This window comes from Castanea sativa, chromosome 3, assembly GCF_040712315.1.
Source record: "Castanea sativa cultivar Marrone di Chiusa Pesio chromosome 3, ASM4071231v1".
Taxonomy (NCBI): domain Eukaryota; kingdom Viridiplantae; phylum Streptophyta; class Magnoliopsida; order Fagales; family Fagaceae; genus Castanea; species Castanea sativa.
In genome coordinates this window covers 12,387,596-12,459,684 of record NC_134015.1, presented here as the reverse complement: position 1 = coordinate 12,459,684, position 72,089 = coordinate 12,387,596, and the positions used below count along the sequence as shown (strand labels likewise).

Here is a 72,089-nt window from a genome sequence, read left to right as displayed (position 1 = left end):
CCATGATTTTTGCCTTCGGCGTTATCAAATTTCATTAATTTCCTATCAATCTCGGAAATCCTAATTGAAAATAAATCTCCAAGGATCACGGAATTTTTGTTTTCCTGACTGGGAGAAGATCTCTCTAGAGTTGCCTTGTAGAAACCGACACCCTCACCACTGCGTTCCTGAACATATACATTGGAGAGGCTCGAATCCATGGACTATATTCTTGATCTTCCACAGTTAGGGAGCCCTCACTTTCAATCCAGAGATCACAGTCCTTGTTGAAGTGATTTAAACATCCACACCAGTAGCAATTGTTTGGTATTCAGTCGTATTTGAAAGATACCCAAATCTCGCCCACCCCCTTTACTCCAATGAGATGATATGACCACAGCACAAAGGTAAGGATACGTCCACCAAAACTCTAACTCTCATGAAACTTCCCCCCTTAACCTCTGCACTTTTCATATATTTGTTCATTGGTACCGATAGCTTCGCAAAGATCCTTAACCACCCCTCTGTTCAAAAAACATATTGGGATGTCGTGGACTTGCACCCACAGGGACACCTTATCGAAACATAAGTCCCAAATTGGAACATCATTATTAGGCCGCTAGAGTATAAATAAATGTTTTTCAAAGCTCCATGCATCCCCTAACAAGATCTTTTCGACCTCCTCTTTATTATCAAAGACAAATAAAACTATATGATCTCCAGCATTTCTAACTTGGAAACCATTTTTTGATCATCATATTGGGTTAAAGGTCCTTATTATTACTTCAGTATTCAACGCACGATTTTGTCAAAAACTTTGCTATAATAATGAAAAAGTGGAGGACCTCTCCTCTGTCAGACAGAGACCACCTCTTTCCCTATCATTCAGGGAAAGCTTGCTCCAAAGCTTAATTAAACTCTCCATAATTCTCATACTCCTACTCTTGTTTTCCAAGAACCCCAGAGAAGTTTGGGAGAAAACTAAAACTTTCTTATTGACAAAGAAACCAAAAACTACTTACATCATCATAGAAACTAGGGAATAGTAAACTAGTAAAAAAAAAAACGATAAATAATAAATAAAAAATGAGTAAAAGATTGGCTATCAAATCGCGTTGGTTTTTCCGTTTAAATAACTTTAGTTTTTTTTTTTTTTTTTTTTTTTTGGCTAAAAAATCACTTTATTGAAACAAAAACAAGATTACAAAAAGGGAGAGGACCTGTCGCCATCTTTGTTTAATGCTTGAGCCCCAAGCTAAGAAGACCAAAGAGGGGAACTGGCCCTGTCCAGTTGAACAAAGCTGCCCAAGGGACCAAAAGAGGGGCAGGGGAATTACCCTCCCTATACACAAAAGAAAAAGAACAAGAATGAAAAGTGTTAATAAGCTCCTTTATATCAGCAAGAACCGCTGCTATGCTCTAGTGGGGCTGTTGGGCTGAGTTTATTAGGGGCCCAATTACATTCCAAGCATCCCCTTCCACTATAACTTTCTTGTAGTCTTCTTGGATTGCTTTTCTAATTGCACATAAAGCTGCCTTTGCTTCTCCTAGAATAGGACTACCTGGATCAATTTGTTCTGCCCATGCCATTAGTAAGACTCCTTTATCATCCCTGCAAACTAAGGCTATAGATGTTTTCTCATCTCCAATGGCTGCATCAAAGTTCAGCTTCACCCAGCTTTCTTGTGGGGCTAGCCATTTGATTTCCCTCGCCTAACGTTCTGGTTGGGCATACCAAGCTTGCTTTCCTCAAAGGATCTAAGTATTGTCTTCATAGCTCAGTTGGGTTGCTTTTGAGACCCTTTACTCTTGCTTTATTCCTTGTCATCCAGATCTGGTCTCAAAGAAATAAAGCAAATAGTTGAAATTGGTTGACTTCATCCTCCTTTAAACCCAAAGAGGATTTCGGGTTCAGAACTAATCCAATCCTGAATAGAAATACTGCCCATACTACTAAGGTTTAAATTGCTTTCCGATATTTACTAGTTAGTTGCTGGTGGTGGTAAGATGATGATGCTCTTAAAGCATTATAGGTAAATTTTACTGAGTACTCACCTGATGGAGATAAGCACTAGAAAACTTGATCATGGGAAGCTTGTTGGGAGAGTTTGAAGCTTATAATTCTGTTCATAGTATCAGGTTCAAAAAATTGAGCAATCTTCCTCCTATCCCATTAATGGGTGTCTCGATCAATTAAATTAGCCACCAAGTACTCATCAAATGAAGCACCATTCTTCAATTTTGGAATGAAACCTGGTTCCTCTGGGATCCACGAGTCTTCCAAGATCCATGTGTTCCACCCATTCCCTCTCTTATGACAATCCATTTTTTATGACATCCCTGCATTCAAAAATGTTTTGCGATGTCCAAGAGATGGATTTTGGCATGGGAATCTTCATAAAATTCCTTCCTCGCACATCTTTTTTCTTAAAAAATTCCACCCAAGGCTTGTCTGCATTACTAGCCACATCCCAAGTTAGTTTTTCTACGAGAGCCCGGTTCATATCCTCTGTTTTCTTGAGGCCAGACCTCCAGCAGCTTTTGGAGTGCATATAGAGTCCCAACTCTTTAAACAAACTCCATTTTTTTTATTTTCTTCTTCAAATCCCCACCAGAATTTATGGTTTAGCGCATCAAGTTTGGAACAAACCTGCTTGGATAAGAGAAGGGATGAAGCTTGTTAAGTCGGGATTGAGGCAGCCATTGAAGAAATCAGAGTTCCTCTCCCAACTTGGGCAAGAGTTTTCATCTCCCACCCTTGTAGTCTTTGCTTCACCTTCTCAATGATTTCCTCAGATGCAGCTTCTCTCTCTCTCTCTCTCTCTCTCTCTCTCTCTCTTCCTGATGCCATTAGGAGACCCAAGTATTTTTCTTTTTTATCTGAGGCATTTATACCTATCATATTAGCCAATCTGGTCTTCATCACGTGAGGCGTGTCCCTGCTAAAAATAATCACAGATTTGAAGAAATTAACTTTTTGCCCGGACCAATTAGAATAGGTGTTTAGACAGTATTTGATTCTGTCCATATTCTACTCATTAGCTTGGGCAAATAAGAGAAGATCATCCACAAATTGGAGGTGGGTAGTAGGCCATGGCGGGCCAGAATTTTGGTTCAGAGGGGGCAAAATTAAAAGATAATATTTAAAGTGAAATTAATCTAAAAAATATTAATCGATAATAATAACAAAATAAATAAATAATTATAAGAAAATAAATATATTTCATATCATTAAAATAAATAAACAAAAATAACCAATTCATAGTTATTACAAAATCTACAACAAAAAGTTTACAAACTAATGTGGTAAAAATGTGATTAGTGTTATTTAAACAATATAATAAATAGATGTTTGTGATTATTTTTGTGATTGGTGACATGCCAATTTGTAAGATATAAATAGTAAAATTTGTAATATCTCTAACATCACTTAACAATAAAATACTGCAAAAAGTATCATCAATAGTGAAAATAATGATAGAAATTAAAAAAGAAAAAAAATTGTGAAATAGGTGTCAAACGTGTACAAGACAAAAGCTTACAAGAACAGTAAAATAGGTGAAAAAGGAATATTGATTTGATGTTTGAGAAAACTTTTTTTTTTTAACTTTCCTTTTCTTATGTCAAAATCACTTTCAAGTTTCAACCAATTGGGAGTCATTTTTTCCTTTCTTTTTCCTGTGTCAGCATCCCTTAAGATTACAATTACATTTACCAATTGAGAAATTTTAGGTGGAGTCAGGGGGGGCAGGTGCCCCCCCCCCCTCGCCCCCCTCTGGCTCCGCCACTGGTAATAGGAGTTAAGTCTTTAGCTAGTTTAAATCTTTTTATATTGTTTGAGCATGCTTCCCTATCAATGAGCCTAGCAAGAACTTCAGACACCAAAACAAACAAGTGTTGGGGAAAAATCCTAATCCACTCTATGTCTATGTGTAAATTAAAATATATAACTATCAAGTGATAGCAATATTATGGAAACAAAAAAAATTTCAGCAAGCACCACATAAACACAACCACTCGAGAACACCAAATCTTACATGGAAAATCCTTCGGTGTAGAGAAAAAAACCACAGAGTAGCTCCAAAAAATATTCACTATGAAATAGAGATTACAACTATCAAGTTTATACTAAACTTGAGTCCACAATAAATTTGATATACAACAAATAAATCTCAAGGAGTAAATACAATCTCACCACAAAGTCAGTAGCAAAAATTTTCCTCTAAATACTCCAACTCTCCATGGTTATAACACTCAAAAATTCCATGAAAACTCCACCAATTTATCTTCCTTATGTGCAACTTGAGCAAAGAAAAATGTCTCTTTTTTCTTTTTCACTCTCTCACAATCTCACTGTGTTTCTCTCTATCTCTTCACAAGGACTGCACCTCTCAAGTGGCTGAATATCTCTTTGTGTTTTTGCTCACTCTGGAACTCATGGCCAAATGGCTCTCTATTTTTTGCTTCAGCTCTCCACAAGGCCGAATGGCCTTTCTTTTCTTTTTCTTTCTTTTCTCCTTAGCGTGTCTCACACACTAACTCAACTTTGCATCACTTCTCATTAAGAGAAGTCAGACCTTCCCATGCATTGGTCATTTCTCAATAAATGAAAGAGTTCCTTTGAAGACTTTTGGAACAAGCTCTTAAATGAGCTTTGACAAGGCATGTGGGCTAGACCCACAAGGTGCTTTGCACCCAACAATCTCCCCCTCCAGCCCACTACGAAGGAGATCTTCAACCCAAGTCTTTAATCAGATTTCATGCCGGCACAACCTTGGTCAACATGTCAGCTGGATTTTCATCTGTGTGAATCTTCTCTAATTCAAATGATTGTTGTTCAACAACTAGTCTCAACCAATTGTATCTCACCTCAATGTGCTTCGAGCGTGAATGGTACATAGAATTCTTACTCAAGTCTAGCACTTTGACTATCACAATTAACTACATACCCATCTTGCTTCAAACCCAATTCTTGGAGAAACCGTTTCAACCAAAGCATCTCTTTACCGGCTTCATTAGCTGCAATATTTACTCGGCTTCAGTTGTAGATAAGGCAACACACTTTTGTAATCTTGACTACCATGATACAGCTCCCTCTGCAAAAATAAATATATACCCCGATGTAGATTTCCTACCATCAAGGTCACCTACCCAATCTGCATCTACATAACCCTCCAAAACTGGTTTAGAATCACCAAAAATCAAGCACAATTTAGAGCTACCTCTTAAGTACCTGAAAATTCACTTCACTGCTTCCCAATGATCTTTACTAGGATTAACCATGAACCTGCTGACAACACCAACTACATGAGCAATATCTAGTCGTGTGCAAACTATAACTTACATCAAACTCCCAACTGCTGAGGAATAAATAGTTGATACTATGTCTTTTTTCTCTTCCTTGGATGAAGAATAAGATTTCTTTCTTAACTTGAAATGAGCACCAAGAGGTGTACAGATTGGCTTGGCATGCTTCATATTGAACCTTTCAAGAATCCGCTCAATATATTTCTCTTGTGATAACCATAGTTTCTTAGCTTTCCTGTCACGAAGAATCTGCATATCCAAAATTTGTCTTGCAGGACCCAAGTCTTTCATATCAAATGACTTGAACAAGTCCTTCTTTTAATTTCCAATCACACCTGCATCTTGTCCTACTATCAACATATCGTCTACATATAGCAAAAGAATGACAAATTTACCATTGGGAAATTTTTTGACATACACACAATGATCTACATTTGTTCTCGTGTACCTGTGACCCACCATGAATGAGTCAAACTCCTTGTACCACTGTTTTGGAGTTTGCTTTAAGCCATACAAACTCTTCTTTAACTTGCAAACCATATTTTCTTTCCCTTTCACTTTGAATCTCTCTGGTTGATCCATGTAGATTTCTTCTTTCAAATCACCATGAAGGAAAACTGTCTTCACATCAAGTTGCTCAAGCTCAAGATCCAGATTCAAACTAGCTACTAATTCTAGAACTATCCAAATGGAACTCATCTTGACTACTGGAGAGAATATCTCATCAAAGTCAATCCCTTGTTTCTAACTGAAACCCTTGACCACCAATCGAGCTTTATACTTCACTATCTTGTCACCATCTTTCTTCAACTTGAACACCCATTTGTTTTTCAATGCCTTCTTTCCTTTAGAAAGTTCCACTAAGTTATAAGTCTTATTCTTGTTCAAAGAATTCATCTCTTCATGCATAGCCTTCAACCAACTCTGCTTATCCTTATGAGATTGTACTTCTTGAAAACTTTCTAGCTCCCCCTCTTTAGTAATCATAGTATACTCTGAAGTGGGATATCTAGTCAATGGATGACGCTCTCTAATAGACATTCTCACTTGAGGTTTTACCATCTCTAGTGGAGGAGGCTGCTCCCCCTGCTCAACACCATTTGTATCTGTCACATCATCACCATTAACACTTGCTGGCTCATCAGCATCAAATTCAATTGGTTCATCACCATAATTCTCATCTTGTACCTCTTCTCTATTTGTGGCATTATCTGAGGAAGAAGAGGTAGGTGTAAGATCAAGAACACCTCCAACTGTAGCTTTAGGCTTCTCAATTTTCTCAAATTCTACCAAGTTTTCATTCTCATGAAAAACTACATCTCAACTTTTGATCATTTTCTTTTCCTTAGAATCCCATAACTTGTAGCCAAATTATGCATCTCCATATCCAACAAATATAGAAGGAGTGGATTTGCTATCAAGCTTCGATCTTTGTTCTTTAGGCACATGTACAAATGCCTTGTACCCAAATACCTTCAAGTGAGAGTAAGAAACATCTTTTCTTATTCATATTCTTTCTGGAATATCAAAACCCAAAGGAACTGATGGAGATCTATTAATTAGGTAGCATGCAGTCACAACAACTTCACCCCAGAATGACTTAGGCAAATTAGTCATTCTTAACATACATCTGATCTTCTCAACAATAGTGCGGTTCATCCTTTCTACCCCACCATTTTGCTGTGGGGTACTAGGAACTGTCTTCCATGTCTAATGCTTTTCTCAGAGCAATAACTCTTGAATTCATTAGATGTGTATTCACCTCTGTTATCACTACAGAGACACTTCAAAGGCTTCCCTTTCTCTCTTTCCACCATGGCACAGAATTTCTTGAAGTGCTCAAATACCTGGTCTTTTGTTTTCAAAACATAAGCTCACACCTTTCGTGAAGCATCATCAATAAATGTAACAAAATATTTATTGCCACCTAAAGTCTCAACATCAATGGGACCACATACATCAGGATAAACAAGATCTAATACATTGGGTTTTCTAGTAGAGGGTATATTAATGAAACTCTATGTTGTTTACCAAATAAACAAAAGTCACAAAGATTTAGTGACGTACCTTTGGCAAAGGGAATGAGAGACTTCTTTGCCAAAATCTGCAACCCTTTTTTCACTCATGTGAGCCAGCCGCCTATGCCACAAGTTAGGTGAAGAATCCTCCTGAGCTGCACTAACAACATCCTTGCACAACTTTACTTGTGTCTTGTAAAGTGCACAATAAATTTTTCCACCAGCAAACACCAATGATCATTTGCTAAGCCTTCATTTTCCATTACGGAAATAATTTCCATAACCTTCTTTATCAAGAACATGAGTGGAAATCAAATTTAGGTAAATATCTGAAACATGTCTCACATCCCCACAAAATCAGGGTGTATCCAGCGTTAGCCCTAACACATATATCACCAATTCCCATAATGTCTACATAACTATCATTGCCCATCTTCACTCTCCCAAAGTTTCCAGCTTTGTATGAAGTGAATAACTCCTTTCTTGGAGTGACATGACAAGAAGCAACTGAATCAATCATCCATTCAACATAAGGATATGAAACTGTACAACAACATCTTGTCCTATGGCTAGGACCTCATCTTCCAACACTATAACATCAGCAATGTTCTCATCATCCGCCTTTTTTTTATTTTTATCCTCTTTCTGTTTGTTCTTCTAAGTCTTGTAGTTCATTTTTATGTGAGCTTCTTTATCATAGTAAAAGCACTTGAATTTTCCTTTTGATTCTGACCGACCTTTGGATTTACCTCGCCCTTATAACTTCTACTCTTCCTTCTCCCCCTGTTCTCTGTGTCAAGAGCTTGTGCAATATCCTTGCCCATATCATTTCTTCTAGTTTCTTCATTAAGCAAACTATCTTTAAACCTAGCAAGTTATAACATATCATTCGGAGTAGAATTACTAAGTGACACTACTAAAGTCTCCCAACTGTCAGGTAAGGAATTCAGAAGCAATAAAGCTTGTAACTCATCATCAATTACTAGCTTTATTGTAACTATCTGATTAACCAAGTCTTGGAACTCACTAAGGTGCTCGGCAATGGACTTACACTCTTTAAGCTTCAAATTCACAAGCTTTCTAGCAATAAAAGCTTTATTTTGAGCTGTCTTTCTTTCATAAAGACTCCTTAATTTTTCCCAAAGAGCCTCCGCATTTGTTTCCTGAGACACATGGTGAAAAACACTAACATCGACGCATTACACCTGATAGTTTTTCTATTTAATTTCTCCCAGTCTCTGTCTAACATATCACTAGGCTTGGCACTATCACCCTCAATAGGGTCATGTAAATCCTTGCAATAAAGGACATCCTCCATCATCAGCCTCCATATCGAATAATTCGATGTCGAGAGTTTAACCATAGTATTCATACCCATATTCTCCATTTAATCCAACACAAGACAGTCAAACCCAAGCAACCAAAAGCTCTGATACCACTTGTTGGGGAAAAATCCTAATCCCCTCTATGTCTATGTGTGAGTTAAAATATATAAATACCAAACAATAGCAATATTATGGAAATTTAAAAAAAAAAAAAAAAAAAATTCAGCAAGCACCACATAAACACAACCATACGAGAACATCAAATCTTAAGTGGAAAACCCTTCGGTGTAGAGGGAAAAATCACGGGGCAGCTCCGAAAAATATCCACTATGAAATAGAGATTACAATTATCAAGTTTATGCTAAACTTAAGTCCATAATAAATTTGATATACAATAAATAAATCTCAAGGAATAAATACAATCTCACTACAAAGCCAGTAGTAAAATCTTCCTCTGAATACTTCAACTCTTCATGGTTGTAGCACTCAAAAACTCCATGAAAACTCCACCAATTTATCTTCCTTGTGTGTAACTTGAACAAAGAAAAATGACTCCTTTTTTCTTTTTCACTCTCTCACACTCTCACTGTGTTTCTCTTTATCTCTTCACATGGACTGCACCTCTCAAGTGGCTAAATATCTCTTTGTGTTTTTGCTCACTCTGGAACTCACACAGATATGGCCGAATGGCTCCCTATTTTTTGCTTCAGCTCTCCACAAGGCCGAATGGCCTTTCTTTTCTCCTCAGCGTGTCTCACACACTAACTCAACTATGCATCACTTCTCATTAAGAGAAGTCAGACCTTCCCATGCATTGGTCATTTCTCAATAAATGAAAGAGTTACTTTGAAGACTTTTGGAACAAACTCTTTAATGAGCTTTGACAAGGCATGTGGGCTGGACTCACACGGTACTTTGCACCCAACAACAAGAATGGAGAGAGGGGATCTCATTTATATATTACTAAAAGCTGAAGCGTAGCGTTTAATGCTACTTTGCTCACATTGAGCCACGTCAGCGTCCACGTCATTATCTTTTTTTTTTTCCATTTTTTTATAATTATTTTTAATATTATTTTTATTTCATATTTACACTTCTCCAACCTTTCTCCCTTCCTTACCTTTTCATCTCCCCACTACTTCTCCAACCTTTCTCATTCCCTCACCTTCTCATCTCCCCACTATCCTCTACATTAATATCATTATTCATCTTTCCCTTCATCTTCCTCCATTCTTGTCTCTTCTTATTCACAGTATCTTCCTATAAATTTGATACTAGCTTTTTCATTCTATGCATAGTTTTTTCTTACAAAAAAAAAAAAAAATGATTCTCTCTCTCTCTCTCTCTCTCTCTCTCTCACACACACACACAATTTTTGGGTGGATTTTTTTTTTCTTACATCTTCGCTTTAGGTTGATAATTTTTTTATATTCTTTAATCAACTTTAGGTTAATGCGATTCAATTTTGCTTTTTTTTTAATTGTTTTTTTTCTCTCTTTAACTGTTAAATGTTATCCTATTGCGTTATAAATGACTAAATATAGCATATAGATATATAATATTATTCTACTACATAGCATGATTTAGATAATTTAATTTGGTAGTTATTGTAATTTGATAGCATGATTTTTATAGTGCTCAATTTAGATGTTAAACTATGAGACTTTAATCATTTTTATTTATTTTTTAATCCTTTGTAGTGGACAAAGTACTCTTAATAATTGTATTAGAAGTACTCTATAATACCATTTATTTAGAGAAAAGCAAAGGTTGGCTAAACAAAAATTATTGGATGAGAGACAAATTTTATCTTTCGCAATTTTACTTTAATAATAATAATTATTATTATTATTATTATTGTTATTATTATTATTATTATTATTATAAAAATGCATATATAGAAATTTAATTCTTAGATTTTGCTAATAAATGTTTATTTAATAATATGTTTTGGGTGGACGAAATTACAATTTTTGCAAAGAAAATAACCTTAGTAGATTATAAACAACAAATTGTTTCCTAATTGGTCTAGTTAATTATAGTTAAGTTTTATTAATTTTTTTAATTACTTTTATCAGTATGTTGGATTGTAGGGAGAAAAAATAAATTTAAGAAAGTTTGTTTAAAACTAAAAGAGTAATTTCCAAATTTTATATTCTTTTTAATGATTAACGAAATGTTATAAATAAATTTTATTAAAAAATATATATTTTCGTTAACTTGCCTTTTAAATTTCTAAGAAAGATTGTATTTTTTTCATTTTAGTACGACAAAAATTAAAATTTATGATTGTTCCTATATTATATTTATGATTATTCTTATAAAAAATAAAAATATAATTACAAAATACATTAGTCTTTATTAAATTAGTATTAAACTGCATAAAAAAATTAATAAAATCACCATAAAAATAATTATCATGCGCAACGCGTAGGTTTGCAGCTAGTTGTCTGAATCCCTCTGAGGTTTGAAAAAAACCAAAGGGACAACCATTAATAAGTACCGAGAAGGAGGTGGTAGTGACACATTGCATCACCCAATGAATCCAAGTATTGCAGAATCCGAAACACTTCATGACCCTTGCCAAAAATTTCCATTTGACCCGGTTATATGCCTTTTCCATATCAATTTTGATGCTCATCCAACTTGTTTTCCCTTTCCTCTTTTTTTTCATATCATGAATTATTTCTTGGGCCAAAAAAGTATTTTCTTGGATTTTCCTGCCTGGAACAAATGCTGTTTGCCAAAGGAGAGATTAATTTGTGCAGGATTTTTTTGTGCTGGTCCAGCTGCCTGTCTTGAGAAAATTTCACTATTTTGAAGCTAAACCCAGGACAATAAATTTTAACAATTACAAGTAAATTGGTGCGAATAAAGACAACAAACAACAAGAAAAAAATAACAACTAAACAGATATCCCGCACTTAAATTTGAGGGGCTAAGTTTGAACGCCCAAACATCATAACGGAATGCGAAATGGCCTTTGTCCTTTCTTTCCTCCGCTATGCTGCGCCTTTTTTCCTCTTCCTCTGTGTTCCCTTCTTCAGTCATGCCTTTTTTTTTGGGGGGTGGTTCTCTTCTTTCTTGGGTGACCCTTCTTGATTTTTTGGAAGTAATCAATTTTCTTGCTGTGACTTGTGTTTGACAGGAATGCTTCTAAGCACAATGAAAAGGAAATTCGTGCGTATTTTGTTAAGAGTACTGAACATAACTAATCTAATCCATTTCCGAATTCATGTGTATGATTGCAGAAATCAAAACAGGGAATGGAGATTCTAATTTCAATTGCTGCAAAAATCGTTGAGTACACGATTCAACCAGTTGGACAGTGGCTATGTCATTCGTTTCAGTACAACAATAACATTAAGAACATGAAGAATCAGGTAGAGGATTTGGAGGCTGCAAGAGATAGGGTGCGACATCGCGTTAATGAAGCTGCAAACAACGGTGAAGAAACTGAACGTGATGTTAAATTGTGGTTGAGAAAGGTGGATGATATTTTGAGAAAAGCCAACGAAGTTCTTGACAATGAAGATAAAGCAAATATGAGCTGTTCCCAAATGGCATGTCCAAATGTGAAGCTAAGGCATAAGCACAGTAAGAAAGCAAAGAACATATTGCAAGAGATTGATGAACTCCTGAAAAAAGGCAAATTTGACAAAGTTTCCTACTGTCCTACTTCACAGGGGTTAGTGACCACAACAAATATGGATTGGGTGACGTTTGAGTCAAGAGTGTCAACTATGAAGGAGCTTATGGAGTCACTACAGGATGCTAATATCAACAAGATTGGGGTGTGGGGCATGGCTGGTGTTGGAAAGACTACACTAATAAGAGAAGTTGCTAGTCGGGTCAAGAAAGAAAATTTATTCGATGAAGTGGCTATAGCAATTGTGACACAGAGAGTAGACTACTCTGGAAAGATACGAATTCAAGGAGAAATCGCAGATGAACTAGGGCTAAAACTTGACAAGAAGGAAACTTTAAGGGGAAGAGCAAGTCTTCTATGGAAAAGATTAACAAATGACTCTGGTAAGCTACGGATTCAAGGAGAAATCGCAGATGCACAATGTCTACAACTTGACAAGAAGGAAACTTTAAGCGGAAGAGCAAGTCCTCTATGTACAAGATTAACAGAAGAGGAGACAAGATTAACAAAAGGCGAGACTAAAAAGATACTTGTTATCCTAGATGATATATGGGAGAAACTTGATCTGGATGAAATAGGAATTCCTTGTAACGGATGCAAAGTATTGATGACATCCAGGGACAGAGACATGTTATTTTCTGAGATGGGCGTCGAGAAGAATTTTGGGCTTGAAGTTTTACCACCAAAAGAAGCATGGTTTTTATTCAAGAAGTTGGCGGGTGATTCTCTCGAGGACCAAAATTTGCAATCAATAGCAATCGAGGTATCTAAAGAGTGTGCAGGCCTACCTCTCGCACTTGAAGCAGTTGCAAATGCATTAAAAAACAAGAGTGAGCCTCAATGGAAGAACGCCCTACAGCAACTAAGACAACCCTCCTCTATTAATTGCACAAAAATGCAAAAAGTTATATATTCAGCAATACAGTTGAGTTACAACCATCTTGAAAATCCCGAGGTTCGGTCCTTCTTTTTGTTTTGCGGTCAAGAAATGAATCCTTTCATTCACTACAGAGATTTGTTAAAATATTGTTTTGGGCTGAAATTATTTCATGGCCCAAATACATTAGAAGAAGCAAGAAATAGAATGGATACTCTAGTAAGTAGTCTCAAAGACTCTGGTTTATTGCTTGATGTTCCGCTTATCCGTGATGATGTCCTTATGCATGACCTTGTTCGTGATGCTGCCATATTCATTGCATCCCAGGATGAGAATGTATTACTAATGAGAAGTGATGATCCAATAACATGGCCAAGTGAGGAGAAAATGAAAATGTACACACAAATCATTGTTCTTGATATGGGTATCAAACAACTTCCTAATGCGTTGGATTGCCCAAAATTGAAATTCTTGCACTTTTGCGCCAAAGATTGTTATTCTGAAATTTCAGAAACATTTTTTGGAGGAATGAGGGAACTCAAAGTTTTAGATTTGACTAAATTTAAAATTTCATCACTTCCTTCCTCAATTAATCTCCTCACAAACCTGAAAACATTGTGTTTGGATCAGTGTGTGTTGGACGACATAGCTATGATTGGAGAGCTGAGAAATTTAGAAATTCTTAGCCTTCTTGGCTCCAATGTTGAACAGTTGCCGACAGAAACAGGGCTTTTGACTCATTTACGGATGTTGGATTTGAGCAATTGTTCCGAACTTAAAGTGATTCCACCAAATGTCCTATCATGTTTGATACAATTAGAAGAGCTATATGTCGGCAATAGCTTCACTCAGTGGGACGTTGAAGGACTCAACAATGAAAGAGCTAGCCTTGCAGAGCTAAAGCATTTGTCACGGTTGACTACTTTAGAAGTGCACATTCCAGATGCCAACATGTTGCCAAAAGATCTGTCATTCGAGAAGTTGCAAAGATACAAAATATTCGTAGGAGATGTGTGGGATTGGTCTGATAAACATGAAAACTCAAAGGCACTAAAACTCAAGTTGAACACAAGCTTTCATTTGGAGAGGGGGATTAAAATGTTGCTGAATGGTATTGAAAATCTGTGTTTGGATGAGTTAAAGGGTGTTAAGAGCGTCATCGATGAATTAGATATGACAGGCTTCCAACAACTGAAGCATCTCCATGTCCAAAACAATGTCGAGATCGAGTACATCATCAACTCGAGAGGGATGATTATCTCTGATGTTGTCTTTCCTGTCTTGGAGATGCTATCTCTGAAAAACATGATCAACTTGGAAGAAATATGTCATGGCCAAATTCCCTCGGCATCCTTCCTTAACTTAAGCATTATGAAAGTGGAACATTGTGAGAAACTAAAATTTATCTTCTCGTCAACCATAGCCAAGGGCCTTCCACAACTTCAAGAACTGGCGATACAAGAATGCAGCATAATGGGTGCAATAATCATAAAAGAAGAGGGCGAAATAGAAGACACAGATATGATCTTGTTCCCTCAATTGCGTCACTTAGAACTCTGTCAGCTTCCAAAACTCGTGAGCTTTTTAAACACACAAAAGTCAGTCATAAATGATGCTGGAGAAATCATTCCCGAATGGGAGCTGGATTTTCACATGCCAATCCTACAGGAACAGGTATAATAAAGTTTAGATTTGCATATAATGATCCCAAAGATGGGGCACACACCCACATAGATTGCTTGTCCAATTTGTCCGTGGAAACCAACCAATTTATTATTTTGGAGTATATGCTTCTTTTTTCCACATAGCAGTGATTAAATTCTTTACACCTTATATAGCAATATATATCATGAACCATTAATACCAGTAAAATATTGATGGTCATTTATCTACTGTTAATTGAAGTGCATAGTAAGTAACACACTAGTGGTTGCTTGTGACAAACAATGACCTTTCTCCGGGTCAAACAATCCTTGGACACGTGAGAGAGACAAGTGCCTCAAGTGAGGTAAAAAAGAAAAACATGTAACAGGATCATAATGTGACTTTGTAAGAATTTATCTTTAGGTGACTCTTTCCTCACATTACTTGCCAAGTTGCCATGCCACTATCTTTAAATAAAAATTTTGGTCATTTCCTCAAATGAAATAACAATAATCTAGCCATATAGGTACCTAACTTAAGCAATGTCTAGATTTTTCAAAAATAATCTCTCTTTAAATATAATTTCTGTGATCTTTATTGAAGAAGAAAATATGAGTATATGTTACAATGAGAGGCTCTGTTTCGTTATTTAGAGAACAGAGCAACCAAAAATGAGAAACTAATTACTTACAACGAATTCTTTGTGCAACCAATTGACTTATAACACGTGTCTAACAAAATAACAACTTGAGCTAAATGAAAAATGATCACGCGAGTAAACGGGGGTCACTTAAGTACTCCCTAGTGTTTACGGCATCGTTTTGAGTATGCACTTCGTCAATGTTTGAAGTCTGGGCCTTGCTGTATTAGGCAAATACGACACTGTTTTCTGCATCTCTTTTTAACAAGTTTGCTGAAGGAGATAATTAATTGCTGTTGCAGCTTGTGTTCCCCAACTTGGAAACGTTGAGACTGTTCTCTATACACTCCGCAGAGATACTACGGCACAACCAACATCGGGCAAGCTCCTCTTTCAAATTAACAGACCCGAGATTTCAAAATTTGCGTGACTTGATAGTGAAAGGCTCTGGCAATTTAAAATACCTACTGTCTTCTTCTACGGCGACATCTATGATTCAGCTCAAACTTCTTGCCATTATCGACTGTAAGGTAATGGAAGAGGTACTACTCACAGAAGACTTCGGAGAAGAAGAAATAATTCCAAAGGAGTTGTTCCCTCAACTGGAAAGACTGATTCTAAACGATCTTCCAGTCCTCAAAAGATTCTGCGTAAGAAGCAATATCAAATTTCCATCATTGAAGGTTATGTTCATAACAAAATGCCCTAAATTGGAGTCATTCATATTCAAACCTGTTAGTTCAGGGGAGATCTCCCATGCTGCCATGCATCCTCTCTTCAATGAAGAGGTAATTCTATTTTTATTATCCCTTCTTTTACTTCGTATATATTTTATTTTCTATTATGTGAGTTATTATGATTAGATATGTCAATAACACACACAGGATGGACTTGCAGGTTGCATTCCCAAGTTTGGAAATATTGAGAATCTTGCACTTGGGAAACTTAAAAATCATATAGCATGATCAATTAGCTAGAAAATCATACGGCATGCTCAAACAAATTTTGTTTTCAAAAAAGGCATATTTTTAAAATTGCTTTTTCTTCTTCTTAAAAAAAGCACATTTTCAAATAATTAGTTAGTACTTACTTTAGTCTTTACCTGAATTTGTTGAATTTATGTAATACATTTTATACACATGCATATGCACAAAAATAATACATGAATACTTTATTGGACATGATTAATATAATAAATGAATGCCCAAGTTGAATATATTGAATGAACTTATAGTTTACCCTTTATTGTTTTGCTAGCACTATAATCAAATTTCTTATAAGAAAATTACTTATATTACAAGATTCACCTTCTAAGTAAATTCGTATTGATTTGAATAATCTTCGTTCAAATCTTAGGTTATGAGAAAATATTTCATCTTTTCATCCTAATGATCAGGATGAATGAAGAAGAGCATATTTACAAAGAGATTCTTGTTAACCTCTTGGCCATGTTTCCCTAAAAAAAAAAAATTAGTGGAGCAAATTTCTTATAAGGAACTTATTTATATTGCAAGATTCACCTTCTAAGCAAATTCGTATTGACTTGAATAATCTTTGTTCAAATCTTAGGCTATGAGAAAAAAAAAAATTTTCTTATTACAACTAATTGCAACTTATTTGTTATGAGGGGGCAAAAAAAAATTTAAGCTATAGATTCATATCAGAACTAATTGCAACTTATCACCTATGATTTGTTGTGGACATAACACCTCTCATAAAATCTTATTGTAATAAAAGCTTATAGCAATGAAATTATAACAGAGCGAATCTAATAGTGTTTAGCTAGATTGAAGAACAACAATCAATTGCAGAGAGAGAAGAAAAGGGAGAGAGAGAGAGAGAGAGAGAGAGGGAGAGAGAGATATCAAAGGGAAATTGTATTTGATCTTGCTTAATTACATTCTGGTGCTGATATAGTATATATACAAGTAAATCTCCCTAACTGAATAAAACAAAACGCCTGGAATTACGGATTAGATCCATGAAAGGTGGAGTTTGTTGAGTTGGTTGATCACAGATTCCTAACTAAAAAGCCCACCAATACCAACTGATTCTTGAATCTTCATTACGACACCGTTTGAGCAATACGAATACATTAGCTATTTACTTGAATGAAACGATGCATCTGACAGCCTTTTGTCTGCAGACTTAACGAAAAGGTGTGTTTAGCTTTATCATCTTCAACATATAGCACAAATAGTATTATTAAAACATTAAAAATTAATTAATAAAAGTAAGATGCATCCCGTATTTATAACCTAGCTATTTGGCAGGATCATAATGTGCTATTGTAATGAATTTATCTTTAGATGGCTCCTTCCTCACACTGCTTGTCAAGTTGCCTTAAATGAAACTTTAGGTTTGCCAAAAATAGAATTGCTGTGATCTTTATTGAAGATGAAAATGTGAGTATATGTTACAATGAGAGGCTCTGTTTCTTTATGTAATAAACAGAGCAATCAGAATTAGAAACTTTTTTTTTTTTGGATGAAAAAAAAAAAGATAAAAAAAAGAAAAAAGAGAAACTGATGTCAAAAGTTTAATTAATCTAGTCGTAAGAGAGAATTTACTGCTTCCTAATTACTTACGATGAATTCTCTATGAAACCTCTCTTCAATGAATAGATAATTTTATTTTTATAGCCCCCTGTTTTACACTTTTACTTCGTATATGTCTTATTTTCTATTATGTGAGTTACTATGATTAGTTATGTTATTAACACACGTGGAGTGGACTTGCAGGTTGCATTCCCTAGTTTGAAAACATTGTGGTGGAATCATTGTGTGTTGGAAGACATAGCTATGATTGGAGAGCTGAGAAACTTAGAAACTCTTATAATTCATCTCTCCAATGTTAAACAGTTGCCGGAAGAAACAGGGCTTTTGACTCATTTACGGATTTTGGATTTGAGAAATTGTACCGAACTTAAAGTGATTCCACCAAATGTCCTATCATGTTTGATACAATTAGAAGAGCTATATGTCGGCAATAGCTTCACTCAGTGGGACGTTGAAGGACTCAACAATGAAAGAGCTAGCCTTGCAGAGCTAAAGCATTTGTCACGGTTGACTAGTTTAGAAGTGCACATTGCAGATGCCAACATGTTGCCAAAAGATCTGTCATTCGAGAAGTTGCAAAGATACAAAATATTCGTAGGAGATGTGTGGGATTGGCCTGATAAACATGAAAACTCAAAGGCACTAAAACTCAAGTTGAACACAAGCTTTCATTTGGAGAGGGGGATTAAAATGTTGCTGAATGGTATTGAAAATCTGTGTTTGGATGAGTTAAAGGGTGTTAAGAGCGTCATCGATGAATTAGATATGACAGGCTTCCAACAACTGAAGCATCTCCATGTCCAAAACAATGTCGAGATCGAGTACATCATCAACTCGAGAGGGATGATTATCTCTGATGTTGTCTTTCCTGTCTTGGAGACGCTATCTCTCAAAAACATTATCAACTTGGAAGAAATATGTCATGGCCAAATTCCCTCGGCATCCTTCCGTAACTTAAGCATTATGAAAGTGGAACATTGTGAGAAACTAAAATTTATCTTCTCGTCAACCATAGCCAAGGGCCTTCCACAACTTCAAGAATTGGCGATACAAGAATGCAGCATAATGGGTGCAATAATCATAAAAGAAGATGGCGAAATAGAAGACACAGATATGATCTTGTTCCCTCAATTGCGTCGCTTAGAACTCTGTCAGCTTCCAAAACTCGTGAGCTTTTTAAACACACAAAAGTCAGTCATAAATGATGCTGGAGAAATCATACCCGAATGGGAGCTGGATTTTCACATGCCAATCCTACAGGAACAGGTATAATAAAGTTTAGATTTGCATATAATGATCTCAAAGATGGGGCGCACACCCACATAGATTGCTTGTCCAATTTGTCCGTGGAAACCAACCCATTTATTATTTTGGAGTATATGCTTCTTTTTTCCACATAGCAGTGATTATATTCTTTACAATTACACCTTCCATAGCAATATAAATCATGAAACATTAATACCAGTAAAATATTGATAGTCAATTATCTACTGTTAATTGAAGTGTATAGGAAGTAACGCACTATTGGGTGCTTGTGAGTTGTGAGTTGTAACAAACACATGACCTTCCTCCTGGTCAAACAATCCCTGGACACGTGAGAGAGACAAGTGCCTCAAGTGAGGTTCTTGCCTTACATATAGTTGAAGATTATATATGTCCTAATTTTTGGAGCTAAATTTAGAGTCTGTCTGACTTTTTCTTTTGGTCTAATTTTTTTCAACTTTTTTTTTTGTTATAAATAATCTAAATCTTAATTTTTCAAAAAATAAATTTACTTTTTGGTTTTTTGTCACACATTTAACTTAAAATTTACTAAAAACTATATATATGAATTTTTTTTTTTTTGGGAAGCATATATATATATATATAAACACTACTAAAATAAGCTACCTAAAAATAAGAGGTTACCAAATGAACACTTAAATATTGAAAATTTTAATACTTATTTTAATCGCCCCTATTATTTAATTAAAATTTTTAATGAGACTTTAAATGACTATTGGGGGTGGTCTCATCTATTAGCTTTTATGTACGTAGCCAAATCCGTTTTAATGGAAAAAATTACTCTAACCTAACCTGAAGTTTACTAAATTTCATTGACTCCTTTCATTATTTTGAATTGTATATAAACCTTCCTTGAGCACTTGCATCAATGCTAGTATAATAGAAAGAAAACCACATTTTAACCAACTAAGTCCAACCTTCACCCATATTAAACCATGTAAAGTTGTGTAAAAATACATAGTCGCTACAGTATCAGTATAAATTTACACTATCATTATTCATTTTGTATTTATTTTTTATTCTTTCTTTGCGTAACCTGAGGATGAAAGAAGAGAGAGAATAATGGTTGTTGTGTGTGAAGAAATATAAACAATTAAAAATCAAGAAAATTGATAATTTAATGAGATGTAGTGTAATATAGATAATTTGATGTGGGTTATTTTGAAAAGTTAGAATGTAAAATAGAAAAAGTAGTTTCTTATCCTAAAATAAAAATAAATTTTTGCATGAACTAATACAAATGTTCTTCAAAATAAACTATCATCTCTCAGAATTGAGATTAGATGCAATAACTCTCAATAGCTGAGAAGAAACTTCCAAATCTTAACCATTGAATAAAAAATTTATAAAATTTGAAAAGTAAAAAAAAAAAGTAAAGATGGTAAAAATATTTTATGAGTGATGAGGGGGAAATTGTACCTAATTCAAATCCTGTTAGCTTCACACCATTAAAACTAAAAAGTCACTATCTAGAAATTAATAAATTTATATTTTTAACCGTCACTTTCTAATTGAAATTATCATTCACCCTCCAAAGCCCATCTTCTGGTTGCTTCTGTCTTCCCCTGTGAGGCTATGACTAAAATCTAGTCTCTCTCTCTCTCTCTCTATCTCTCTCTAATCCTAACATTGAACCCCCCCCCCCCTTTTTTATCTTTCCCTTTTCTTTGATTTTGATTTTCCCACCCTCGAGTATTGAGGTGTGAGCTTTGATTGTATGATGTGGGTTTGGTGGATGGTGACGGATTTCTAGAGGTGTTTGAGTGAGTTTGATGTGTAGATAGATGTGATTCCAAAGCTGGTGATTGATTAAACAAGGAGGGGGAAATCAGGTTGGTTCAACCACTGGCTTATCGGGTTTACAAGCTTGGACGATTCGGTGAATTAGATAGTTGGGTTTTTCTTGAGTTTTAAGTGATTGTTACTTGATGACTATAGGAATTCAAAAATTGGAATCATACTTACCCACGCATGTGGTATTGAAATTTATTCGGGTCTCTAATTAACATATGTGCTTATGCTATGGCTGAACAAGTAGGTGGGTAGTTAGAGGCTGTTTTGGGATAGATTTGAATAAACAGTGTAGAAAATATTTGATAAATTTCCCGTAGAGCTATATGGAAAGGAAGGTGTACTGTGCCAAGGAGAAGAACAACTGGGTGGTAAACAAAAGAAGCTAGATTTGTCACAAATCCTAAATAAGTCATCTTTCATTACTGACTTTTAACAATGTTTAAGGGAGAAAGTGTAGTTTATTTTGGAAAAGGAAAGTAAGGTCTGTACAGTCCAAAACAATAAGGAATGTTAGTGTAATTTTAGTTTTTTTTTTTTTTTTTTTTTGGGAAAGTAATTTTAGTAACCTCCCAGTGCAATTTTCCCAATTTTAATAAGATGTTCTTGTAATAAAAGCTTATAGCACAAATAGTATTATTATACTATAATACTATTACAACAACAAAAATCAAACATTAAAAAAACTTTAATTTCAAAATTTTTGAACCATCATGAAAATATCCACGTGGTTTCTCAAGAAAAAAAAATCCATGTGGTGGGCGCGTTGGTGTGAGCTGGTGTGAGCTGTGACATATATATATATATATATGTAGAGAGAGAGAGAGGTTTTCAAATGCAATCCACCATACAATCCGTTATTTAGATTTTTGGAACATATTATTGGTAAGAGAGTGGAATAGTTCGACTAAAGGTTAGAACACCACTTCTTTATATTATAAATAAATAAATAAATAAAATTTCAAAATTATGGGGTTGGCTATAGATCTCAAAAATTTTAATATATAAAAATTAAGATGTAATTGACCTAGTTAAATAATAATAAAAAATCGCTATTTTATACTTCATGATTTAAGAAATATTAAGGCTAAATTGCAAACTATACCCTTAAAGTTTGGAAGTATTTGGATTTTATGCCCTGAAGTTTCAAAATCAATATTTTATTTCCTAAAGTTCTATTCCATTTGCATTAGTAACCCTTCTGTCCATATTTTCCATGAAGTGCCACAAAAATTTGTTTTGCGTGTTTAGTTTGACCATTAAAATAATGTGACATTATTTGTGGTCTAAAAAAAATTAGAAATGAGAAGGCATAAAAAAATAGCGTAACATCATTTTATTAGAAAAACTAAATACGCGTGACTAACTTATATGACACTTAATGGAAAATATGGATGGAGTGGCTACTGATGCAAGATAAATAAAAAATCAAAGAGTAAAATCCAAATTTTGAAATTTCAAAATATAAAATCTAAGCGTTTCTATACTTTAAGATTGTAGTTTGTAATTTAGCCAAATATTAATTTTTAGAGTTTTGTATGTGTGTGACAACGAGTATCTTCCATGGTAGGTCATAAGTTTGAATGCATGAATCAACCTCACTAAAATAATTGAAGATAAGACTATTTATCATAAACAATAGATGATAAGACGACCTATCATACAAAAAATGAGAAACTGAATTCGTAACTAATTAATGAGAAATGATATGTCCACAACATTTTTACAACAAATCCTAAGTGGCAGGATGTTACTGGTTGTTATTGTTGGGGCAAAAAAGTAATCTTAGTGTTAGGTTCAAATTTGAACCAATAACAACTAACCACCTATGATTTGTTGTAAAAATATTGTAAAAATGTCGTGGACGTAGCACCTCTCTTAATGAATCTATGCGTTTGAAATTACTTACAAGGAATTCTTTGTACAACCAATGGAATTAGGCAACGTGTCTAATTAAATAACAACGTGAGCAAAATGATCGCGTGAATAAACACTGGCACCATTTAATTACTCCCAAGTCTTTACGGCATCATTTTGAGTCTGGACTTCATCAGTCATCACCGTTTGAGGTCTGGGCCTTGTTGTATTAGGCAAATACGACACCGTTTCTTCGTCTCTTTTAACAAGTTTTCTGAAGGGGTAATTAATTTTTGTTACAGGTTGTGTTCCCCAAGTTAGAAACGTTGAAACTGTCCTATATACACTCTGAAGAGATACCGCACAACCAACATCGGGCAAGCTCCTCTTTCAAATTAACAGACTCAAGATTTCAAAATTTGTGTAGATTGATCGTGAAGGGCTCTGGCAATTTAAAATACCTATTGTCTTCTTCTACAGCGACATCTATGATTCAGCTCAAATATCTTGTCATTGAGGACTGTAAGGTAATGGAAGAGGTACTACTCACAGAAGACTTCGGAGAAGAAGAAATAATTCCAAAGGAGTTGTTCCCTCAACTGGAACTCCTGATTCTAAGCGATCTTCCAGTCCTCAAAAGATTCTGCGTAGGAAGCAATATCAAATTTCCATCATTGAGGGCTATGTGGATAGGAAAATGCCCTAAATTGGAGTCATTCATATTCAAACCTGTTAGTTCAGAGGAGATCTCCCATACTGCCATGCATCCTCTCTTCAATGAAGAGGTAATTCTATTTTTATTATCCCTTCTTTTACTTCGTATATATTTTATTTTTTATCATGTGAGTTATTATGATTAGAGGTTCAAGAACCATGTTTTTTACATGTGAATATACAATTAATTAATTTATGTTGAAAATGATTTTATTTTTGTTGAAAATGATTTTATTTTAGATAATTTTTTTATTTGAAAGATTACTAAAAACAAATTTTTCCCAGTTGTTTTTGCTTTATAATTTTCTATTAACCTTATAAAAATGGTGAAAATTCATTTGAAAGTTGTATAATTTTTTTAAAACATATTCTTAGTATAAATTTGTTAATGTTTGTCATTTTAACACCTTTATTTGTATTTTATTTTTATTAAATTAATTATAACATCATCATGGTTCGACCTCGGTTGAACCTCGATGCAAATTCTATGACATCAGTACAAATTCTAAATGTTAGGTTGTTATTATTTGTTATGAGGGGGCAAAAAAAAATTTAAGTTATAGATTCATATTAGAACTAATTGCAACTTATCACCTATAATTTATTGTGGACATAACACCTCTCATATTTTTGTTATAAAAATGTGTATATACATTGCTTGTATTAATAAAATCTTATTGTAATAAAAGCTTATAGCAATGAAATTATAATAGAGGGAATCTAACAGTGTTTAGCTAGATTGAAGAACAACAAACAATTGCAGAGAGAGAAGAAAAGGGAGAGAGAGAGAGAGAGAGAGAGAGATGCCAAAGAGAAATTGTATTTGATCTTGCTTATTTACATTCTGGTACCAGATATAGTATTTATTCAGGTAAATCTCTCTAACTGAATAAAACAAAACCCCTAGAATTACGGATTAGATCCATGAAAGGTGGAGTTTGTTGAGTTGGTTGATCACAGCTTCCTAACTGAAAAGCCCGCCAATACCAACTGATTCTTAAATCTTCAATAAGACACCGTTTGAGCAATACCAATACATTAGCTATTTACTTGAATGAAACAATGCGTCTGACTGCCTTTTGTCTGCAGACTTAATTAAAGGGTGTGTTTAGCTTTATCATCTTCAACATATAGCACAAATAGTATTATTAAAAAATTAAAAATTAGTTAATAAAAGTAAGATGCATCCCGTATTTATAACCTAGCTATTTGGCAGGATCATAATGTGCTATTGTAATGAATTTATCTTTAGATGGCTCCTTCCTCACATTGCTTGTCAAGTTGCCTCAAATGAAACTTTAGGTTTGCCAAAAATAGAATTGATGTGATCTTTATTGAAAATGAAAATGTGAGTATATGTTACAATGAGAGGCTCTGTTTCTTTATGTAGTAAACAGAGCAATCAGAATTAGAAACTTTTTTTTTTTTTGGGATATAAAAAAAAAGAAAAAAGGAAACTGATGTCAAAAGTTTAATTAATCTAGTCGTAAGAGAGAATTTACTGCTTCCTAATTACTTACAATGAATTCTCTATGAAACCTCTCTTCAATGAATAGATAATTCTATTTTTATAGTCCCCTGTTTTACACTTTTACTTCGTATATGTCTTATTTTCTATTATGTGAGTTATTATGATTAGTTATGTTATTAACACACGTGGAGTGGACTTGCAGGTAACATTCCCTAGTTTGGAAAAATTGTTTTGGCATCAGTGTGTGTTGCAAGACATAGCTATGATTGGAGAGCTGAGAAATTTAGAAATTCTTAGCCTTCTTCACTCCAATGTTAAACAGTTGCCGGAAGAAACAGGGCTTTTGACTCATTTACGGATTTTGGATTTGAGAAATTGTACCGAACTTAAAGTGATTCCACCAAATGTCCTATCATGTTTGATACAATTAGAAGAGCTATATGTCGGCAATAGCTTCACTCAGTGGGACGTTGAAGGACTCAACAATGAAAGAGCTAGCCTTGCAGAGCTAAAGCATTTGTCACGGTTGACTACTTTAGAAGTGCACATTCCAGATGCCAACATGTTGCCAAAAGATCTGTCATTCGAGAAGTTGCAAAGATACAAAATATTCGTAGGAGATGTGTGGGATTGGTCTGATAAACATGAAAACTCAAAGGCACTAAAACTCAAGTTGAACACAAGCTTTCATTTGGAGAGGGGGATTAAAATGTTGCTGAATGGTATTGAAAATCTGTGTTTGGATGAGTTAAAGGGTGTTAAGAGCATCATCGATGAATTAGATATGACAGGCTTCCAACAACTGAAGCATCTCCATGTCCAAAACAATGTCGAGATCGAGTACATCATCAACTCGAGAGGGATGATTATCTCTGATGTTGTCTTTCCTGTCTTGGAGACGCTATCTCTCACAAACATGATCAACTTGGAAGAAATATGTCATGGCCAAATTCCCTCGGCATCCTTCCGTAACTTAAGCATTATGAAAGTGGAACATTGTGAGAAACTAAAATTTATCTTCTCGTCAACCATAGCCAAGGGCCTTCCACAACTTCAAGAATTGGCGATACAAGAATGCAGCATAATGGGTGCAATAATCATAAAAGAAGAGGGCGAAATAGAAGACACAGATATGATCTTGTTCCCTCAATTGCGTCACTTAAAACTCTGTCAACTTCCAAAATTCGTGAGCTTTTTAAACACACAAAAGTCAGTCATAAATGATGCTGGAGAAATAATTCCCGAATTTGAGCTGGATTTTCACATGCGAATCCTACAGGAACAGGTATAATAAAGTTTAGATTTGCATATAATGATCCCAAAGATGGGGCACACACCCACATAGATTGCTTGTCCACTTTGTCCGTGGAAACTAACCAATTTATTATTTTGGAGTATATGCTTCTTTTTTCCACATAGCAGTGATTAAATTCTTTACACCTTCCATAGCAATATAAATCATGAATCATTAATACCCCAGTAAAATATTGTTAGTCATTTATCTACTGTTAATTGTAGTGTATAGGATGTAACACACTAGTGGGTGCTTGTGACAGTCACATGACCTTTCTCCTGGGCAAACAATCCTTGGACATGTGAGAGAAACATGTGCCTCAAGTGAGGTTATAGCCTTATATATAGTTGAAAATAATTTGTGTCCTAATTTATGAATCTAAATTTGGAGTCCGTTTGGCTTTTTCTTATTTGTTAAAAACTTTTGTTTTTTGTCTACGTTTTTTTTTTACTTTCTTTTTTTAAATAATCTAACTTTTAGTTTTTCATAAAATAAATCTACTTTTTCATTTTTTGTCACAAATTTAACGTAAAAGTTACTAAAAACTATATGCTTTTTTATTTATAAACACTATGAAAATATAAGTTACTGAAAATAAGAGATACCATACACTTAAATATTGCAAATTTTAAGACTTGAATGTAATTAATTGAGGAAAATAAGGCCGCACTTATTTTAATCACCCCTATTATTAATTAATTAAATATTTTAACGCAACTCTAAATAACTATTGAGTTTGGATGTTAAATGACTAGTGTATTGGGTATGGTCTCACCTATTAGCTATATAGCCAAATCAGTTTTAATGGAAAAAATTACACTAACCAGGTTTACTAAAATTACATTTACTTCTTGATTGTTTTGAATTGTACATAGACCTCCCTCAAAAAAGAATTGTTCATAAACCTTCCCTGTGCACTCACATCAATATTTATAATTTATATAATAGAAAAAGGACAACATTTTAGCCAACTTAGTCTAGAATTCACCCACATCAACTCATGGAAAGTTATATAAAAATACATAATTGCTACAGCAACCATATAAATCTACACTAATATTATTCATTTTATATTTAATTTGTATTCTTTCTTTACATAACTCGGGGATGAAAAAGAGAGATAATGGTGGTTGTTGTGTGTAAAGAAAAAGAAACAATTAAAAAAAATATCAAGAAAATTGATAATTTAATGAAATGTAGAATAAAATAGATGAATTTAATGTGTACTATTTTGAAAAATGAGTATATATAATAGAAAAAAAATAGGTTCTTATTCTAAAACTAGCCTCATTCTCTTCTTTTTTTGGTCTAGTAATTGTGAGATTAGATATTAAGGAAAATGGAAATTCAAATTCTAAACTAAAAGACAAAATTCAACGAGCTATATTAATTGAGACAAAGTTTAACTATATAATTTGTTGTAGCCTTAAACTATAACCTTACTCAATAAAATAAAAATTACAACATATTTTAAAAATTTAATCGTTGAATTGTATATTTTGTACTCTCTTAATACACATGTTAAATTTTGTATCAATCGGATATTATTTACCATATGATCTATAAGCTTATATTTTATGTTTAATTTTAAATTACAAAAACTTGCAATTTAAACAATTTATTTATGATATAGCTATTGATCTTTAATTTTCTAGAAATTTTGCACGTATAGAAATTATAAGAAGAAGATGTAGTTCAATAGTGGATTGATCAAAATTCACCTTCAATAAAAAGATATTGAGTAGGATTGTAGCTTTAGACTACAAGCAATTTTGTAGCTATACTTTTTCCTATTAATTATTCAACTACACACAACACTCATCCAGAACATAGCCATGAGCATTGCCTCACACCCATTGATAACGTTCACTTAGCACTTTAAATAAATAACGCACTACTCATTTTACCCATTAACCATACAAATTCTAGCACTAACTTTACCATTATTTTTTCTTTCTTTCTTGAATCACATACTAGTCTAAAAAAAAAAAAAAGGCTTTCATCTCCCCTCCCTCACTTAGAACATAAAGTAGAACACTAAGTGAGATAAAGGATTTTTATTCTAAATTTTGCATGCAACTTCTTGTGTATTAGCTATCATGCCACATTTTTTTTTATGGATACCGTGCCGCATATTAGTTTTATGTATAGCCATGTTGCTTGAATAAAAGCTTATTGTAATAAAAGCTTATAGCACAAATAGTATTATTAAAAACTTAAAATTTATCAATAAAAGTAAGATGCAACCCGTATTTATAACCTAGTTACTTTAAAAAAGAACAAAGTTTCTCTCCAAACTAGTTTGGAGAGAAACCTTTCAAACTTATCATATTTTTTTTTAGGTGTGAATTTTGAAAATTTAACCGTTAAATTTCATGTTCCTTATGTTCTTAACATGCATATCAAATTTCGTTTAAATCGGATTTTATTTACTATTTGATCAATGAATTTAATTTTTATACACAATTTTAGATTACAAAAACTTGAAATTTTAACATTTGTTTGATGACATAGCAATTGATTTTTGATTTTCTTGAAATTTTACAAGCATGAATAATATAATAAGAACATACAATCCAACGGTTAGATTTTCAAATTTCACACTCAATATAAAAATATTTGATAAATTTAAAGGGTTTCTCTCCAAACTAGTTTGGATAGAAACTTTTTCCTTTAAAAAATCACTATTTTTTCATTTTTGAAGAAACTTTATTTTTCCCGCAAAAACATAAAAATAAAAAACTTCATTTTCCCTTTAAAAAAGAAAATTCCTTTTTAGAATCCCGCTTCTCTTCTATTCGGGATAAAAAAAGAAAAACATGTAACAGGATCATAATGTGACTTTGTAATGAATTTATCTTTAGGTGACTCTTTCCTCACATTACTTGCCAAGTTGCCATACCACTATCTTTAAATAAAAATTTTGGTCATTTCCTCAAATGAAATAATAATAATATAGCCATTATAGGTACCTAACTTAAGCAATGTTTAGATTTTTCCAAAATAATCTCTCTTTAAATAGAATTTCTGTGATCTTTATTGAAGAAGAAAATATGAGTATATGTTACAATGAGAGGCTCTGTTTCGTTATTTAGAGAACAGAGCAACCAAAAATGAGAAACTAATTACTTACAATGAATTCTTTGTGCAACCTATTGAATTATAACACGTGTCTAACAAAATAACAACTTGAGCTAAATGAAAAATGATCACGCGAGTAAACGGGCGTCACTTAAGTACTCCCTAGTGTTTACGGCATCGTTTTGAGTATGCACTTCGTCAATGTTTGAGGTCTGGGCCTTGTTGTATTAGGCAAATACGACACTGTTTTTTGCATCTCTTTTTAACAAGTTTGCTGAAGGAGATAATTAATTGCTGTTGCAGGTTGTGTTCCCCAACTTGGAAACATTGAAACTGTCCTCTATACATTCCGAAGAGATACTACGGCACAACCAACATCGGGCAAGCTCCTCTTTCAAATTAACAGACCCGAGATTTCAAAATTTGCGTGACTTGAACGTGAAAGGCTCTGACAATTTAAAATACCTATTGTCTTCTTCTACGGCGACATCTATGATTCAGCTCAAAAATCTTGTCATAAACGACTGTAAGGTAATGGAAGAGGTACTACTCACAGAAGACTACGGAGAAGAAGAAATAATTCCAAAGGAGTTGTTCCCTCAACTGGAAAGACTGATTCTAAACGATCTTCCAGTCCTCAAAAGATTCTGCGTAGGAAGCAATATCAAATTTCCATCATTGAAGGATATGTTCATAGAAAAATGCCCTAAATTGGAGTCATTCATATTCAAACCTGTTAGTTCAGAGGAGATCTCCCATACTGCCATGCACCCTCTCTTCAATGAAGAGGTAATTCTATTTTTATTATCCCTTCTTTTACTTCGTATATATTTTATTTTCTATTATGTGAGTTATTATGATTAGATATGTCAATAACACACACGGGATGGACTTGCAGGTTGCATTCCCAAGTTTGGAAATATTGAGAATCTTGCACTTGGGAAACTTAAAAATCATATAGCATGATCAATTAGCTAGAAAATCATACAGCATGCTCAAACAAATTTTGTTTTCAAAAAAGGCATATTTTTAAAATTGCTTTTTCTTCTTCTAAAAAAAAGCACATTTTCAAATAATTAGTTAGTACTTGCTTTAGTCTTTACCTGAATTTGTTGAATTTATGTAATACATTTTATACACATGCATGTGCACAAAAATAATACCTGAATACTTTATTGGACATGATTAATATAATAAATGAATGCCCAAGTTGAATATATTGAATGAACTTATAGTTTACCCTTTATTGTTTTGCTAGCACTATAATCAAATTTCTTATATTTGCAAGATTCACCTTCTAAGTAAATTCGTATTGACTTGAATAATCTTCGTTCAAATGTTAGGTTATGAGAAAATATTTCATCTTTTCATCCTAATGATCGGGATGAATGAAGAAGAGCATATTTACAAAGAGATTTTTGTTAACCTCTTGGCCATATTTCCCTAAAAAAAAAATTAGTGGAGCAAATTTCTTATAAGGAACTTATTTATATTGCAAGATTCGCCTTCTAAGCAAATTCGTATTGACTTGAATAATCTTTGTTCAAATCTTAGGCTATGAGAAAAAAAAAATATTATTACAACTAATTGCAACTTATTTGTTATGAGGGGGCAAAAAAAAAAATTTAAGTTATAGATTCATATTAGAACTAATTGCAACTTATCACCTATGATTTGTTGTGGACATAACACCTCTCATATTTTTGTAATAAAAATGTGTATATACATTGCTTGTATTAATAAAATCTTATTGTAATAAAAGCTTATAGCAATGAAATTATAACAGAGAGAATCTAACAGTGTTTAGCTAGATTGAAGAACAACAAACAATTGCAGAGAGAGAAGAAAAGGGAGAGAGAGAGAGAGAGAGAGAGAGATGCCAAAGAGAAATTGTATTTGATCTTGCTTATTTACATTCTGGTACCAGATATAGTATTTATTCAGGTAAATCTCCCTAACTGAATAAAACAAAACCCCTAGAATTACAGATTAGATCCATGAAAGGTGGAGTTTGTTGAGTTGGTTGATCACAGCTTCCTAACTGAAAAGCCCGCCAATGCCAATTGATTCTTGAATCTTCAATAAGACACCGTTTGAGCAATACCAATACATTAGCTATTTACTTGAATGAAACAATGCGTTTGACTGCCTTTTGTCTGCAAACTTAATGAAAAGGTGTGTTTAGCTTTATCATCTTCAACATATAGCACAAATAGTATTATTAAAACATTAAAAAATAATTAATAAAAGTAAGATGCATCCCGTATTTATAACCTAGCTATTTGGCAGGATCATAATGTGCTATTGTAATGAATTTATCTTTAGATGGCTCCTTCCTCACATTGCTTGTCAAGTTGCCTCAAATGAAACTTTAGGTTTGCCAAAAATAGAATTGATGTGATCTTTATTGAAAATGAAAATGTGAGTATATGTTACAATGAGAGGCTCTGTTTCTTTATGTAGTAAACAGAGCAATCAGAATTAGAAACTTTTTTTTTTTTTGGGATATAAAAAAAAAGAAAAAAGGAAACTGATGTCAAAAGTTTAACTAATCTAGTCGTAAGAGAGAATTTACTGCTTCCTAATTACTTACAATGAATTCTCTATGAAACCTCTCTTCAATGAATAGATAATTCTATTTTTATAGTCCCCTGTTTTACACTTTTACTTCGTATATGTCTTATTTTCTATTATGTGAGTTATTATGATTAGTTATGTTATTAACACACGTGGAGTGGACTTGCAGGTAACATTCCCTAGTTTGGAAAAATTGTTTTGGCATCAGTGTGTGTTGCAAGACATAGCTATGATTGGAGAGCTGAGAAATTTAGAAATTCTTAGCCTTCTTCACTCCAATGTTAAACAGTTGCCGGAAGAAACAGGGCTTTTGACTCATTTACGGATTTTGGATTTGAGAAATTGTACCGAACTTAAAGTGATTCCACCAAATGTCCTATCATGTTTGATACAATTAGAAGAGCTATATGTCGGCAATAGCTTCACTCAGTGGGACGTTGAAGGACTCAACAATGAAAGAGCTAGCCTTGCAGAGCTAACGCATTTGTCACGGTTGACTACTTTAGAAGTGCACATTCCAGATGCCAACATGTTGCCAAAAGATCTGTTATTCGAGAAGTTGCAAAGATACAAAATATTCGTAGGAGATGTGTGGGATTGGTCTGATAAACATGAAAACTCAAGAGCACTAAAACTCAAGCTGAATACAAGCTTTCATTTGGAGAGGGGGATTAAAATGTTGCTGAATGGTATTGAAAATCTGTGTTTGGATGAGTTAAAGGGTGTTAAGAGCGTCACCGATGAATTAGATATGACAGGCTTCCAACAACTGAAGCATCTCCATGTCCAAAACAATGTCGAGATCGAGTACATCATCAACTCGAGAGGGATGATTATCTCTGATGTTGTCTTTCCCGTCTTGGAGACGCTATCTCTCAAAAACATTATCAACTTGGAAGAAATATGTCATGGCCAAATTCCCTCGGCATCCTTCCGTAACTTAAGCATTATGAAAGTGGAACATTGTGAGAAACTAAAATTTATCTTCTCGTCAACCATAGCCAAGTGCCTTCCACAACTTCAAGAATTGGCGATACAAGAATGCAGCATAATGGGTGCAATAATCATAAAAGAAGAGGGCGAAATAGAAGACACAGATATGATCTTGTTCCCTCAATTGCGTCACTTAGAACTCTGTCAGCTTCCAAAACTCGTGAGCTTTTTAAACACACAAAAGTCAGTCATAAATGATGCTGGAGAAATCATTCCCGAATGGGAGCTGGATTTTCACATGCCAATCCTACAGGAACAGGTATAATAAAGTTTAGATTTGCATATAATGATCCCAAAGATGTGGCACACACCCTCATAGATTGCTTGTCCAATTTGTCCGTGGAAAGCAACCGATTTAGTATTTTGGAGTATATGCTTCTTTTTTCTACATAGCAGTGGTTTAATTCTTTACACCTTCCATAGCAATATAAATCATGAATCATTAATACCCCAGTAAAATATTGATAGTCAATTATCTACTGTTAATTGAAGTGTATAGGAAGTAACGCACTATTGGGTGCTTGTGACAGTCACATGACCTTTCTCCTGGGCAAACAATCCTTGGACATGTGAGAGACATGTGCCTCAAGTGAGGTTATAGCCTTATATATAGTTGAAAATTATTTGTGTCCTAATTTATGAATCTAAATTTGGAGTTCGTTTGGCTTTTTCTTATTTGTTAAAAACTTTTGTTTTTTGTCTACGTTTTTTTTTACTTTCTTTTTTTAAATAATCTAACTTTTAGTTTTTCATAAAATAAATCTACTTTTTCATTTTTTGTCACATATTTAACGTAAAAGTTACTAAAAACTATATACTTTTTTATTTATAAACACTATGAAAATATAAGTTACTGAAAATAAGAGATACCATACACTTAAATATTGCAAATTTTAAGACTTGAATGTAATTAATTGAGGAAAATAAGGCCGCACTTATTTTAATCACCCCTATTATTAATTGATTAAATATTTTAACGAGACTTTAAATAACTATTGAGTTTGGATGTTAAATGACTAGTGTATTGGGTATGGTCTCACCTATTAGCTATATAGCCAAATCAGTTTTAATGGAAAAAATTACACTAACCAGGTTTACTAAAATTACATTTACTTCTTGATTGTTTTGAATTGTACATAGATCTCCCTCAAAAAAGAATTGTACATAAACCTTCCCTGAGCACTCACATCAATATTTATAATTTATATAATAGAAAAAGGACAACATTTTAGCCAACTTAATCTAGAATTCACCCATATCAAGTCATGGAAAGTTACATAAAAATACATAATTGCTACAGTAACCATATAAATCTACACTAATATTATTCATTTTATATTTAATTTTTATTCTTTCTTTACATAACTCGGGGATGAAAAAGAGAGATAATGGTGGTTGTTGTGTGTAAAGAAAAAGCAACAATTAAAAAAAATATCAAGAAAATTGATAATTTAATGAAATGTAGAATAAAATAGATGAATTTAATGTGTACTATTTTGAAAAATGAGTATATATAATAGAAAAAAAATAGGTTCTTATTCTAAAACTAGCCTCATTCTCTTTTCTTTTTCTTTTTTTTGGTCTAGTAATTGTGAGATTAAATATTAAGGAAAATGGATATTCAAATTCTAAACTAAAAGACAAAACTCAACGAGCTATATTAATTGAGACAAAGTTTAGCTACATAATTTGTTGTAGCCTTAAACTATAACCTTACTCAATAAAATAAAAATTAAAACATATTTTGAAAATCTAATCGTTGAATTGTATATTTTTTACGTTCTTAATACACATGTCAAATTTTGTGTCAATTAAATATTATTTACTATATAATCTATAAACTTATATTTTATGTTTAATTTTAAATTACAAAAACTTGCAATTTAAACAATTTATTTATGATATAGCTATTGATCTTTAATTTTCTAGAAATTTTGCAAGTATGAAAATTATAAGAAGAAGATGTAATTCAATGGTAGATTAATCAAAATTCACCTCCAATAAAAAGATATTGAGTAGGATTATAGCTTTAGACTACAAACAATTTTGTAGCTAAACTTTTTCCTATTAATTATTCAACTACACACAACACTCATCCAGAACATAGCCATGCAGCATTGCCTCACACCCATTGGTAACGTTCACTTAGCACTTTAAATAAATAACACACTACTCATTGTACCCATTAACCATACAAATTCTAGCACTAACTTTACTATTATTTTTTCTTTCTTTCTTTCTTGAATCACATACTAGTCTAAAAAACAAAAAACAAAAAAAAAAGACTTTCATCCCCCCTCCCTCACTTAGAACATAAAGTAGAACACTAGGTGAGATAAAGGATTTTTATTCTAAATTTTGCATGCAACTTCTTGTAGGAAAATAAGGCTAAATGAACAAGTTTGATTCAACAATACAAACCCTAAAAAATTAGCAATGACAAAAATAAATAGATAGAGTTAAAAAAATCTCACAAACTATAGAATCACGCAAAATGCGTTGTCTTTAAAGATTGATTCATGCCACCAGAGTAGAACTCGGTGTGAATGGCTCTCTTGACCGAACAACCCCCAAGATTCGATTATAGTGATTTCTTCAAGTTGATCACACACTCAAGCAAGAAGAACTAAGAATAACCTTAATTTGACTTTTCTTAAAACTAAAATTGATGCTGAAATTTTTAGTGGAGATGAGCAAAAAAAAAAAAGAAAAAAAAGAGCAAAACAGAGGGAAGAGGCGACTGCTGTAGCTAAAAAACTAAAGAGGGGAATTGAGGGTTTTATATAGTAACTGATGTGAGGGCTAATGGGCTACATGCAACAGTTACTGTGCAAGCCAACGGGCTGCACATTAAATGCCCCAATGGGCTGCCTATTTAATGCCCAACAGGCCGAACCAAATTGGGCTAAAGGAAAAGAAATAGAGAAGGAATGAAAAACAAGAAAGATGGAAACAAGCCTAAACCCAACTCAAACTCAACTCTAACTCTTAGCCCATGATCTTTTAAGCTAACACTTAAGTGGTGCTATGGTTTATAAACATATATGATAGCTCATCTCTAATCAATGTGGGACACGAGCATACTTAAAGTATTTGAAGCACACATACTCCAACACTTATTGTGTATTAGCTATCATGCCACATTTTTTTTATGGATACCGTGGCACATATTAGTTTTATGTATAGCCATCTTGCTTGAATAAAACCTTATTGTAATAAAAGCTTATAGCACAAATAGTATTATTAAAAACTTAAAATTTATCAATAAAAGTAAGATGCAACCCGTATTTATAACCTAGTTACTTTAAAAAATCACTATTTTTTCATTTTTGAAGAAACTTCATTTTTCCCATAAAAACATAAAAATAAAAAACTTCATTTTCCCTTTAAAAAAGAGAATTCCTTTTTAGAATCCCGCTTCTCTTCTGTTCGGGATAAAAAAGAAAAACATGTAACAGGATCATAATGTGACTTTGTAATGAATTTATCTTTAGGTGACTCTTTCCTCACATTACTTGCCAAGTTGCCATGCCACTATCTTTAAATAAAATTTTTGGTCATTTCCTCAAATGAAATAACAATAATATAGCCAAATAGGTACCTAACTTAAGCAATGTTTAGATTTTTCAAAAATAATCTCTCTTTAAATAGAATTTCTGTGATCTTTATTGAAGAAGAAAATATGAGTATATGTTACAATGAGAGGCTCTGTTTCGTTATTTAGAGAACAGAGCAACCAAAAATGAGAAACTAATTACTTACAACGAATTCTTTGTACAACCAATTGAATCATAACACGTGTCTAACAAAATAACAACTTGAGCTAAATGAAAAATGATCATGCGAGTAAACGGGCGTCACTTAAGTACTCCCTAGTGTTTACGGCATCGTTTTGAGTATGTACTTCGTCAATGTTTGAGGTCTGGGCCTTGTTGTATTAGGCAAATACGACACTGTTTTCTGCATCTCTTTTTAACAAGTTTGCTGAAGGAGATAATTAATTGCTGTTGCAGCTTGTGTTCCCCAACTTGGAAAAGTTGGAACTGTCCTCTATACACTCCGAAGAGATACTACGGCACAACCAACATCGGGCAAGCTCCTCTTTCAAATTAACAGACCCGAGATTTCTAAATTTGCGTAAGTTGATAGTGAAAGGCTCTGGCAATTTAAAATACCTATTGTCTTCTTCTACAGCGACATCTATGATTCAGCTCAAATATCTTGTCATTGAGGACTGTAAGGTAATGGAAGAGGTACTACTCACAGAAGACTTTGGAGAAGAAGAAATAATTCCAAAGGAGTTGTTCCCTCAACTGAAAACACTGTTTCTAATAGATCTTCCAGTCCTCAAAAGATTCTGCGTAGGAAGAAATATCATATTTCGATCATTGAAGGGTATGGTAATAGAAAAATGCCCTAAATTTGAGTCATTCATATTCAATCCTGTTAGTTCAGAGGAGATCTCCCATACTGCCATGCAACCTCTCTTCAACGAAGAGGTAATTCTATTTTTATAATCCCCTGTTTTACTTCGTATACATTTTATTTTCTATTATGTGAGTTATTATGATTAGATATGTCAATAACACACACGGCATGGACTTGCAGGTTGCATTCCCAAGTTTGGAAACATTGAGAATCTTGCACTTGGGAAACTTAAAAATCATATAGCATGATCAATTAGCTAGAAAATCATACGGCATGCTCAAACAAATTTTGTTTTCAAAAAAGGCATATTTTTAAAATTGCTTTTTCTTCTTCTAAAAAAAAGCACATTTTCAAATAATTAGTTAGTACTTGCTTTAGTCTTTAGCTGAATTTGTTGAATTTATGTAATACATTTTATACACATGCATATGCACAAAAATAATACCTGAATACTTTGTTGGACATGATTAATATAATAAATGAATGCCCAAGTCGAATATATTGAATGAACTTATAGTTTACCCTTTATTGTTTTGCTAGCACTATAATCAAATTTCTTATAAGAAAATTACTTATATTGCAAGATTCACCTTCTAAGCAAATTCTTATTGACTTGAATAATCTTCGTTCAAATCATAGGTTATGAGAAAGTATTTCATCTTTTCATCCTAATGATCAGAATGAATGAAGAAGAGCATATTTACAAAGAGATTCTTGTTAACCTCTTGGCCATGTTTCCCTATTTTGATTTTGCAGTTTTTGCATTCGTAACTTAGGAGTTAGGAGTCTTTGGCATCTCTACTTTTTGTCTTGATGAACCCTGCATTCGTAAAGTTTAGTTCTTTGGAAACCTGATAGTACCATATGTGGGAATTGTGGTAAGCTATGAAATTTGATGCAAAAAAGCTGATCAAATGTTTATCATGTCTTTCTAAAATTCTTTTCTTATAAATGACAGCACCTTACGTTTGATTTGCAAGCGTCATATACTTTTTTTTAATCTTCAATTATGTTAATTTTTTGTTTGTATTTTTCACCTAGATAATTACTGTAATATTTTGGGACCATACTCATAAACAGTTGTTCACAAAACCATGACTCCACCATGAAATCGTGGTAACCTAAGAGAATCAATTCACAAATTTTTTTATTTGTAGATACTTAGTATTGTTTACAGGATTCGTCACATTTTCATTGGTCTTTGATTTCTGTTTATGCATGTCTTTGTGGTTTTTTTTTTTTTTTTTTTTTGATGACTCTTCCCTCTCATTGCTAGCCAAGTTGCCATGCCACTGTTCAAAAAAAAAATTTGGTGATTTCCTCAAATGAAATAACAATAGTATACGTACCCTAACTTATGCACTGTTTAGGTTTGTCAAAAATACTCTCTCACTATAAAACAATGAGAGGCTCTGTTCCTTTATATAGAAAACAGAGTGACCAAAAATGCTTGAGTGAATTAACTGTTGTAACAGAGGCTCTGTTCCTTCATAAGTCTTAACCAATCTAGCCATTTGAGAGAATTAACTGCTTCCTAATTACTTTAAAGTGTCTAATCAAATACTAACAACTTGAGCTAAATGAATAAAAAATGATCACGCGTGCGTCACTTAAGTTAAAACTCTCTAAAAAAAGAAACTACTCCCAAGTCTTTACAACATCGTTTTGAGTATGTACTTCGTCAATGTTTGAGGTCTGGGCCTTGTTGTATTAGGCAAATACGACACTGTTTTCTGCATCTCTTTTTAACAAGTTTGCCGAAGGAGATAATTAATTGCTGTTGCAGCTTGTGTTCCCCAACTTGGAAACGTTGAGACTGTTCTCTATACACTCCGCAGAGATACTAAGGCACAACCAACATCGGGCAAGCTCCTCTTTCAAATTAACAGACCCGAGATTTCTAAATTTGTGTAACTTGAAAGTGAAAGGCTCTGGCAATTTAAAATACCTATTGTCTTCTTCTATAGCAACATTTATGGTTCAGCTCAAATATCTTTACATTGAGGACTGTAAGGTAATGGAAGAGGTACTACTCACAGAAGACTTAGGAGAAGGAGAAATAATTCCAAAGGTGTTGTTCCCTCAACTGGAAATCCTGATTCTATATGATCTTCCAGTCCTCAAAAGATTCTGCGTAGGAAGCAATATCAAATTTCCATCATTGAAGGATATGTTGATAGAAAAATGCCCTAAATTGGAGTCATTCAGATTCAAACCTGTTAGTTCAGGCATGACATTGAGCAAGGAACTTAAGGAAGTGAATTCAGAGGAGATCTCTCAAACTGCCATGCAACCTCTCTTCAATGAAGAGGTAATTCTATTTTTATTATCCCCTGTTTTACTTCGTATATATTTTATTTTCTATTATGTTTGTTATTATGATTAGATATGTCAATAGCACACACAGGATGGACTTGCAGGTTGCGTTCCCAAGTTTGGAAACATTGAGAATCTTGCACCGGGGAAACTTAAAAATCATATAGCATGATCAATTAACTAGAAAATCATACGGCATGCTCAAACAAATTTTGTTTTCAAAAAAGGCATATTTTTAAAATTGCTTTTTCTTCTTCCAAAAAAAAGCACATTTTCATATAATTAGTTAGTACTTGCTTTAGTCTTTAGCTGAATTTGTTGAATTTATATAATACATTTTATACACATGCATATGCACAAAAATAATACCTGAATACTTTATTGGACATGATTAATATAATAAATGAATGTCCACGTTGAATATATTGAATGAACTTAAAGTTTACCCTTTACTGTTTTGCTAGCACTATAATCAAATTTCTTATAAGAAAATTACTTATATTGCAAGATTCACCTTCTAAGTAAATTCGTATTGACTTGAATAATCTTCATTCAAATCTTAGGTAATGAGAAAATATTTCATCTTTTCATCCTAATGATCAGGATGAATGAAGAAGAGCATATTTACAAAGAGATTCTTGTTAACCTCTTGGCCATGTTTCCCTAAAAAAAAAATTAGTGGAGCAAATTTCTTATAAGGAACTTATTTATATTGCAAGATTCACCTTCTAAGCAAATTCGTATTGACTTGAATAATCTTTGTTCAAATCTTAGGCTATGAGAAAATGTTACATCTTTACATCATAATGATCAAGATGAACGAAGAAGAGCATATTTACAAAGAGATTCTTGTCAACCTCTTGGCCATGTTTCCCTAAAAAAAAATTAGTGGAGCATTGCATCTATTTAATCCTAATTAGTTTAAAGAATACAAAAATTAGTTGGAAAATTATTATATTACCCCTCTCAATCTATTATTATTTGATAATTTTATTAGAGGTTCAAGAACTATGTTTTTTACATATGAATATACAATTTATTAATTTATTTCGAAAATGATTTTATTTTGGATAATTTTTTTATTTGAAAGATTACTAAACACAAATTTTTTCCAGTTGTTTTTGCTTTCTTATTTTCTATTAACCTTATAAAAATGGTGAAAATTCATTTGAAAATTGTGTAATTTTTTTTAAACATATTTTTAGTATAAATTTTTTAATGTTTGTCATTTTGACACCTTTATTTGTTCTTTTTATATTGCAAGATTCACCTTCTAAGCAAATTCGTATTGACTTGAATAATCTTTGTTCAAATCTTAGGCTATGAGAAAAAAAAAATCTCATTACAACTAATTGCAACTTATTTGTTATGAGGGGGCAAAAAAAAAATTTAAGTTATAGATTCATATTAGAACTAATTGCAACTTATCACCTATGATTTATTGTAAACATAGCACCTCTCATAAAATCTTATTGTAATAAAAGCTTATAGCAATGAAATTATAACAAAGCGAATCTAACATTGTTTAGCTAGATTGAAGAACAACAAACAATTGCAGAGAGAGAGAGAGAGAGAGATATCACAGAGAAATTGTATTTGATCTTGCTTAATTACATTCTGGTGCTAGATATAGTATATATACAAGTAAATCTCCCTAACTGAATAAAACAAAACCCCTGGAATTACGGATTAGATCCATGAAAGGTGGAGTTTGTTGAGTTGGTTGATCACAGATTCCTAACTAAAAAGCCAACCAATACCAACTGATTCTTGAATCTTCATTACGACACCGTTTGAGCAATACCAATACATTCGCTATTTACTTGAATGAAACGATGCATCTGACTGCCTTTTGTCTGCAGACTTAATGAAAAGGTGTGTTTAGCTTTATCATCTTCAACTTATAGCACAAATAGTAGTATTAAAACATTAAAAATTAATTAATAAAAGTAAGATGCAACCCGTATTTATAACCTAGCTATTTGGCAGGATCATAATGTGCTATTGTAATGAATTTATCTTTAGATGGCTCCTTCCTCACATTGTTTATCAAGGTGCCTCAAATGAAACTTTAGGTTTGCCAAAAATAGAATTGCTGTGATCTTTATTGAAGATGAAAATGTGAGTATATGTTACAATGAGAGGCTCTGTTTCTTTATGTAGTAAACAGAGCAATCAGAATTAAAAACTTTTTTTTTTGTGGATAAAAAAGATAATAAAAAAAGAGAAACTGATGTCAAAAGTTTAACTAATCTAGTCGTAAGAGAGAATTTACTGCCTCCTAATTACTTACAATGAATTCTCTATGAAACCTCTCTTCAATGAATAGATAATTCTATTTTTATAGTCCCCTGTTTTACACTTTTACTTCGTATGTCTTATTTTCTATTATGTGAGTTACTATGATTAGTTATGTTATTAACACACGTGGAGTGGACTTGCAGGTTGCATTCCCTAGTTTGGAAATATTGAGGTTGCATCAGCGTGTGTTGGAAGACATAGCTATGATTGGAGAGCTGAGAAATTTAGAAATTCTTAGCCTTCTTCACTCCAATGTTAAACAGTTGCCGGAAGAAACAGGGCTTTTGACTCATTTACGGATTTTGGATTTGAGAAATTGTACCGAACTTAAAGTGATTCCACCAAATGTCCTATCATGTTTGATACAATTAGAAAAGCTATATGTCCGCAATAGCTTCACTCAGTGGGACGTTGAAGGACTCAACAATGAAAGAGCTAGCCTTGCAGAGCTAAAGCATTTGTCACGGTTGACTACTTTAGAAGTGCACATTCCAGATGCCAACATGTTGCCAAAAGATCTGTTATTCGAGAAGTTGCAAAGATACAAAATATTCGTAGGAGATGTGTGGGATTGGTCTGATAAACATGAAAACTCAAGAGCACTAAAACTCAAGCTGAATACAAGCTTTCATTTGGAGAGGGGGATTAAAATGTTGCTGAATGGTATTGAAAATCTGTGTTTGGATGAGTTAAAGGGTGTTAAGAGCGTCATCGATGAATTAGATATGACAGGCTTCCAACAACTGAAGCATCTCCATGTCCAAAACAATGTCGAGATCGAGTACATCATCAACTCGAGAGGGATGATTATCTCTGATGTTGTCTTTCCTGTCTTGGAGATGCTATCTCTGAAAAACATGATCAACTTGGAAGAAATATGTCATGGCCAAATTCCCTCGGCATCCTTCCTTAACTTAAGCATTATGAAAGTGGAACATTGTGAGAAACTAAAATTTATCTTCTCGTCAACCATAGCCAAGGGCCTTCCACAACTTCAAGAACTGGCGATACAAGAATGCAGCATAATGGGTGCAATAATCATAAAAGAAGAGGGCGAAATAGAAGACACAGATATGATCTTGTTCCCTCAATTGCGTCACTTAGAACTCTGTCAGCTTCCAAAACTCGTGAGCTTTTTAAACACACAAAAGTCAGTCATAAATGATGCTGGAGAAATCATTCCCGAATGGGAGCTGGATTTTCACATGCCAATCCTACAGGAACAGGTATAATAAAGTTTAGATTTGCATATAATGATCCCAAAGATGGGGCACACACCCACATAGATTGCTTGTCCAATTTGTCCGTGGAAACCAACCAATTTATTATTTTGGAGTATATGCTTCTTTTTTCCACATAGCAGTGATTACATTCTTTACAATTACACCTTCCATAGCAATATAAATCATGAAACATTAATACCAGTAAAATATTGATAGTCAATTATCTACTGTTAATTGAAGTGTATAGGAAGCAACGCACTATTGGGTGCTTGTGAGTTGTGAGTTGTGACAAACACATGACCTTCCTCCTGGTCAAACAATCCCTGGACACGTGAGAGAGACAAGTGCCTCAAGTGAGGTTCTTGCCTTACATATAGTTGAAGATTATTTGTGTCCTAATTTATGGAGCTAAATTTAGAGTCTGTTTGACTTTTTCTTTTGGTCTAATTTTTTTCAACTTTTTTTTTTATTTATAAATAATCTAACTTTTAATTTTTCAAAAAATAAGTTTACTTTTTGGTTTTTTGTCACACATTTAACTTCAAATTTACTAAAAACTATATATATATATATATTTTTTGGGAAGCATATATATATATATATATATATATATATATATATATATATATATTATAAACACTACTAAAATAAGCTACCTAAAAATAAGAGGTTACCAAATGAACACTTAAATATTGAAAATTTTATTACTTATTTTAATCGCCCCTATTATTTAATTAAAATTTTTAATGAGACTTTAAATGACTATTGGGTGTGGTCTCACCTATTAGCTTTTATGTACATAGCCAAATCTGTTTTAATGGGAAAAAATTACTCTAACCTAACCTGAAGTTTACTAAATTTCATTGACTTCTTTCATTATTTTGAATTGTATATAAACCTTCCTTGAGCACTCGCACCAATGCCAGTATAATAGAAAGAAAACCACATTTTAACCAACTAAGTCCAACCTTCACCCATATTAGACCATGTAAAGTTGTGTAAAAATGCATAGTCGCTACAATATTAGTATAAATTTACACTATCATTATTCATTTTGTATTTATTTTTTGTTCTTTCTTTGCGTAACCTGAGGATGAAAGAAGAGAGAGAATAATGGTTGTTGTGTGTGAAGAAATATAAACAATTAAAAAATCAAGAAAATTGATTATTAAATGAGATGTAGTGTAACATAGATAATTTGATGTGGGTTATTTTGAAAAGTTAGAATGTAAAATAGAAAAAGTAGTTTTTTATCCTAAAATAAAAATAAATTTTTGCACAAACTAATACAAATGCTCTTCAAAATAAACTATCATCTCTCAGAATTGAGATTATGTGCAATAACTCTCGATAGCTGAGAAGAAACTTCCAAATCTTAACTATTGAATAAAAAAGTTATAAAATTTGAAAAGTAAAAAAAAAAGTAAAGATGGTAAACATATTTTATGAGTGATGAGGGGGAAATTGTACCTAATTCAAATCCTGTTAGCTTTACACCATTAAAACTAAAAAGTCACTATCCAGAAATTAATAAATTTATATATTTTACCATCACTTTCTAATTGAAATTATCATTCACCCTCCAAAACCCATCTTCTGGTTGCTTCTGTCTTCTCTTGTGAGGCTATGACTAAAATCTACTCTCTCTCTCTCTAATCCTAGCATTGAACCCCCCCCCCCCTTTTTTATCTTTCCCTTTTCTTTGATTTTGATTTTCCCACCCTCGAGGATTGAGGTGTGAGCTTTGGTTGTATGATGTGGGTTTGGTGGATGGTGGCGGATTTCTAGAGGTGTTTGAGTGAGTTTGATGTGTAGACAGATGCGATTCCAAAGCTGGTGATTGATTAAACAAGGAGGGGAAATCAGGTTGGTTCAACCACTGGCTTATCGGGTTTACAAGCTTGGATGATTCGGTGAATTAGATACTTGGGTTTTTCTTGAGTTTTAAGTGATTGTTACTTGATGACTATAGGAATTCAAAAATTGGAATCATACTTACCCACGCATGTGGTATTGAAATTTATTCGGGTCTCTAATTAACATATGTGCTTATGCTATGGCTGAACAAGTAGGTGGGTAGTTAGAGGCTGTTTTGGGACAGATTTGAATAAACAGTGTAGAAAATATTTGATAAATTTCCCGTAGAGCTATATGGAAAGGAAGGTGTACTGTGCCAAGGAGAAGAACAACTGGGTGGTAAACAAAAGAAGCTAGATTTGTCACAAATCCTAAATAAGTCATCTTTCATTACTGACTTTTAACAATGTTTAAGGGAGAAAGTGTAGTTTTTTTTTGGAAAAGGAAAGTAAGGTCTGTACAGTCCAAAACAATAAGTTAGTTTTTTTTTTTTAGGGAAAGTAATTTTAGTAACCTCCCAGTGCAATTTTCCCAATTTTAATAAGATGTTCTTGTAATAAAAGCTTATAGCACAAATAGTATTATTATACTATAATACTATTACAACGACAAAAATCAAACATTAAAAAACTTTAATTTCAAAATTTTTGAACCATCATGAAAATATCCACGTGGTTTCTCAAAAAAAAAAAAAAACCATGTGGTGGGCACGTTGGTGTGAGCTGTGACATATATATATATATATATAGAGAGAGAGAGAGAGAGAGAGAGGGTTTCAGATTCAATCCACCATACAATGCGTTATTTAGATTTTTGGAACGTATTATTGGTAAGAGAGTGGAATAGTTCGACTAAAGGTTAGGACACCACTTCCTTATATTATAAATAAATGAATAAATAAAATCTCAAAATTATGGGGTTGGCTACAGATCTCAAAAATTTTAATATATAAAAACTAAGATGTAATTGACCTAGTTAGATAATAATAAAAAATCGCTATTTTATACTTCATGATTTAAGAAATATTAAGGTTAAATTGCAAACTATACCCCTAAAGTTTGGAAGTATTTAAATTTTATATCCTGAAGTTTCAAAATCAGGATTTTATTCCCTAAAGTTCTATTCCATTTGCATTAGTAACCCTTTTGTCCATATTTTCCATGAAGTGCCACACAAATTTGGTTTGTGTGTTTAGTTTGACCATTAAAATAATGTGACATTATTTGTGGTCTAAAAAAATTAGAAATGAGATGGCATAAAAAAATAGCGTGACATCATTTTATTAGAAAAACTAAATACACGTGACAAACCTATATGACACGGAAAATAGGGATGGAATGGCTACTGATGCAAAATAAATAAAAATTCAAAGAGTAAAATCCAAATTTTGAAATTTCAAAATATAAAATCTAAGCGTTTCTAAACTTTAAGATTGTAGTTTGTATTTTAGCCAAATATTAATTTTTAGAGTTTTGCATGTGTGTGACAACGAGTATCTTCCATGGTAGGTCATAAGTTCGAGCGCTTGAATCAACCTCACTAAAATAATTGAGGATAAGACTACTTATCATAAACAATTGATGATAAGACTACCTATCATACCAAAAATGAGAAACTGAATTCGTAACTAATTAATCTATGCGTTTGAAATTACTTACAAGGAATTCTTTGTACAACCAATGGAATTAGGCAACGTGTCTAATTAAATAACAACGTGAGCAAAATGATCGCGTGAATAAACACTAGCATCATTTAATTACTCCCAAGTCTTTACGGCATCGTTTTGAGTCTGGACTTCATCAGTCATCACCGTTTGAGGTCTGGGCCTAGTTGTATTAGGCAAATACGACATCGTTTTCTTCATCTCTTTTAACAAGTTTTCTGAAGGGGGTGATTAATTTTTGTTACAGGTTGTGTTCCCCAAGTTAGAAACGTTGGAACTGTCCTATATACACTCTGAAGAGATACCGCTCAACCAACATCGGGCAAGCTCCTCTTTCAAATTAGCAAACATACAAACAGACTCAAGATTTCAAAATTTGTGTAAATTGACCGTGAAGGGCTCTGGCAATTTAAAATACCTATTGTCTTCCTCTACAGCGACATTTATGGTTCAGCTCAAAATTCTTTACATTGAGGATTGTAAGGTAATGGAAGAAATACTACTACTCACAGAAGACTTTGGAGAAGAAGAAATCATCCCAAAGGTGTTTTTCCCTCAACTGGAAGACCTGTTTCTAAAAGATCTTCCCGTCCTCAAAAGATTCTGCATAGGAAGCAATATCAGATTTCCATCCTTGACGGGTATGACGATAGAAAAATGCCCTAAATTGGAGTCATTCATATTCAAACCTGTTAGTTCAGAGGAGATCTCCCATACTACCATGCAACCTCTCTTCAATGAAAAGGTAATTCTATTTTTATTATCCCCTATTTTACTTTGTGGGTCATTCTACGCTACTCTCAGTTTTTTTAGTGTGTACGGTACCCACCTTAGATCTTAATTGTAGATTTTAAGGTTCTGTTTGATAAAGAAGTTTGAGTAATGTTGTTTGGGTGTTTTTAACATACGTGTGGGTGAAAAAGTGTGTTAAATGTGTGTAAAATTGTTTAAAATATTAAAATGTGTGCTAGAACCACACAACCAAACATGGCCTACGTGTTTTGATATTGACCGTTTATTTAATGTTAGTGCTATACCGTTACAGGTTTAGCAGGTCAGGTATAAAAACCAAAAAAAGAAAAAGAAAAAGAAAAAGAAAAATCAGTTTGGGTTTGTTCTCTAATCTGGTTTTAGAAGCATGCACAGACCATCCTCTTTTCACCGTGGGTCTTGAGTTTTGATAACCTCCACATAGAAGACAAAAATTGCCCATAACCAATGATCCTAAGGCCAAATCACGCTATTGAGGACCTTGCAACCACTAAGCGATCTCACCCTATAGTATATTTTCAAAACCCACCCAGAACTTCTAGATCTGTGCCATTCTAGATCTAACAACTTTACAATCATTGTGTGTATTGTATCTATGAAAAGAGTGGGGGAAAGACAATCATAGAGCAAGAAAGATTAGAGTTGGGCAAGAGCCAAGAAAAAGAAAAGAGAAAGGAGGGGTTTTGAGTGGCCGTACTGCATTTTGCAGCGGAGGTCATGGTGGCCCTACTTCCAAAACGGTGAACTGTACGTCATACACAAATTAGAGAGATTTTTAGAAGCTGATATGTATTTTTTTTTTTATCCATCTAAGCGCTGATTTGGCCAGTAAAAATTAAACAAGTCAACATTTCATTTATTTCTTTTGCTAGAAATGCAAATTGCACTTTTTATATTTGACCAAAATTTATTTAAGACCTTTAATTTTATTTTTCTTCATTTAAGTTACCTATAGTTCAAGTTTATTTAAAGGTAAAATGCAAAACTGACCCTCTAACTTTCTTCAAATTTCATTTCAGTTCTCTAATTTTGCTTTTTTTCATTTCAGTCCTCTAACTTTCAAGTTTATTCAATTAAGGCTTTTTCATCAACTTTTGTTATATATTGTGGTTAATTTTTCAATTTAATAAATTTTTCTTCAAATTTTTTAAATTAAAAAAATTCAATTAATGATTGAAAAATTTTTTTCAGAATTTTTTTTAAAAAATTTTAACAAAAGTTAACAGAAAGGCCACAAATTGAATAAATCTGAAACTTAGAGGACTAAAATGAACAAAAACAAAGTTAGAGGACTAAAATGAAATCTGAAGAAAAGTAAAATATCAATATTGTATTTTAGCTTTTATTTAATTATTTAGGTCTCTCCATTTTTATCTGTGTGGAAGTTACGGTTCAATCATTTTTAAATATAAAATTTTATAATAGGTGTAGGCTACGGATAGAACAAGGGATCTGTAGGTCAAATACTAATACAATAACCGATAGGCTATACTCCTTTGTTATTCCAATCCTGGATTTAATATTTTATTTATTTAAAATTTAGATTATAGTTTTCCTAATTATTATATTACCCATCTCAATCTATTTTTATTTGATAATTTTATTAGAGGTTCAAGAACTATGTTTTTTACATGTGAATATACAATTTATAAATTTATGTTGAAAATGATTTTATTTTACATAATTTTTTTTATTTGAAAGATTACTAAACAATTTTTTTTTTTTCGACTTGTTTATGCTTTATTATTTTCTATTAACCTTATAAAAATGGTCAAAATTCATTTGAAAGTTGTGTAACTTTATTAGACATATTTTTAGTATAAATTTGTTAATGTTTGTCGTTTTAATACCTTTATTTGTTTTTTATTATTAGTAAATTAATTATAACATCCATCACGGTTTAACCTCAGTTGAACATCGGTGCAAATTCTATGACATCAGTACAAATTTTAAATGTTAAGTTGTTATTGTTTGTTATGAATGGACAAAAAATAATAATTATTTAAGTTATAGATTCATACAAGAACTAATTGCAACTTATTACCTATGATTTGTTGTGGACATAGCACCTCTTATATTTTTGTGATAAAAATGTGTATATACATTGCTTGTATTAATAAAATCTAATTGTAATAAAAGCTTATAGCAATGAAATTCTAACAGAGAGAATCTAACAGTGTTTAGCTAGATTGAAGAACAACAAACAGTTAGAAAGAGAGAAGAAAAGGGTGAAAGAGAGAGAGAGAAGAAAAGAGAGGAAGAGAGAGAGATATCAAAGAGAAATTGTATTTGATCTTGCTTAATTACATTCTGGTGCAAGATACAGTATTTATACAAGTAAATCTCCCTAATTGAATAAAACAAAACCCCTGGAATTACGGATTAGATCCATGAAAGGTGGAGTTTATTGAGTTAGTTGATCACAACTTCCTAACTGAAAAGCCCGCCAATACCAACTGATTCTTGAATCTTCAATAGGACACCATTTGAGCAATACCAATACATTAGCTATTTACTTGAATGAAACAATACATCTGACTGCCTTTTGTCTGTAGACTTAATGAAAAGGTGTGTTTAGCTTTATCATCTTCAACATATGGCACAAATAGTATTATTAAAACATTAAAAATTAATTACTAAAAGTAAGATGCAAACCGTATTTATAACCTAGCTATTTGGCAGGATCATAATGTGCTATTTTAATGAATTTATCTTTAGATGGCTCCTTCCTCACATTGCTTGCCAAGTTGCCTCAAATGAAACTTTAGGTTTGTCAAAAATACTGTCTCTTTAAATAGAATTGTTGTGATCTTTATTGAAGAAGAAAATGTGAGTATATGTTACAATGAGAGGCTCTGTTTTTTTATGTAGTAAACAGGGCAATCAAAAATGAGAAACTTTTTTTTTTATTAAAAAAATGAGAAACTGGTATCAAAAGTTTAACTAATCTAGTCTTTTGAGAAATTAACTGCTTCCTAATTACTTACAATGAATTCTCTGTGCAACCTCTCCTCAGTGAAGAGGTAATTCTATTTTTATAATCCCCTGTTTTACTTCGTATATATCTTATTTTCTATTATGTGATTTACAATGATTGGTTACGTTATTAACACACATGGGATGGATTTGCAGGTTGCATTCCCTAGTTTGGAAACATTGACAATCATGCACATGGAGAACTTGAAAATCATATGGCACGATCAATTAGCTGAACATTCCTTTTTCAAGCTTCAATCTCTATTTGTTGAATACTGTGAAAATCTTGTGAACATCTTTGAATCTAATATGCTAACAAGATTCCAAAGTCTAGAGAGACTTGAAGTATCTTATTGTAGTTCACTGCAAGAAGTGTTTGAACTTCAAAGGCACGATGTTAGAGAATCACATGTTGTGACAGCCATTCCGTTAAAAAGATTGATATTGCGTCGTCTACTGAAAATGAAGCAGGTATGGAATAAGGACCCCGAAGGAATTTTCAGCTTTCAAAATCTACAAGAAATATGTGTTTTGGAATGTGAGAGTCTGCAAAGTTTGTGCCCAGCATCTTTGGCATCATCAATATATTTCCAAAATTTGGCAAATCTGGAAATATGGAAATGTCATGGATTGATTAATTTAGTTACATCCTCAACAGCCAAAAGTTTGTTACAACTCAAAAAAATGAGTGTAAGTGAATGTGAAAGGATAACAGAAGTTGTAACAGGGGAGGGAGGTGAAGCAAGTGAGGTGATTACTTTCACCCAACTGACACACTTAAAACTTGATTGCTTGCCAAACCTCTCAAGCTTTTGCTCTAGAAGTTATTCCTTCGAGTTCCCATCTTTGGAAGAAGTAATTGTGAGGGAGTGCCCAGAGATGAAGACTTTCTCTCATGGAGCTTTAGGGACACCAAAGCTAGAAAGAGTACAAGCAGCACAAGAAGAGGAATTTTATTGGAAGGCTAACTTGAATACCACCATACATTGGCTCTGGGAGAGCAAATATAATACCATCACACAATAGTTCTTTTGAGGAAGAGAAAGGGTAAGCATATTATTCAACAAATCTCCTAATTTCCCACACCATGTACTTTAATCTTTTTAATGCAATAATGCATGAACACGAGCAACATTTTCACTCTCCCACTAGATAATTATCATAATAGAATTTCCTGAGCATTGCCAATTTTTATGAGCATTAAAATCCTTGTAAATTGCATCAAACTTTATCCATCATACATATTGTTATGTCCCTTTGCATTTCATAAGCATACACAAAAAGTAATGTAATTATATTCGAAAGGATAATTATTTTTCCTTGATGGTACTTTGAGTTCAACGGTTACAATGATTGATGCTTTTTCTTCAAAATGTTGTTTTCTATCATGCAAGGTTCAGAATTCTAAAGATGGAGATCATCCTAAATATGAAGCAGCGGGAACGTGACTTGTAATTGTAGTTTGTGGTACTTGGAATCATGTTTCTTTCTTCTAAAATCATGTGCTTAGAGGGTCATCATCCCCATGATTATGGAAATGTACAGAGTTCATTCATCTTTTGTTTATTCTAATATTGTTTCATTATTTTCTTATTTTTCAATTTTTTTTAAACAAAAGGTATTCGTAGTAGCAATAATAATAGCTGTACTACTACTTGTGTGATGCATTTATTTGGAGTGTTATAAACTACCTCTTCTTGGTGCAGAAAGACCATATCACTATTTGAATGAAGTTATGCTTATCATTTTGATGAGTGTTATAGACTACATGCTATCATTAAGTGTCAAGTTTTTAAGTGTTTGATAGTTTATAATGAATTTCTAGTTGCTTATCCTTTTAAACGTTTCTCTAACTCAGTCATGCATGCATGCATGCTCACCCATGCACATAATAGACTCCGGGAGGGAGATAATTTGGGTCCAACAATATAAGGTTGTCATAGAAGCAGTTGTATAGATTGACATATCCAATTTGATCTCTCTTGACTTTTAGCATCGTGGTTACGAAAAAAAAAATGATCATGTATATGGTTGTGAAATTTTAGTTAAAGAAAATATATGGTTGCGAAATTTTAGTTAAAGATGGTTAGAAGAAAATATTTAATCTTTATGATTTTAACCATGCATGAGTAAATTATCTTCTCTTCGTAAATTCATAAACAATTGTATGTAATTGAAATCCAAATCAATATTTTATGGAGCAAGAAAAGAACAAATAGCAACGTTGATGACAAAATAGGAAGAATGCTGTTGTTTAAAAAAAAAAAACCTGAAATAACCATAAATCTCATGAATCAAAGATCCACCAGCTCTATCTAATGAAAGGGTGTAAATTTGCACCCCTGGAGAATTAGAGGCATTTGCACTGATATTTATTGCACCCTTTATCAAATCCCTCACTGCTCTATTAATTGGATTTCTAAAGAAGCAAGTATAGCAATGCACACATTGGCAAAGTGGCCTTTATTGAACAATGCCTATGGCTCTTTTGATTTTGGGCAACTTGTATCTGTTATTAGATTGGAGGCTAGTTTGCTCTCCCTGTAATTAGTTTTGCTTTTGAATAAAATTTTCCAGTTCATCAAAAATGAAAGAGGTGTAAATATTATTGAAAAATGGTAATGAAGATCATATTTACATTTCAACATACATGATCAAAATTATCTTCGTTTTATTTTTCCTTACTTACAATAAGTGGGGAGAGGTGATTCAAATCCAGGTCTTACCCAGAGAGAGAGAGAGAGAGAGAGAGAGATTTTAATGCTAGGTACTAACATAACTTCCTATTCTTATTTGAGTTTTTTTGTATACATTTAGATTTTACATGTTAATGCTCTTTTCTAATTTCTCAAAACTTCCCATAATTTGCAAACGACTAAAAACAAGGATTTCTATAAAAATTACAATGAAAAAATATTTCAAAAATTATCAAAAGCTTCTACTCTTTCAAGTTTTGGCACTCAATGTCTCTTTGATTTAAAGACACGAATGATACAAGCACCTTTTTTGTTTCAAGCAACTTCCTCTACAAATTCCACCATGCCATTAACAAACTTTCAAGGTCCCACGATTAAGCTTTTTCTGGCCATATATACAATTGGTTCTACAGAATAACTGATTAAAAATTTAATAAAGCATTAAACACTTTTTTTCTGCAGGGAATACGTTAACAAAGATTTATCATTCATGCCATAATTCAAATTAGCATGCTGAGTAAATAACCCAACCTATAGGATCTGCTGAAGGTCTGGTGCTCTACAAACTTGGTGAAAAAAAATTTTAATTCCTTTGTTCATCTTGGCATGTCCTTCTGTAGAGAAGAATAATACCAACATGACATGCCATCACACTAACCAAGTGCACCCCAAAAAAAAAAAAAACAAAAATACCTGCCATATAGCACATCAAACCTGGCGTTAAAGCAGGATATATCTCAAGAAACCAACAAAGTAGCTAAGACCCAAGAAAATTCTACAGCCGCATGATTAAACGCCACCAAAAGAGCAAAAGCTAAGGCTTATGATTTACAGATTATCAAAGCCAATCAATCAAGAAAATTTACATCTGAAAATAGATGCAGCATAATGTAGGAATCTATTAATGCATCCAACAGTGACATAGTAAAATGTCATTGTTTTGGAGACAATTCTTTGCCCTTGATTAAATATTGCTCATCAATCATTTTTTTTTTTTTTGAACAATTTTTTAAAAGGATACATGATCCCACCTGCCAAAATCGTGTATCAGGTAATCCAAGGAAACTCTCCTAGTGGCGATGAACCTAGGATGTCTGGATCTACAACTCATCTCGAGCTTCCAACCATTAGGCTGCACCCTGATGGATACTCATCAATCAGTTTTACCCTCTTGTGATCCAATCTCTTGCAAGTAATGTTCCGCTTCCAAGGCTGCCATGCAACCTGCATCATTAAAGAAACCAAGTAAACTAAATAGAGAAGACCTTAATACATATACCGTGAAGAAAGCATAACTTAAGAGGAACAGATCTTTTAATTTAAATTTAAAAAGATAACTTAAATTGTTCAACAAAACCCAAATATTGGTGACAGAAACAGGTTATCGTAACAATGGTAGATGCCATGACCAATGGTATAATGAAAACCAATGGTAACATAATTTCTAATTTTCCATTCGACTGTTCCAAAAATTGAGAATGAAACAGAAAACCAGCAGCAGCCTTTCTCTTCCCACCTCTCCCGCAAATCTTGGGACTGAAATGAACATTTCAGAAAGACGTGTTCCCAATAGCTGAATCACTTTAGATTGGAGTCAATAAGCAACAACCTACTGTTATTTATATACCACTGCCAATTATTTGTATTATCTCAACTCTTATAGTCAATTACAGAAACTGTCAAATTTTATGCATCCCAATGTAGCTAAATGATGAACACAAAACACTTTCCCACATCAATGTAATTTTTTTATTTTTTATATTGTAAATCACATTTAAAAAGACAAAACAATCCAAGCCTAGTCAAGTATCTTGTCATAAGTTCAGTTTGTGAGATTAAAGTCATGCTAAGGCTTAATTTACATTTGCGCAAAAATCATACATCCATGTCACTCAATCTCAAGTCACCAAGCACTAAAAAAAGCCAGAGTCCAGCTCACCCTTGAAGTGAACAACCCATTTGATCTTATTCTAAGGGGCCAAAAATGGGTGGGCAAAATCAAGTTCCAATATTCACATTTCTGAATACTCCATGTTCTTAAAAGCTAAGTTAGATCAGCTTGGGTTTACTCAAGAACGGGCTCAGCATCTCAAAAGAATGTGCTTGAATCAAGACTCCAACAGTCATCCAATTGCATAGAGAGATGGTGATCAAGCCATGTCAAACATATCATAAATGGATTACTTTCTTCGCAACCCTAAAGCACAAGTTTCATCATTTTGATAAAGAAGAACAAAAAAAGTACATGGTCACACAAGGTTAGACTAATTTTGTTTTTAAATCCACAAGCATAGAATGGGCAAGAAACAGGACTTTTTAGAACCTTCTTAACTATATACTTGTTAAGAGGGAGTCAAAAAATAAATCTTAAAATTTCCTTTTGATTATTATCAGTTTAATCGGTAAAGGGCAACTACATTCACTAATGTGTTGCATATGGAAAATACCTTAATGCAACAAGCAAGTTAGAGAAAGTTAGAGACACTGGCAAATTTAGAAAGCATACATATTCTCTGTTCTTGCAGTCAGACGCTTTATTATCTGGAGGGCAATTTGATCAAGAACAAAGAAACATGTGAACCAGCAACTCGCAGTTGAAATATGCTTCTGCGTAAGCAGTACAGAAGAGAAGTGAAGCAGGGAATTAAGTTTAGCATTATATCATGAGATAAACATAATTTTGACCCAGCAAAAATCAGAAACAGAAACAAACACACCTTATTACCCACACAAAACATATAATCCTGAATAAAATGAAGAAAAGCAGTGCTGCAAACATAAAAATTCTAAAATCGAAATTCAAATGATGAAGGGGGGAGATGGAGGATATTGACAAACCAGTTCCGGCAGCAGTAACGGCCTGCCTATACTTATCCTGGACATCTCCAGCAGCAAAAACTCCATGCACGCTAGTCAGGGTGGTCCCTGGCCTTGTGACAACATAGCCACCAGAATCAAGTTTCCAGTGAGCTATTCAAATTGGGGTTATGGAGGAGGAGGGTTGGTGGTTCCTTGGTAGAGGCGGAAGAAGAAAGGATAAGCTCATAGGGTTGGTTATCCATATGACTTCTTGTGTTTTCTTTGCTTGGGCGGTAGGTTTGGGCCTTGAGACGCAGGAAAAGAATGAATGCTAATCCTTCTTTGAATACCGAAAGAACTATATAAAACAAAACGGGAATTGCAGGGTGGTGGTGGTTTTTTATTTTTTAATAAAAAGTAATATTAATATATTGAAGGTAGATTTACTGGCTGCTTGAGTCATTTTACGGTTAACTCAAATTTATTTTCAATTTAACCGTATTTTCATGTGTATTCAGACATCTATAAAGCTAGGTTTCACCCAAAAAAAAAAAAATCCAAAAGCTTAGATAAGAACAAAATGGATTTCGACCCGTCGTAGTTCTCAATCATTTCGTGGCACCGGGCGTGGCTGAACTATCTACGATGGGGGGAGCGAATGCACAAGGAAGAAGCTTAGATAAGAGAATACGTTCTCGCATCGCTTTTTCTTTGTAGAAAGCTCGACCAGCGAGAAAAAGTGTTTGGTCGAAGCCAAAAAGAGGTTGACCCACTTCATTTGCCAAGTGAATGATCTTCGCTTCGCGGGAACAACTAAACAACCATCTTGCTCTTTCCTTTCTTCGGTGCTACCTTTTTATTTCCAAGGGATAGGGTTGGGATGTATAAGAACCTTTTTTTTTAGGATGCCTGGGAACGACTCCTAGGTCAATTAAGGATCAAATGTTGGAACCTCATGGGTAAGGATAGGGTAATGGAATTGATAGAGAAATTAGATATTTTCCCAAATTTGATTACACCTGAAACAAATACATCCTAAGTCCAAAATCTCAAATTAAATTCATCATTTTATGAAGTACCCATGATGTCCCATTGTTAGAAAATTATCTAGGTAATCCTAAGTAAGGTGTCTCATCATATGAGGAAGTCTTTTCTAACCATTCCTTCCTTAATTTTGTCCATTTTTGATAGTCATAGCATAATAGATACGTTAACAATGGAATGCGAGAATCTAAAAACATTCACACTAGTGGGTGGAAAATACAAAATGTGCAAAAATTTACACAATATAGCATAAAATAACTTGCATCGGTGCTTGTAAAACTTTTCATAACTTTGCATATATGCAAAATTGCTATAGTAACCGTGTATATATGCACGGTTATTGTAACTTTGTATATGATTTTTTTTCTCGCTCCTCTCCCTTGCATTGTCAGACTCTCTCTCACCCTTTCTTCAATATCAAGAAGATGAAGAAGACAACTGCAACATCCGCCCAACATCACAACCAACCACCACCAACATCCACCCACCATCACAACTAACCAACCACCCCCACCACCACAACCACCACAGCCAACCCATTACAACATCAATTTAATCCAAACACAGTTAATCTAAAATTAATGAAAAATTATCACAAATCCAACTTAAAATCAACTCAAAATAAAACCCTAGAAAACCCATTTGGCAAAATACAAATCAACCTAAAACCCAAGCCACTACTACCATGGAATGCTTGCCGCCGCCATGAGAGAGAAAGTGTGAGAGTGTGTGACTGTATTGAGCCATAGAGGCTTGGCAAAGAGAATTTTTTTTTTTTTTTCCAAATTTGAAGAGAGCACTGGTTTAATAGAGAGAGATGAGGGGAGAAAGAGTAATAAATTTTTTTAGAAATGAAAAAGAATAAGAAGAAAGAAAGAATAGCAAAAGAAAAAGAAGAAGATGCCGAAGAAGGAAAAATGCAAAGGAAGAAAGAAGAAGGAGAAAGGAAAAAGAAAGGGAGAGAGTGTTCAGGTGGAGTGGTGTGGGGGTAAAGTGGTGGGGCTCGTGGGTAAGTGAAATAATAATAAAAAATGGATGAGAAAGTATTATTTAAATAAAAGAGGGTGTATTATAAATAATCTGATATGATTGTTTTTGCAAATTGGTTGTGTAAAATAGAAAAAAATATGTTTGTATTGTAAAATAGAAGGAAAATTTTGCACCCACTGGTGCGGTCCGTGCGGATGCTCTAAGGATTTGTATCTATGATATTGTCCATTTTCAATAGTCATAGTATAATAGATACTAGGGGCCCATTTGGTACATATGTTTAAAAACTGAAAATTATTATTTGAAAACACTTGTGGAAATACGTGTGGAATGAAAAAGTGTATAGAAATACGTGTAATGTTGTTTAAAAACTGAAAATGATTGTTTAAAAACTGAAAATGGTTATTTAAAAACACAAACCAGACACCCCCTAGAACTCTAGGGAAGGTGTTTTTCCATATAAGGACATTCATTTGTCCATCATATAATGTGTTTTTCCATATATTTGAATGATCGAGCTAAGGGAGGACCTCCTATCAGAAAACTTCCATGTTGGATAAGCAATACCCATCAATAATAATTATTCGTCCACATTTTTTCCAAAAAAAAAAGGGTAATCTATTTAACTAGTAATTACTGTCAAGTCATACCAAACATGAGAGTTGGAATATATGAAAGAGGATAGTAAAGAAAAGGAAAATAAATTTTAATGAAAATTATTAGAATTTGTAAGGACAAAAATTGGATGAGTTTTATTTTATTTATTTTTTCACATTTGGATAAAAACTTTGTCCGATTTGTAAGAAATAAAGTTTGTCAAATATTTTTGGGAGTATTACAGAGCTTATTATTACTTTAGAAGTGTTTCAGATGGTATTCTTAATTAGTAATACATGAGATGGAATATGTATGATATGAGAATATATATGCATATCACTAACTTGAAAATTTTAAGCAATGTTTTAATTTTTGAAGCAAAATGTAATTTTTGAAAAGTTGCAATTATTTGTAGACAGTAGAGGAATGGACATTGGTTTTTTTATTTTTTATTTTTTTAATTCAATAGTTGAGGGTGGAGGAATATGAACCCTACATGTTTAGATGTTTTTTGTTGAAAACACTAGGAGGTAGTAGGTACCAATTGAACTACAAAAATGATGACGAACTAACATTAGTTTTTCATAGAAATAACTAAGGTGGAATAGTAGTATTTTGTAGAACCTATTTGCTAAATGGAAAACAATTTTGTGTTTTCAGTTTTTGTTTTATAGGTATTTTGGTAGAACTGTCCCCAAAATGTGTTTTATCACCTCAAACAAAAATTCATTTATTTGGCATTATTTTCTCATCCCAATTTTCGTCCATTTTTCTCTTCTTCCCATTCAATTCTCATTTTCTCTTCCAATAGCAAATTACCACCAACCACAATAGTCCAACGCTATTACCAATGATGCCGATGTTGCAACCACAAACCCATTCGTCAGACGAAAACCTAAAAACTAAACATAACAACTCAAACAAACCCAAAAACCCCATTGCCATTGAAAAACCAAACGAACCCAAATACTTATTGTTGCATGTCTTTGCAAAAATAATTCACTCCTAACTCGTAGTCATTAATTAGAGAGAGAGGACAAAAACAGCTGTGGCATGGCTCCAAACGTGCAACAACAAATGTATAACTTGTTTTGTGGTTTCGGATCACACCTAACCACCACAAGGTCCACAATCTAATGAGTCAACAACTGCAGTAAAGAGGGAGAGTCTAATGAGAGAGAGATTAGTTAGAGAGAAAAAAAACGTTAATGATTTAATAATAATAATTGTAAGTGCACAATTGCACCTGGCCCCAAGAACAGTTATGGGCTCAGGCCCAATGAGCCTTAAACAATATGAATTTGTAGAGTGTGGGCTTGAAACCCAGGTTAGAAGTGTGTGAGGATTAAATGACAAACTAAAGATAGCAAGTACTTGGAAACAACAAGGAATATTGTAAATCAGCTTCCTCGGATGTAAGCCGAGAGGTGTTCTTATATTATATCTTTCTCTTTGTTTCTTTTTCCTTTTAGGTTACAAAAAGTCCGTCCCATTTCCTGTTCTAGGTTGTTCCTTAAATACTCCTCTTTTTGATACTTTGTACACGTGTTGCCCCAACTCCCCCTTAGCCTAGATATTTCTTTTCTTAGTGCCTTTGAATAGTAACCAGAAGTTTCCCTTCCACTGTTTAAGTGTCACTTCCCCATTAATGCGGCCAGGGTGGTAGGTGCAGGGTCTTTAATGTGGAGGTGGCTGCCTTTATCTTTGGTATTTCTCTAACATCGGTGCTTCCAGGAGATTCAAGGGTTCACCCCCTTTAACCATTGATCTTGACCGTGTCATTCCCTAACCTTTACCATGAAGTCCCGGGTTCTCCGGTGTCTGTACGAAGGGAAATTCACCCTCGGCTGGATTCTCGGATCCTCGGCGTATGGGCCGACCTGTAGTACTAACAAGTTCTAAACCCAAGAGTAGGTCGACCTTCCTTAGTATGACCCAACGGCCCATATTCCCATCAAGGTCTTTTTACCCCCCACAATAATAATAACATCAAAATATTACTAAAATGCTATCAACTTATTTCCAAAAATGCCACCTAAAAGAAAGTTGTGAAAACAACTCTCAAATTGTTCTTTCCTTAAAAAAAATAATATAAAATAAAACTCTCAAATTGTTCTCAAAAAAGAAAAAGAAAACTGTTATGTACATGGTGGATGGAAAATAATGGAGAAAAAATAAGTTTGTTTGTTATTTGGTAAGGAAAAGGGAAATAAAATTTTTAGGTAGGGCCCATGCATTTTCCACCCGGGCCCACACAAAATTTTTCTCTCCCATTAGGAGAGAAAATTGGCTTGAAAACACTTCACAAGGGAGAAAGACAAAAGTAACCTTCCTTTTTGGCTCCCACAATCTCACTTACCCCACCAAATAATTCCCAATTTCCCGGCTCTCATCATCAATCTTCTCGGACTTCTCTTCACAAGCCCCTTCACCGCCCTTTTTTTTTTTTTTTTTTTTTGAGGTGCATTGTCCAGTTAAAATCTTTTACTGAACTTATATTAATTTTGCTCAGTTAAAATCTTTTACTTAGCAATATTAATTTTGCCCACATTTTTGATGATGTTGCCCATGATTTTAACTAGATCTTTTCTGTCTAGTATATATAATTTGTTGAACTTATATATATTCAAAACTTTTTTTTGAGAGAGATATATTCAAAACTTTGTTGCCCACGTCCCACGTTTTTCTTCCCAGCAAAGTTTTTTTTTTTTTTTTTTAGAATGTCTTCCTAGCAAAGTTAACACATAGTATAATTTTTGATGCCTATAAAATTTATATTATATATAATAATAAAGAAAAATAATATAAATTTATATGCATATGTGTTAATTTTTATATTATTTAATGAGTAAAAATAAATCTATTTCATATATATTATGTAACAAGTGCATAATAGTCAATTTATATAAACTATATTTTTTATTTTTTCACTTTTCTCTTCTGCCAAATAAAGAAGTTTTCCATCCTCTCACTTTTCCACTCTTTCAACTAAACTTACGCGAGGAAAAATCAAATATTATTTAAATAAAAAAAAATCAAAAACAGAAAAGTGTGGTTCTCTCCTTGGACTGTCTGATTTTGGGCTTATTATGACTATGATGGGCCAGACAGAGTAACCGAAACACCATTTTCTGATTTTCATACTTTACAAAACGAATAGCAAATCTTGAGAGAGAGAGAGAGAGAGAGAGAGAGAGTTAGAGAGAGAATGGGGAGGGAGGTGTCAGAGAGCTGCGTGGATAGTCTACTAACCGAAATGGTATCCTCTTACTGCGATCGCTTCTACGCCAATAAGCCTGACCTCGCCGCTCGTCGGATCGAAGCCATCGGCTTTCAGGTCGGCCTCCAGCTCTCCGAACGGTACACCTCCCCACACCTTATCCCTACCCTCTTTTTTTCTTAATTTCTGTCATTGCATTAATTTTAGTAATTGGGGCTTTAGATCTGAAAGAGTTTTTTAAAGAAATGTTTTATTTAGCTGTTTGGTTACTAAGAAAGTTCAGGGAAAGTAAAGGTTACTAGTATGATTTAGATTCTTGGATGTTTGTTTGTTTGGGTTTGAGAAAGTGTTTAGGATCTACTCTACTTAGTCTTAGGGAATTATTATTTTAGTTCTAGTTTAATTTTTTTTCTAGTTTTCCTTAGTTAATGTACAAATTATTTAGGATTTAGGACTATGTGAATGAAACAGGTAAAAAAAAAAAAAAAAAAAAAAAAAAGGAAAACCCAAATGGGAAATTTGATTAAATTGCTTATACATAATATGGATTTGCAAAATGGGATTACTTTTTCTTTTGAGCATTAGTACTATAATAGCATTCACATCAGTCTTTCTGTGTATAATAGAAAAAGGTGAAGAATTTACATAGTTTTGCTTAAAAATAACTCACATCAGTCCATGTACAATTGTATAAATTTACAAGTTTGCTATATATATTTACACTGACAGTTGTCATTTTGCATTTAGTTGTTTATTTTTTTCTTTATGTGTCTTGAGGATGAAGGAAAAGAGTAGATGGTGGTTGTTGTATCCGAAGAAGGAGAAAAAAAATTTAAAAAAAGAAAAAGAAAAATTAATATTTTAATGAAATGTAGTGTAAAATAGATAATTTGATGTGAGATAGTGGGGTGTTTTGAAAAGTGAGTATGTAAAATAGAAAAAATAGGTTTTTATACTAAAATAGATAGGAATTTTCACACAAGCTGATGTGAATGCTCTAAAGATTATATAATTTCTTATGGAGAGCAAAACTAAAGTGACTTGTTTTGAAGTTCTTTGAAATGGGTTTTATATGTCATACTAAATGTACTCTTAAAAAAGCTTGCTTTTTAAAGTCGAAAGCTTGATTCTTAGCTAACCAATTGTGTGGTTACTGATATGGGGATGTTCTAACAATTGACCACCACATGTGTGTATGATTATTTGAGTGTGATTGCAATTAAGGCATCGATGAGAAGCTGTTGTTTAGTTTTGCTCCTAAAATCTTGTCATGGATTTCTAGCTCTTTATTTAGGCGGGTAGCATTGAATCTAGCATCAATATATTAGGGAGTAGTAGAACAGCAGAAAAAACTTTTTTTGAAGCTATCAGCAGCATAGGGTTTATGTAATTAATTTAGATCTTGATGCTTATTAGGTATTACTGATATAGTAAGTTTTGTATGCATATTTGTATATATTAGTGATTATTTGATACTCGCTATAGTTCTCAGCATGCTTTACTATAAAATGCTGCCTGCAATAGTAAAAATACTATTTCTTTTTAGGTATACCATGGAGCGGCCTCGTTTCAGTGATCATCTAGAGGCAATCAAGTTCATCTGCAAGGACTTCTGGTCCGAGCTCTTCAAGAAGCAAATAGACAACTTGAAGACCAATCATAGAGTAAGTTCAAATATTTTAACTGATTATACATTATATGTTTTGTTTGAATTTAAGAAAATAGATTTTTTTCCCCTTGTAGGGTACATTTGTCTTGCAAGATAATCGATTTCGTTGGCTTGCACGTATGTCAGTTGATCCATCTCCTGAAAATGGAGATTTATCTCAAGATAATCCCCCGGCTGAAAACAAGGCAGCACAAGCTACTAGCATGCATCTATATTTCCCATGTGGAATCATAAGGGGTGCTCTTTCAAATTTGGGAATTCCTTGTGCAGTTACTGCAGATATATCCAACCTTCCTGCATGTGAGTACTGGTTATTGAGTGCTTTGGATTGTGAAAACTTTTATGCACATTGTATTTTTTTGTAAGCATTCCATGATATGCTTTCTTTTTTCATTCAAGATATCGCATGATAATCATTATTTATTTGTTTATCCATTCATGAAGGGAAACATGCTTTATGACTTCTCGCTTGTGATTCAGGATTTGCTTACTCACTCATTTTCATTGTAAAGGTGGATAAATTGATTATGGAAATACCCACACTGATCTCCACAATTTCATTGTTTCTCCTTTCACGTGTATGTGTTTTGCCATAATGTTCCTCTGGTTATTTATATGTCATATTAGGCATGCTTAGTTGAGCAAATCATCCTGAGTCCTCCCATATATATTCATATTTTTTAATGTCTCAAATCTAAGCAAAAGAAACAGATAAGATAAGTAGTCCCTTTGATATTCATATTATTTAATTCTAAGTAGTCCCATTGATCTCATTCAGGTTATAAGCTCCCCTCAGTTCATCTATGTTAGGTTTTTTAATGCCTTGACTTATCATTGTATATATTCAACTTGGTATTATTTTATAGGTATTAGCTACTTGATGTTTAATCTAGCTAGTTCGTGGACTGTTTTCTCATCTTTTGTATAGCTGATTTCTTATACAAGCCATTTGTGGTGTATATCTCTAATACGTTTATATTTTTTTTTAGGGAAAATTTTCTTTCTCCACAATATCCTTCTTTGTAATCTCCTCCATATTCCATCTTATTTTCAATATTTGATCTTTGAAATTTTTTCTTTTCTTTTTTCCTTTGCCTTACCCTACTACTATCCATTCCCCACCCTCTTTTCCTTCATTCATCATTCAAAAACTTTTAGCAGAATCTCCTTGTATTTTGTCCCTGATTATAACTTCCAATAGTTTTTTATTCAAAATCCATTATTAGGAGTTCCTCTGGATTATTAGGAGCTCATTGGCTCATTTTTATATTTATTGGCTCATATGTATGTGAAAATCCTGCATGCCTCATTTTTATATTTATTGGCCTTTTTGCACGTTGCTTTTCCTAGGAAACCCTATATTGTTCTAATATGCAATTTTCTGTTTGTTGCATCCTGTTATCAACATACTGCATCTCTTATGAGTTATGAGGGCGTTAGAAACTGTTTTCCACCAAGATTGCATATGGAATGCTTGAAACTACCATTAGGATGCATGCAACATAGTAAGAACTGGACTGAATTGATTGGTTTTATCATTCTTCCCCAGAACCTCCTATTATGTGTGCCTTTGCACAACTAGTTCAGGGGAAAAAGGAAGAAAACCAGGATCATCTATGATAATGATCCTGGCTAAATTACTTTTGACGAAGAAGTACTTCATACATATCTTTGGTTTTTTCATTTTCCTTTGTTGACAAAACTATCACTTTCTATGTTGATTTTATGCCATTTGATTTGACATGCATATATTTAATGTCATTGATAAATCAACTTTAATATGTTTCGACTGTGTTTGGCACTACTGCAAAAATATTTTTATTGTGTTCTGGTTACTTTTTTTGCTCCTTTTAGATGAAAATTTAAGCCTTTCCATTTATAAATCATGTCCTTTTGGTACTACTTTTTGCATGCTTTCTTGTAATCATGCTTTTTTTAAAACTATTGAACAGGTTCATTTGTGGTTCGCATAAAAGCCTAATGAGCACTACAATTCTACAACAGAAGATTGGGGCTAGGACTACAGTTTGAAGTATCGGCTATTGTTTAAATTAGGACTTGTGATCTTCCCCTTTTCCTTTCGAACAACAGTTACTTGATTTGTGAACTACACTGCAATATCAGGTCATCTCACGTTCAAACTCAGGAATATTTAGGGAGGAATCTCTGTTGCATGTATATCTTGAATTTCTGATACAAATATTGCAGAGGCTTGGTTGATTATCAGATTGTTTTTTCAGTAATGAGGGTGCCAGTGGCCAAGAATGTAAGAAGAATGTTAAAAGTAACTAATAGTGCAACAATTAACCTTCATGCATTTTAGCATTTATAATGAAACATAGCCTCAACAAGGTACTGATAACTGAGCTGTTCTGCTGTGGATGTAATTCAATATACTTTCATACAGCATATGCATATAAAAGTAACATTTAATTTCTAATCTTTCACCAGGTTTATATTGAGATTGGCGAATACTGTATGACTTTTTTCGTCCCAATTTTTATCCTTGAACTGATTGACTTGGAGTATTCATAATGGTTGGATCAGCTTACAGCAGCTGAATTTAAAGTTAGGCTTGAGTTTGGACCTGTCCCAAACTCAATCCTGTTGTTTCTGGTAGACCGCCCTGTGCAATTGGTTTAGTTTATTTTTATTAGTGTCTGTTTGGCAAGATTATTTTTGCCAACTTATTTTACTATTTAGCTTATATTTGCTACTATTCATGAGTCTTATTGCACTTTTTGGTACTATTCATGAATTCAACTATACTATTTCAGCTATTTTTTACCTTTAAACAAACTTTTAGTGTATTTTGTTTAAAAAGTAAGATATGTAAAAGTAGATATGTACGTTGAAAGGATGGGGTTTTCAAAAATTTGTACATAATCTTATAGTGAAAATAATAAGTTCTCGTTATAAACTAAAAAAGTTGCACCCAGAAGGCAACCCAATCTAGCATTAATGTGACGGACTTGAAAACTCTTTTGCTTTAGTGAGAATACTGAGTTTATAACCTAGCATTTGAATCACTCAAATGCCAGTTGATTAAGCACAAATTTAACACTTATTGCTGCTATCATTTAGTATAAGAACATTCATAAAATAAGGTTGCATTTAGCATTGGTTTATAAAGTTAGTTTTTTTTACTATTTAGCTTATTTTTGCTATTATTTATAGGTCTTATTGTACTTTTTGATACTATTAATGGGTCTTACTGAACTATTGCAGCTATTTTTTATTGCTTTATTTATAATACTTTCAGCAAAAAGTTTTTTAGTTTCAGCTAAATAAACTGTTCCTAAACCGACGTAGGTAATTTCCCATGCAAAACATGGAGATAAATATTGTAACCCCATTGGCAAGCTTATCACAGGTTTATAACCTAGTCTTGACCATTAGCCAGCATATGAAGCTATGATTGGAGATTGCAGCAGAAAACCATATCATCTCTTTCCTGACAGTATTGGGTGCGAACCCCTCGAATGAAAGAAAGCAGCAATTTAAAAAATAAGCCACTCTGAATATCAACTAGGTCTTCAAATCTTGCTGGGAGGCCATTTTCAACGCTCATTCAGAAGGCAACTGGACTCCAAACCCATATCTGGACATTGAAATGAAACGCCAATAGGATGTCAATTATTAATGTTACAAAAACATCTTATTATCAAGTATTGAGCATTGACCTAGTTTTTCTTAAAATCGTTAAGCAATTTTTTTAATCTATTAAGTATTTTTCAGAAAACTTTATCTTTCGAAATAAATAGAGGGTTGATTTTTATAGAAGAGGTACTGTGTTTCTTACTTTGAAATGTGTCCAATCTTCTTATAATGTGCTCTCTACTCTCTAGATGTGTCATGTGGCAGCTTTTTAAGGCTAAACCTTGTTACTCAGTTGCTATTGCACACTTTTAAATATGATTTTGCAATTTTAATTGAAACCATATTCTCAAGATACAATTTCAAAGGAGCGAATAAAGTATGTACAACAACAAGTGTGTGATAATCATTACTCTTCTAAGTAATTTTTATTTTTGAAAAAAATTAATTGATTTCTTTTTCTTTTTCAATTTTAAATAATAAAAAAAAATTAAAAATATATATTCTCTCCCCACTTTCTTGTACATGGAAGACAAAGTAAATAAGTGATAAGTTTGGTAAGTTTATCTACAAAGTAGATAAATGATAAGTCTGATAAGCATTTTAAGAATTATTGTACTTTAGAATACCTAAGCATGTCCTAGTGATTTCTTTTAAATTGTTTTCTTATACTCATATTCTTCTATATATAGAGTAGCATTCTTTTGTAATAAAAACAAAATGAGTAAGAGCACTTTTCCTTCGGATCACATGCTGCCTTTTTTCCTTTTTTATTTCTCTTTCACACTCCTCAAGCTTCCACACCCATATATTTCTCTCTCTCCTCTTAACTTTCAACTTCAAGTCTCAATACTCACCCTCATCCCCAACCATTCAAAAGGTCACAAAGGCACAAAAATACCACACCAGGTCTTCACTGGAGCTTAGCAGTACACCTAGGCAGGCATACATACAGCATCACTATACTCCATTCACCAACAACAAAGGGACAACTCCATAACAAATCAACTTTAAGGCACCAACACAGCAGCTCAGGAATTACATTTCGACCTCAACACATCAACACATACACAAACACAAAGACAGCACCCAATCTCCTCTAAACTCTTACCCAAAACTTTAAGATTGACAAAGCACCAAGCTGAATCCAAAACCAAATCAAAATCACAATACTTAATGCCCTCCAAGCCTAAAACTCAAGTTCTCTCACCACTACCACACCAACCTCATCAGCTACAACAAACATACCCATAAAATCCCACTCACCCTTAACTTTAGATGTTAGAGCACTAGCATTAGTAAGCTAAAAGCTAAATTTTTAGCATTTAGCACACTAAACGCAAAAAATCACCTCCTTGAGATGTGTCAAATACCAAATAAATTTGACATTTGCTTTCACTTTATTACTCAATCAATTTATCTCCAATTATAGTATTTCATGTCTTTTATATTATATTTTTTATATTTCAAACTTTAATTATTTTATAAGGAGATAAAATAATAATAATGTGACTTTAAAAAATGTGCTAAGCTGTGACGGTGGATTATAAAGTGAAACACTTAAAATATGACAAAGAATGTCAAAAGCTTTATAGTTCAACTAGCACCTTTAGGCGTTTTTAACAAAGACATCCAATTTTCAAATCCTTCTACTTCTATCAAATTATTATATTAACCAAAAAAAAAAACAGATTTTTTCCCCAAACCTAATATACAACACCTAACCGAAGTTTTTCCCAAATAAATAAACTTACCAAAAACTATCACTGAAGCCCAAATGAGAAAATACAGATATGCTGAGTATAACAAAATCCACACCATCTAAAGCCTAAACAGCCCAAGCTAATAAGCTTACTGCTCCCATTAAAAAAAAAAAAAAAAACTAGCCTAAATGGCTAAATCCTCACAACAAAAATGAAAAGACCCCCATTTTTTTACGAGTGCCCTTTTGAGCATTTTTTTAATGCAATATTTTATTTATTTATTTTAATATAAGAACTTAATTTTCTATTTTTACACCATTACTATTCAAAAACATTATTGATTCTAAAAATTTATTTCAATAAAATATTCATTTTTCAAAATTTTTTATTACTTCCTTCAACCTTCTCTCTCTCTCTCTCTCTCTCTCTCTCTCTCTCTCTCTCTCTAGAACCCCCTCCCTCTCTCTAGAAAAAATTAATAAAATTCTCATTTTACATAACTATAATAACCGTATATATTTACATGGTATTATAACTTTTCTATATTTACACATCTTTACATAGTTTGATTTGGGTAATTTTTTGGAATTTGATGAAAATTAGTCCTTATGCTATTATACATAGACTGATATGTGTATTCTATGAATTTTTTATTCCAATTTAAATATATACAAAGTCTTTAATATTTATATATTTGTAAGTAAAAAAAAAGTAGTTACAGTTAAATTATTTTGTTTGACTATATATATATATGATGTAAAGCTCTCTTTGGCCATGTAATTGATGATATTAAAATGCTAGCTACTAGTATAAGGTAATCTTGTTTTGTATATGTTAACTGTTAAGCGCAATAGTAACACCGTTACACATGCTCTAACCAGAAAAGCAAGAGTAATAAAGTAAAAATAGCTTGGGAATTATAATATAGATATACAAACCTAGAAATTGACTCTCAAATTCTCTACAATTGGCTAATATTATATGGTGTTCTATGATCGGAATTTTTTGTTTTGATTTTGGATTGCAAAATGATACTCGGGCAAAAATTGATCATCCTTCCTCATCACGTTTTTTTAATGAAGCAGATGGCGCGCAGATGAACTAGCAAAGAGGGGACCGAAGCATTAAAATGTAGTTTCAGAGAATATAATGAATGTCCAAATTTTGTTTTATGTAAAATATGTGTGTAACTAGGCACTTCTTGCGAGTGCAACCTTTGTAATATTGCTTCTTAGTTAATGAATAAATATTAAAAAAAAATTAAAAAAACAAAAAATAAAGAAAAAAAAAAAGAAAAAGAAAAAGAAAAGCAGGAGTAATTGATGATGTCAGGTAAGGTTGGAGGAGATATGTAAATCCTATCGTAGTTCTAGACAATTTTATTTTTGAATTGATCAATAAAAAGCATTTTGTTAGGATTCTAAAAATAATATATATAATGTTGCATCCTCATTATTATTATTTTAATAATTAATGGTTCGAGAGCTCTACAAGGACATTCTCTAAAATGCTATGGTCTTACCGAGAGTTGTATAACTCAATGACTTGGTAGGTAACCTCATGATATTTTTAAGATGTATAGGTTCAAATTCTGTCTAGCTATCAAATGTTCAGATTATCAAGACCAAAAATAAGAAAAAAGAAGAAGCTATGGTCTCACAATTTGACTCAACACATGTGGTCCACTACCAACTCCACGTTGAATGAAGTGCCTTGCCTTGTCTCTATAATCTATATTTCATTATTTTTCTCCAACAGGACCGACACCACTTGCATTGATGGCTTATCATTATACTTCTTTGTTAAAAATCATATATTCGTTTGGATGTGTGTATCCCTCCATCTAACATACACCAAATAATCATAAGAAAAAATCACTTAAGGATGATTTATAAATGTTAAGTAGTTTGTAATCTCGTATATATACAAAACTACATTTAAAAATATATAACTAAATACATAATTTTAATAATTTAATTCCAACATAAATTAAATATTATAGATGGTTATTATATTTTGTTAACCATTTACAAAAACCGTGTAATAATATTTAAGAAATATTTCTCATTGAATGTGGCATTATTTTAATATAAAATTAATAATTTCCTTGATTATTGTAACGGGTAGTAAATATTTTCACCAAAATTTAGAAACTCATATATAAATATATTTTAAATCCTGTTAATTTCAAATTAAGATCTAATTAAATTTTCTTTCAACTTTTTTTTTTTAGAAAGAATTTTCTTTCAACTTAATAAGGCTTATAGTCACAATTCTTTGAAAAACACTAAATTAATTAGTAATTATTATTAATTATAGGTAAATTTTTTTCCCAAGGATTTTTTTTTTGTAATATCCTATTATTCCTATATTAACTCTGAATCCTAAACTTAGGAGATCTCTATTTTTTTTTTTAACTCTGATTTACTAGACCTCTACTAGACCTCTATTGTATTTTTTTTTTTTTTAAATCCTTTTTTCCCCTAATAAAAGTTTCGAAATTGTATCTGTGGGGGGCAAAAAGATCCTGATGAGAATGTGGGCATTTTGAGCCGTGTTAAGGAATGCCGACCTGCTACTGGGTTTAGAATTTGTTGGTACTATGGGTTGGCCCATACGCCGAGGGTCCGAGGATCCAGCCGAGGGTGAACTTACCCTCAGATGGACACCGAAGAACTCGGGATTTCGTAATAAAGATTAGGGGATGACACGGTTAAGGCCAATAGTTAAAAGGGGTAAACCCTAGAATGCCCCAGAAGCACTGGTGTTGAAGAAATGTCAAAGATAAAGGCTGCCACCTCCACATTAAAGACCCTGCATCTACCACCCTGGCCGCATTTATGGGGAAGTGACACCTGAACAGTGGAAGAGAAACTTCTGGTTACTATTCAAAGGCACTGAGAAAAGAAATATCTAGGCTAAAGGGGAGGTAAAGCAACACGTGTACAAAGTATTCAAAAGAGTAGTATTTAAAGAGCAATCTAAGACAGAAAAATGGATCCCCTCTTTGTAACCTAAAGGAAAAGAAAAAGAGAGAGAGAAATTATATAAGAACAGTTCTCGGCTTACGTCCAAGCAGATTGACTTATAGCATTCTTTGTTGTTTTTAAGTGTTTATAATCTTTGGCTTGCTATTTAATCCTCAAACACTTCTAACCTGGGTTTCAAGCCCACACTCTA

General features: G+C 33.0%; 3 protein-coding genes across 3 annotated transcripts; all 3 read left to right on the top strand.

Moving 5' to 3' along the window:
* The first annotated feature begins 11,895 nt into the window (after nt 1-11,895).
* LOC142628522 (putative disease resistance protein At4g27220) lies at nt 11,896-19,063 on the top strand. The gene is made up of 4 exons (XM_075802602.1): nt 11,896-14,829; nt 15,742-16,227; nt 18,181-18,976; nt 19,059-19,063. The coding sequence occupies exons 1-4, from the start codon at nt 11,896-11,898 to the stop codon at nt 19,061-19,063; spliced, it is 4,221 nt and encodes a 1,406-aa protein (XP_075658717.1).
* A 13,216-nt stretch (nt 19,064-32,279) lies between these two features.
* Nucleotides 32,280-52,343, top strand: LOC142627287 (uncharacterized). Its single transcript, XM_075801108.1, has 6 exons — nt 32,280-33,318; nt 37,073-37,558; nt 42,248-43,330; nt 47,095-47,592; nt 50,751-51,641; nt 51,989-52,343. The coding sequence occupies exons 1-5, from the start codon at nt 32,296-32,298 to the stop codon at nt 51,618-51,620; spliced, it is 3,960 nt and encodes a 1,319-aa protein (XP_075657223.1). The 5' UTR covers nt 32,280-32,295; the 3' UTR covers nt 51,621-51,641; nt 51,989-52,343.
* A 9,496-nt stretch (nt 52,344-61,839) lies between these two features.
* On the top strand, nt 61,840-65,971 carry LOC142629391 (uncharacterized). The gene is made up of 4 exons (XM_075803371.1): nt 61,840-62,080; nt 63,487-63,604; nt 63,684-63,909; nt 65,562-65,971. The coding sequence occupies exons 1-4, from the start codon at nt 61,929-61,931 to the stop codon at nt 65,588-65,590; spliced, it is 525 nt and encodes a 174-aa protein (XP_075659486.1). The 5' UTR covers nt 61,840-61,928; the 3' UTR covers nt 65,591-65,971.
* The last annotated feature ends 6,118 nt before the right edge of the window (nt 65,972-72,089 follow it).

What these genes read in the sequence shown, in the direction of transcription:
- LOC142627287 (XM_075801108.1), top strand. Translation starts at nt 32,296, where the DNA reads ATGATTGGAGAGCTGAGAAATTTAGAAATTCTTAGCCTTCTTCACTCC. An exon ending in AACCTCTCTTCAACGAAGAG is followed by an intron (nt 37,559 to 42,247) that starts GTAATTCTATTT and finishes GTGGACTTGCAG; the next exon opens with GTTGCATTCCCTAGTTTGGA. An exon ending in TGCCAATCCTACAGGAACAG is followed by an intron (nt 43,331 to 47,094) that starts GTATAATAAAGT and finishes TTTTTGTTACAG; the next exon opens with GTTGTGTTCCCCAAGTTAGA.
- LOC142629391 (XM_075803371.1), top strand. Translation starts at nt 61,929, where the DNA reads ATGGGGAGGGAGGTGTCAGAGAGCTGCGTGGATAGTCTACTAACCGAA. An exon ending in ACTTGAAGACCAATCATAGA is followed by an intron (nt 63,605 to 63,683) that starts GTAAGTTCAAAT and finishes TTCCCCTTGTAG; the next exon opens with GGTACATTTGTCTTGCAAGA. An exon ending in TATATCCAACCTTCCTGCAT is followed by an intron (nt 63,910 to 65,561) that starts GTGAGTACTGGT and finishes ACTATTGAACAG; the next exon opens with GTTCATTTGTGGTTCGCATA.
- LOC142628522 (XM_075802602.1), top strand. Translation starts at nt 11,896, where the DNA reads ATGGAGATTCTAATTTCAATTGCTGCAAAAATCGTTGAGTACACGATT. An exon ending in TGCCAATCCTACAGGAACAG is followed by an intron (nt 14,830 to 15,741) that starts GTATAATAAAGT and finishes TTGCTGTTGCAG; the next exon opens with CTTGTGTTCCCCAACTTGGA. An exon ending in ATCCTCTCTTCAATGAAGAG is followed by an intron (nt 16,228 to 18,180) that starts GTAATTCTATTT and finishes GTGGACTTGCAG; the next exon opens with GTTGCATTCCCTAGTTTGAA.